Source organism: Dendrobates tinctorius, unplaced genomic scaffold (genome assembly GCF_039654945.1).
Source record: "Dendrobates tinctorius isolate UK_male_01 unplaced genomic scaffold, ASM3965494v1 ptg000060l, whole genome shotgun sequence".
In the NCBI taxonomy this organism is placed as follows: domain Eukaryota; kingdom Metazoa; phylum Chordata; class Amphibia; order Anura; family Dendrobatidae; genus Dendrobates; species Dendrobates tinctorius.
Window position 1 is genome coordinate 10,114,955 of NW_027361728.1, and position 72,089 is coordinate 10,187,043.

The window sequence follows — 72,089 nt, forward strand, 5'->3', positions numbered from 1 at the left end:
ACCAGACATCTCCCCACTTCCAGCAACCTGCCCCGTACCAGACATCTCCCCACTTCCAGCAACCTGCCCCGTACCAAACTCCTTCCCCATACAACTTGCCATCAACATCATCTGCTCCTACAGTCCCTGCCCAACCCTCCACTCCACCACCCACCACCTCTTCTGCTTCCAACATGTCCACCCATTCTGTAGTTTTTTCCACACCTTCACCTCTAACTGTTCCTTCCCCACCACGATCCCAGTCCTCTCTCCACACTCCCAGTGTCGAAGTGTCCCGCAGCCCCTACAGCAGTATTTCCACCACACACTACACAGATTTATAATGTGTGTCTTTAAATAAAAATGACCAGTTTTATGGTTTCAGTTTTATAGTTTCAAAGCTTTATTAAACAAGTTTATTAAAATTTTAAAAAAGTTTACTAAAAAAAACATTTTTCAATAAAAGTTAAATTATTTTACACTGGTTGTCTGTCATTTCTTTCTGCGGTGAAAAAGGTTAAATACAGGGTATTTAAAAGGTGAAATGGTATTCAAAACTAGGTATATAACTGTGGGTAAATTTTAGCTTTTTGCCACAGTTGTGTTCCTGGTTGTGTTTGAAGCAAAGTATTTCACCTAAAAAGTTGTGTTTATTGTTGGTGATTTCCTAACAATGTACACAACTTTTGTTAAAAGGTGAAATACTTTGCATAAAACACAACCAGGTACACACCTGTGGCCTAAAGCTAAAAATAGAGACCATGACAAGATAGCCAACTTTGGTTGGCAAAGGTATATACTGTTGGTACAGAAGGTACACAAGTTTGGTTGGGCACAAATCTTTCACACTCTGTCATCCTGCCAGTGTACTCTGCCTTGAGGTGACATAAAGTATAGTGCAAAATTGTCCCTCATTACTGAAACCGTCACAGAACTTCTAGTGGTAATGTCATGGTAATCTTGCAAGGTGGTTTCTTCAGAGGTGTCCTCAATGGAAATGGGTTCCTTGCAGATAACAAAATTGTGGAGTACCACGCACGCTTTGATCACCTCGTCCACAGTTTCTGTCTTGAGGTTGATCGCAGTCAATAGGACCCGCCATTTGGCTGTCAGAATACCAAAGGTACATTCAACCATTCTTCTTGCTCTTGTGAGGCGGTAATTAAAAATGCGTTTTGGTCTTGTCAATCCTCTGCTAGAGTACGGTTTCAAAAGGTGTTCTGACAGCTGGAAGGCTTCATCCCCTACACAGACAAATGGCATAGGTGGACCAGATGTTTGCGGCAGCGGTCTAGGTGGTGGGAACTGGAAGGTGTTTCCATATAGTTTACGCCCCATGGCAGACAGTTTGAAAACTTGAGAGTCATTGGAGCGGCCATAGGCCCCAATATCAACCGCAATAAATTTGTATTCCGCGTCAGCGATGGCCATGAGGACAATTGAAAAATATTTCTTGTAATTGAAATATTCCGATCCTGATCCAGCTGGCTTTACAATGCGGATATGTTTCCCGTCCACAGCGCCCAAGCAGTTTGGAAACTGACATATCTGTTGAAACTTGTCAGCAATTTCAATCCACCTCTCTGTTGTGGGCTCTGGTAAAAACTCTTCAGCTAAGGAGTCCCACAGTGCACGGCATGTGTACTTCACTATTCCAGATATGGTGGAAATCCCGAGTCTGTACTGGAAATGCAGTGACGAAAGGGATTCTCCAGTTGCAAGAAATCTGTGGGGAATTAAAAAACAATAAGTTAGTTTTAAATCACAGCATTACATACCAAAACTGACCTATAACACTTGGAGATACAAACTACCACCAACAAGATTGCAGTGAAAGTGTGCTCTGATGCGAGCATATCCAATAAATGTGGCTTACCTTAAAGTCACCATCAGACGCTCTGCGGGTGAAACAGAGAAGCGGCAATAGGTGTCCGCTTTTCTTATGAGGTGTGCAATGCGCTCCACCAAGTAATCAAAATTCTCCATTTTCATCCTAACATATCCAAAAAATTTATCCGGGTTTCGTCGAAGGTCCATGCAGAGTGTAGAATAGACCCCACGCGTCATTCTCTTGGCTGTGATGGGGTGGATCCACAAACATCGTCTACGATGCCTGATGCGCTGCTGTCTCGCTCTCTCCTTCTCCAGAACAATCACCCTCAAACGATTTGCCTCCGCTATAAAATCCGCCAAATTCTTCAAAATATTTCCAATGACAACATCCATCTTCGCCAGTAACTTGCTCTTCTCTCCAACCTGCACTTTCTCCTCTACAACCTGTCAAAGAAGGGCTGTAGGAACATGCTATATATAGTTTTCCAGTAGCCAATCCCGTTCGGAAGGCCACAAGGGTCAATTTTAAAAACCGGATCCGGCGTAATCCGTCGAAAAACGGATAGAAAAACGGATGAACCAGATGAGACGGATCCGGTTTTGTCTGTCAAGAAAAAGACGGATCCGGCAGAAAACCGGATCCGTCACATCCGGTTTTACGAAACATTTGCCGGATCCGGCGTTCCGGCACGACGCCGGATCGCGCCTGACGCCGAAAACCTGATGTGTGAAAGTAGCCTAGCGATGTACAAGCGATCCCGACCAGCGATATGACGCGGTCAGGATCGCTGGTACATCGCTAGGTGGTCGCTAGTGAGCTGCCACACAGGCAGATCTCACCAGCGACATCTCTGGGGACGGGGGTCGCTACTTACCTGTCACACCAGGCGATCCTGCGTCCTCCCGCCCGGCTCCACGCGTCGCTCGTCCTCACAGCAGGAAGCGCCGCCGGAAGCTGACGACGAGAAACAGTCCAGGACGTTCTCGTGCGATCAGCGATAACCAGCGGGGGAGCCAGTCGTAGGTAAGTATCAGACACAGAGATATCGCTAGCAACATCGCTATAACGTCACAAGTTATAGCGATATTGCTAGCGATATCTCTTAGTGTGACAGGCCCTTTAGGCCAGGTTATGATAAGCATATGGAAGATTGATTCTTATCTGGAAAAATCAGACGACTGTCATCCATATGTCATCTGTGTGTCATCTGTATTACTGTATTTTACATCTGTGTAACATCCATGTGACATTTCTATTTATGCATTAATAGTTTAAAATATACATGATCATATACAGTTTCTTAGGTTAAAAAGGAACCTGTCATGTCAAAAGACACTATTAACCTGCAGATATGGGGTTTTGTCTGCAGATTAACAGCATTCTGAAGCCGCACTGAGAACCCCGCTGCCAGGAGGAAATTAACTTTATTCCTCCCAGCAGCCTCTGACTTTCAGTCATAGGTGTATGCGGCCGGAGTGGCTTCAGTCACCAATCAGCACATGGTGAACTGTGGATGTAACCACGCCCCAGCACTGACAGCTGGCTCAGCAGTTCATCAGTGTCTTACCAGGCGTGGCTCTGTGACTGAAAGCCGGAGGGTGACTGAAAGCCGGAGGCTGCCTGGAGCGGGGCTCTCAGTGCGGCAGCCGCACGGCTTTAGAACACAATTAACCTGCAGATTTACCCTATTTCTTCAGGTTAATAGCATTATTTGCCATGAGAGATTCACTTTAAGAATTGCAATGTATCTGTAAAAATAAAATGAAACATGAATGAAAAACATAGGACTCGATTTTGTTATATTTTGCGCACTAACAGACTTGAATAACTGAGTCTCAGCTGAAATGGACAAGAGAATAGTGAATGCTGAGATTTTTTCACATCGGTCTGAGCGAAAAATTACTATCTGAACAACCCGTTTGAATGACATCAGTCAGTATGCTGTCTGATTTTAACACAGAGAGTGCGTCCTTATAATTCGCTTGTCTGAACCAGCCCTTATACTTCTGCTTGGTGGGTCCAAAACAGCAGTGGTGCACAGTGTGACAGCTCAAAAATTGGTTCTCACACGTCTGTCATTTATGGTTCGAGTACAGACTGTGATGTTCTGAATCGCTGCGGACCTCCTGACCTGACTCAGCAATTTTAATGGCATACAAGAGGGCACTGACGCGCCCGATGGGCAGTGGGGTACTCGGTACTGGGCACGTTAACTTCAATGGGAGATGTCACAGCGGCGGTGACCCAGTCCGTGGCCCCAGGCGGTCATGTAAAAGGGGTAGAATTGAATGGGGATAAAGTTTATGCAGTGATTCGTGACGCCAGTTGGAGTGTTCGACTGTAGTATAGCCGGCACTGCAGATGATCCCTGGGGGAGTAGATGGTGATGGCAGTGCAGATGTTAAACCCTCTCCAACCAGGGCAGGACCCCCAGAGATTGTGATGCAAGTAGAAGGCACAAAGTAATAAGGCAGGAGACAAGGAAAGTCACTTTATCACTTACTGTAGTTCAGGTGCAGTTCAGAGGAGATATTACAACTCTCACCAGGTTACAGTCTGCTCTGAAGAATGGGAGTTATCTTTCTCTTTGCTGTGGCTCCGTGTAACTTCCTGCTATTCTAATCCCTTCTGGGACCAAGGCTTTCTGGAGTTTAGAACTTCCCAGTATTGCCTTTATTCACTGTGTATTTTGCCTTCAGCAACTTGCAGTTTGAATCTTTTGTGACGCAGCTCAAGTTCCCACTTGCACCATCCTTCACTGATTCCAGGTTATTGCAGTATTTCTGAGGGAAAACACTTTTTTGCTGGTTGTGTAATCCCACGCAGTCTCTCAGCTTACCACCCAGCTCTGAAAGCATGGATGATCTAGTGGCTGGTTCCCTGCTTTTTCGCTCTCACTCCTGGATCAGCCACATGTTATCATGGCGTTCAGGCATACTTCCTCCTTCACACTGAGAACAACAAGTCGGCCCCTCCCCCTCCCAGTTAGGGTATGTCTGCAAAGCTCTCAGCTTCAGACAAATGAGGGAATGAGGCAAATTGTGTGTGTGTCTAGCAGAAAAAGCATAACTCCCATTGCTCACAAAACACAAACAGAAAAGTACATATTTAACCCTTTTGTGGCGATAAAGACGCAGGGTGCCACAGTACCCCTTTTTTAATCAAGAAAAGATGTTGAAAACATGAATCCCCTTCAAAATCCTGTCCATTAGATGATACGCATTTGTCCCAACAGTTTTTCCACTGCTCAAAACATTTTATATATTCTTCTGAAATAAGTGCCTCCAGCTATTTTTTCTGAACCTCTTCTACATCCTGAAAACACTTTCCCTTTAGGCCCACGTTGCAGAAATGCTGCAGAAATGTCCACAGCATTTCCGCAACTCCCTGCCGCGAGTAAAACGCATGCGGAATTCGCATGCGTTTTCCTGCAAAACAAACGTTTTGCAAGCGTTTTTAACTTGCAGAATGCTAGCGCTTTCCAAGCGAATTGAAGCATCACTTGGAAAAGTGATTGACAGGTTGGTCACACTTGTCAAGCATAGGGCTTGACAAGTGTTACCAACTTTTTACTATTGATGCAGCATCATTAGTAAAATATAGAATGTTAAAAATAATTTAAAAAATAATTAAAATAATAATAAAAAAAGTATGGTTATTCTCAGCTTCTGACGGTCCCCGATGTCCTTAGCGGCGCTCCCGGTACGTTCCGTTCCCAGGGATGCTTTGCGCGAGGGACCTTTGTGAGACCGTGACATCATCTCAGGTGATTTACATAATGCATCCCTGGGAACGGAAGATGCAGGCAGCGTGGCTGAGAGGTGGGAGGATTCCGGGGGCCGACAGAGGGTAAGTATGTCACTATTTTTTATTTGAATTCTATTTTTTACAGGAATATGGCACCCAGGGCATGGAGGAGAGTCTGCTCTCCTCCAGACCCTGGGTACCATCTGCACATGAAGCGCTCACTTTACGCATGGTAGGCATAGTCACATGCATAAAGTGAGCGTTTCATTGCAATCCTATGGCGGCGGAATCGCCACGACTCCGCAGAAATAATGGACATGCTGCAGATTTTACCGCTATGCGATTCCGCAGCGGTAAAATCCGCAGCATGGGCACAGCAACCGAGGAATCCCATAGGATTGCATGGGATGCGTTTTTTAAGTGTTTCCGCAGCGGGAAAAATGGCGGAAACACTTAAAAACCGCAACGTGGGCACACAGACTTAGGTTTTTCTTCATTCTTGGGAGTAAGAAGACGTTGTAGGGGGCTTTGTTGGGCGAGTAAGGGGGGGTAAGAAACCGTTGTGATGCTGTTTTTCGCCAAAAATTGATTGATTTTCAATGCTGTGTGAGCAGGTGTGTTGTCGTGATGAAGCAGCCACTCTCCTGATCGCCACAATTCAGGTGGTTTTTTTTCTCACTGTCTAACGCAATCGCTTCGGCACTTGCAGATAGTAAAGATGGTTCATTGTCCTGTCCTGAGGAACAAATTCAACGTCAGTGACTACTTTGATGTTGAAAAAACAAACCATCATGAACTTCAAATTTGATTCACTTGCCATGCTTTTTTTTTGGTCTGGGCGATGAAGGTGTTGTCTTCTACTGACTGGACTGCTGTTTTCTTTCAGGATTCATCCCTTGTAATGACTTTTGAGAAAAAAAATCTGGGTCACCCCCCTCTTACTCACCCAGCCTAGCGCCCTGTACCCTCTTCTTGTTCCCGAGAATGAAGAAAAGCCTAAAGGGAAAGTGTTTTCAGGATGTAAAAGAGCTGGAAACACCGGTGACGGGACAATTGTGTACAAGATAATTGTGTACGGACTATTGTGTACAGACAATTGTGTACAGGCCAATTGTGTACAATGACAATTGTGTACAAGGCAATTGTGTACAAGGCGATTGTGTACAAGGCAATTGTGTACAAGGCAATTGTGTATGGACAATTGTGTACAAGGCAATTGTGTACGGGCAATTGTGTACGGACAATTGTGTACAAGGCAATTGTGTACGGACAATTGTGTACAAGGCAATTGTGTACGGACAATTGTGTACAGGGCAATTGTGTACGGGCAATTGTGTACGGACAATTGTGTACAAGGCAATTGTGTACGGACAATTGTGTACAAGGCAATTGTGTACAAGGCAATTGTGTACGGGCAATTGTGTACAAGGTCATGGAACCGTGTACAAGAGGCAATTGTGTACGGACAATTGTGTACAAGGCAATTATTTGTGTACAGGCCACTTGTACAGGCCACTTTCACACTGACGCTTACTTTCGGTTTCAGTGCTCACCCCTTGCAACTTTCACCATGACTTTTACTTGTTGTGTACAGGCCACTTGTACAGGCCACTTTCACAATGACGCTTACTTTCACTTTCATTACTCACCCCTTGCAACTTTCACCATGACTTTTACTATGAGCAAGTCTGAAAAAGACAAAGATAATTGTACAGGCCACTTTCACACTGACGCTTACTTTCGGTTTCATTACTCACCCCTTGCAACTTTCACCATGACTTTTACTATGAGCAAGTCTGAAAAAGACAAAGATGTCCTTAGGCTTGGGGGACACGAGTATATCCTGCACAGGACACGTGATGACAGTATCAAAGAATGGCGGTGCAGGCAAGTCAACAAATTCAAGTGTCCCGCACGCATGCACACATCTGGAGCCGCGATTGTTAAACAGCCGACTGAGCACAGTCACTCTGCAGATCCAGTTCAAGCTGAAGCCAGAGCTACAATGGCTGCTCTGAGGCAAGAAGCAATCAGCTCTCAAGCATCTACTAGAAGCATTGTTGGACAGGTTCTTCGAGACAGGTCTGATGACGTGTTGTCTCGAATGCCCAAGCGAAGTGACGTTGAGCGAAATACACGTCGGGTCAGGCAGCGAGCAAACACCATGCTGGCTCCTCCTCAAAGCATCAATTTTGCTATCCCCCAGGAATACAGCGACATCATTTTATATGACTCTGCAAGAGATGACCCCCAAAGGATTCTTGTCATTGGTAGCAATGAACTGTTGCCTTATTTCGAAAGAGGAGACACATGGTTTGGCGATGGAACGTTCAAGGTGGTGCCAACCATGTTCTTTCAGCTGTATTCTCTCCATGCAAAAGTCGGCAACTCCTATCCTCCCCTGATCTACTGCCTGCTGCCAAACAAGACTGGTCCAACCTATCGTCGAATGATCACGGCGCTCAAAGGGTTGATGCCAGGTGCAAATCCCCAGAAAATTCTTCTTGACTTTGAGATGGCAGCAATGTCAGCTTTCCAAGATGAGTTTCCAGCTGCAGCGATTTCTGGCTGCTTCTTTCATCTGAGCCAGTCCATTATTCGAAAGGTCAATGAGCTGGGCCTAAAGGCTGAATTTGAGGCTGAGGATGGAGAGTTCAATCTCAAGGTAAAATCTTTGGCCTCCTTGGCGTTTGTCCCACCAGCCGAAGTAAGTGCAAGGTATGACGAACTAGCCCAAATCTTCCCTGATGATGATGCTACCAATCAGCTCCTCTCCTACTTTGAGCATACCTACGTTAGGGGGCCAGGAGTAGATGGACGCTTTCGAAACGCAAGGTTTACTCCAGAGGTCTGGAATCATTATGCTGACGCTTTGGCCTCTGCCCCCAAGACCACGAATTGCTGCGAGGGGTTTCATAACGCCTTACAAGCACTCTTTCTTTGTGCTCATCCTACCGTGTGGAAACTGTTCAACGGACTCATTAGTGACATGGCAATTCATAGACTTACAGCCCAGAATGCTGAGGTACTGAATGTTGAGCATCCACGAAGCAAGTATGTCCAGCTAGCTGAACGACTGCGTGTGAAAGTGGCTGATTATCACAATCAAGGAGACAAGCTGCGGTATCTACGAGCGATCAGCAACATGCAGGCATGATAGACAAGACCAGCAATATTTGTAGAATAAGAATAGAAGAAGCTTTGAAACTGTTATTCAATAAGCAATCTTACGTTAAAATCAATGAGGAATATAGTATTTTCTTTTTTTGGACGTTTAATTTTTTGTTTTCCCTATACTTGTCTGTAAATAATCGTCCGTACACAATTGTCCGTACACAATTGTCCTTGTACACAATTGTCTGTACACAATTGTCCTTGTACACAATTGCCCTGTACACAATTGCCCTGTACACAATTGTCCTTGTACACAATTGCCCTGTACACAATTGTCCGTACACAATTGTCCTTGGACACAATTGCCCTGTACACAATTGTCCGTACACAATTGTCCTTGGACACAATTGCCCTGTACACAATTGTCCGTACACAATTGTCCTTGGACACAATTGCCCTGTACACAATTGTCCTTGTACACAATTGTCCTTGTACACAATTGCCCTGTACACAATTGTCTGTACACAATTGTCCTTGTACACAATTGCCCTGTACACAATTGTCCTTGTACACAATTGTCCTTGGACACAATTGGCCTGTACACAATTTTCTGTACACAATTGTCCGTACACAATTATCTTGTACACAATTGTCATGGAACCGGAAACACCGAACAGAATTAGAACAAAAAATGTTCCGAACAGTGGAAAAACCGTTGGGACAAGTGCAAATCATGTAATGTTTTCAAGACATCTTGAATACAAAAATTTTTTAAATAAGTAATTCTCTTTTTTTTGGGGGGGGTACCCCCACGTACATGAGGCTCTTGAGTCAGGAGACCTGTGGTACTTAAGTACATTGCAGTCTGTACTTGAACCATAAATTTCCATCCTCTGTTCCTGGAGTTGCAGTGTATATGTGGTCACTCTCTATTTAAGTCTATATGGAGAATTCTAAGTCAGCATGCTGCAAGGCAGACAGCACCTGAAATAGGTTGTCTCTTCGCTGTTTTCACATTTTCTGCCCCAGACGAGCACAAACCTCTAGGACGATGCACTGTCGGGCCTTAGAATAATTCCATTGTGGTTTCATCTGCCAGTGTATCACGCCATTAGCACGCTTCTGTCTGACATATGTATCATGATATTCTACCTTTTTCTGGCCTATTTTCTTTTTGCCCCTGTAGACCTCGGGCATGGACACAGCTCATTGTGATGTATATACTCCAGTGAACATCACATTGCTGACACTGAGTCACTTATCACAAGCACTTGTCAGTGATAACACAGCAATCATTCCTAGCACCTACAGTGGTGTGACAATGGCTACTTGCTTATCTGCCCATTATCTTCACTCATCACCTAATCCTCTCTGCTGCCCAGGATCTGTTGTTAGACTATTTCTGGTTTCCATTAAAGTGTTAATGTGAGACCACTCTGCTGAGAAGCGTTTAACAGGCTGTTTTCAGAAAGCACACCCCTGGGTTGTGTTATCAGAAAGTAATACAATCCAATTATGCGGTAGCTTGATGAGATGCGAAGGATTTTAGGGGACATTCATTGCCGTCTGCAATCATTAGCGTGTGGATAATGGTTTGGGACACTTCTTTTTCAAGGTCTATATTTCACCACAGGCATATATATATACTGTATATATATATATATATATATAAGGCCATATATACATCTATCACAGCCCCATAAGAGTATGTACACACAACACCGAGTTTTTCTAGTTGAAGCTGCTCCAGAAAAATGCCAATGGTCTTTTTCATGAAGTAACTTCAGTCTCAGTATTGCCACCAGTTTCGCTGGTTCTTTTCTCTGTACTTTTCATTATAGTGACGAGCGACTTCCCAGCGAAAGCTGCCCCAAGTAAGAACGCGCTGCGCCCCAAGTATGAACTCGCTGCGCCCCAAGTGTGAACGCGCTGCACCCTAAGTGTGAACGTGCTGCGCCCTAAGTATGAATGCGCTGTGTCCTAAATGTGTGAATGCGCTGCGCCCTAAGTATGAACGCGCTGCGCCCTAAGTATCAATCAATCAAATTTATTATCGCCATGTACATATTACATATATACAAGGAATTCTTTGTGGCAAAGAGGCAACATAATATATAACAACAGATACAACAAGTAACATCTAACAAGACAGATACAGTATATAGTCTACACATGACGATTTAATTGTTGAACAGAGAGTGGATAGAAGCTGTTCATATGGTGGTTGGTTCTGCATTTGGGGACTCTGAAGCGATGTCCTGAAGGGAGTAGTTGGAATGAGGAGTGTCCCGGATGAGAGGGATCGGATGAAATTTTCAATGCGTGGGATCGAATACTCTTATCATAAAGATCCTGGATTTTAGGCAGGGGGGAACCTATAATTCTCTCTGCTGTTCTGAAAGTCCTTTGTAAGCGGAGTTTGTCAGGCGCAGTGGCTCCCCCATACCAGACTATCAGAGAGGAACAAATAAAAGATCTGATGACAGCATTAAAGAATAAGATCAGCAGATTCTTAGACAAACCATATCTTTTCAGCTGACTCAGGAAGAACATCCTCTGTTGTGCTTTTCTTATAACAGCATCCACATTTTTCCCCCATTTAAGATCATGAGAGATGATACCACCAAGGAATTTGGTCTCTGTGACCCTAAGAACCACTTCGTCATGGATGTAGATTGGAAGTATCTCATGTTGATCTTTCCTAAAATCCACAACCATCTCAGCAGTTTTTTTAGTGTTGAGTACAAGATTATTGGCTTTACATCAGTCACATATTCTTTTCACCTCACTCCGATACAAGTCTTCAGCATTTCCCCTGATGAGACCAATCAGTGTCATATCATCCGCAAATTTCAAGATTTTTACTGAGTCTGCTGAAGAGATGCAATCATTCGTATAGAGAGAAAACAGTAATGGGGACAAAACACACCCCTGAGGTGCCCCGATGTTTGTGACCAAGGTGTCCGAAGTGAATGGTCCAACTTTTACACTCTGTATCCTGGCTGTCAGGAAGTTATAAATCCACAAGCATAAGTTGAGAGGGACTCCAAGAGCTACCATTTTCTTATGAAGTAAATTCGGATCAATGGTATTGAACGCTGAGCTAAAGTCCATGAAAAGAATCCGGACATATGAGTGCAGTTCATCTGTATGATCCAAAATGTACTTCAGTGCCAGATTGACAGTGTCGTTTGCCGAACGATTCTCCTTATAGGCAAACTAAAGCGGGTCCCATAGCTTCTGCGTGAATTTTATCAGGTGGGACATCATAATTCTTTCGAAGACTTTCATAGCTACAGATGTGAGTGCTACTGGTCTATAGTCGTTCAACTCAGAGGATCCCACTTTCTTGGGGACAGGGATAATTGTGGAACTTTTCCAACACTGAGGTACAACGCACTCTTTCAGTGACACATTGTATATATTTGTCAGTATAGGGGCAAGCTGGGTAGCACATACTTTCAGACACATTGGAGATACACCATCAGGGCCAGGTGCCTTTTTGACCTTAAGTCCCTTCAGGATGAGTATCACCTCTGCCTTGGAGATCACTACTTGGGTGTTGCACAATGAATGATCTTTATATGAACAGACTGAGGAGCTTAGAGATGAATAGCCACTGTGTGTAGAGCTTGCCTCAAATCTGCAGTAGAATTCATTTAACTCTGCTGCCAGACTTCTGCTGGGGTTCACTATAGTGGGGTGGCTTTTATAATTGGTGACCTCTCTTAATCCTCTCCATGCAGATCTAGTATCTTTTGATGAGAACCTTTCCTCCAGAATCTTTGCATACTCGTGTTTGGCTAACTTGATCTCTTTAGATAGCGAGTTCCTAAGTTTCTTGAATTCAGTAATATCGCCTGCTTTATAAGCCTCCTCTTTTCTCTTACGGATCAACCTGACTTTATTTGTAAACCACGGCTTGTTGTTTCCCCGAAAGTGGACAGATTTGGATGGAATAAACGTGTCTTCACAAAAACGGATATATGAGGACACTGCATCAACCCATTCATCCAGACCCGAGCATGTTTCCTGGAATACCTCCCAGTCCGTGCATTCAAAGCATGCTTGTAGTTGCAATTTGAACGCACTGCGTCCTAAAAGTGTGAATGCGCTGCATCCTAAGTATGAACGCGCTGCGCCCTAAGTATGAACGCGCTGCGCCCTAAGTATCAACGCGCTGTGCCCTAAGCGTGAATGCGCTGCATCCTATTTATGAATGCGCTGCGTCCTAAAAGTGTGAACGCGCTGTACCCTAAGTATGAATGCGCTGCGCCGTAAGTATGAACGGGCTGCGCCCTAAGTATGAAGGCGCTGCGACGTAAGTATGAAGGCACTGCAACATAAGTATGAAGGCGCTGCGACGTAAGTATGAAGGCGCTGCGACGTAAGTATGAACGAGCTGTGGCGTAAGTATGAACGCTATGCGCCCAAAGTATGAACGCGCTGCGCTTAGGGAAGAGCGATATTGCCCGATATCGTAACGGAATTCCGATTTCCGATATTGAAAAAATATTGGATATCGGAATTTCCGATTTCCGATATCAATGCAAGTCAATGGGAGAAAAAAATCGGAATTACAAAATGACCACTACAGTGCTAAATAATGGATAAAATGGAGGGGAAACACCTCAGGATAATGGGGAAGGAGTTTGCAGAGGCAGAGGAGCAAAAAAATTGCTAGAAAAATGCACAGAGCGAAAGCTGTAGCAGGAAAACGGGTCGCCATCTCCTTAACAGCGGTGTTTTTTCTTTGAGTTAGGATTAGTTGGGGTAGGGTTAGGGTTTATGGTTAGTAGGGTAAGGGTTAGGATAACGGTTAGGGGTTAGGGATAGTTAGGGTTAGTGATTTTACAATATTAAATTAAAACTGCCGGTGGTGGTGTCAATATGCCCTTTGACTGACATGTGTCCGCGTTCAGCTCACCTTGCTTTGCAGGGAGTTTCCAGGAGCACCACGTGGAGGAACGGATACACTCCCTTTAAACCATGCTTAGTCTTCTTCGGCTGATTATATTACTGTTATTCAGTAATTCTGCATATTGATATTCTGCTTTTGGTTCATGTACATCTGCTCCTACTGCTTCCTAAACCTCTGTCTATGGTTATCCTGCTATTGGCTGGTCGCAGAATGTCCCAAACCCAGAGGAAATACGCAGAAGTAACAGTAGGCACAGGAACTTGAGAGAACCAGCTGGTGAGTCTGGAACTCGTATAGGCAGCAGAAATCAGCATAAGAGCCAATGGAACTAACGGGCACCAGCTGACGTTACCGGAGGCCGATAACAAAGCAGGAGGTTATCTGTGCCAGAATGCACTACCAAGGACCAGCAGACGTTACTGGAACTCGGATACCTCAAAGGAGGGACCTAAGCCATTGACTACTGAGAACCAGCTGACGTTACTGGAACCCAGATAAGCAGCAGAAGGTAAACGTGCCAGTGGCTATACTGGGCAACAGCTGACATTACTGTAGCCCGGATACCACAATGTAGTAGTGACATAAGCCAAAAGCACTGCCGAGAAGCCCAAAAAACCCCCACAAAGACACAAGTTCATGAGCAAAAAGACAGGAGTCCGGGGACATCTCCATCTGTCTTCTTGTCTTGGGTCTTCTGCATCTGTCTTCCTGTCTTGGGTCTTCTGCATCTGTCTTCCTGTCTTGGGTCTTCTGCATCTGTCTTCCTGTCTTGGGTCTTCTACCGGAGTAATGTCTTCTCGGCAGAAGGTGCAAGAGCCACATTTGCCCCCGCAACCCGGACACAGTCTTCTTTACTCCGCAGTCGCAGCAGGGGAGGAGAAAGGCCTACTGGCACTGTCGAGACCAGCCTTGAGCGCCAGGTACCGGAGTCCATGTAGGGGGCTCCTACACTGCCGACACCACGGATAACAGCAAACTGAGCCGGAATGATGTATGGCGGGGGCGTGGAACAGTGCGGCGGATACAACCGTGTAATGGCGAGCGTTGTCGAAACACAGTTTGGAGCAGGAGGTACCCGTGCCCTTGGGCACTCCCGAGAACCAGTTGGCGATGCTGGAACTCGGTTTACCCCTCGGGGGAGGCACCTGTGTCCACACTTCACTGCCAGGAAACAGCCGGCGTGGCTGGATTCCGCCTCTTGTGCTTCTGCCTATAGGTGTTTGGCACCTGTCGTCCTTTTTTTCCACTTTGGTCTAACGAGGTACAGCTGGTGTTACTGTTGCCCAGAAACACAGCATGCTGTAAAAGTGGCAGTCACGGAAATGGGCACTAACTGGCGGTACTAGAGCCCAGAAACACGGCATGCTGTGAAATCAGTAGTCACGGAAATGGGCACTTGCTGGCGCTACTAGAGCCCAGAAATACGGCATGATGTGAAAGTCGCAGTCACAGAAATGGGCACTAGCTGGCGGTACTAGAGCCCAGAAACACGGCATGCTGTGAAATCAGCAGTCACGGAAATGGGCACTAGCTGGCGGTACTAGAGCCCATGGAAAACAGTATGAGGTGAAAGAGTCAGTCACAGAACCAGGTGCTAGATGTTGGTAGTAGAGGCCAGAGCACTGGCATAACAGATGACGCTGTGTGCAACATAGGCACATGACAGCATGCATACTGCTACCAACCATGCATGTAACCTGTCTAGTCTGGCCCAGGGCAGCAAAGTCACCAGAAATCCAGGCCTGGTTCATTTTTAGGAATGTAAGCCGGTCCACATTTGCAGCAGATAGTCTGGTACGTTGGTCTGTTAGTACATTGCCAGCTGCACTAAAGACACGTTCAGAAATCACACTGGCACCAGGACAAGCCAGGACCTCCAAGGCATACTTGCTAAGCTCGGGCCATGTATCCAACTTGGAGACCCAAAACTTGAAGGGGGCAGATCCATCCTGAAGCACACTGACGGGTGGAGAGGTATTGTGCCACCATGTCACGGTAACATTGCCTCTGTGCTGATGGTGCACGAACTGTTTGCGGGTTCAGAAACCGTTGGAACAGGTTGGGTATACTGAACCTGTCAGTAGCAGATGTACTGCTTCTGCTACCGGCTTCTGAACGGATTCCGTTGGGCCCAGGATGCACTGAGGAGGCACGCGCATCACTGCTATGCGGTGGAAAAGAGTACATGAGTGAATTAATCAGTGCATCTTGGTACTCCTGCATTTTACGCGCCCGGTTCAACGGTGTAATTAGGCTTTGAAGGCTGTCCCGGTAACGTGGATCTAAGAGGGTGGCCACCCAGTAGTCATGTGTGTGGAGAATACGAGCCACGCGTGGGTCATTTCTCAGACACTGCAGCATGAAGTCACTCATGTGCTGAAGGCTGCCAACTGGCCATGCATCGCTGTCACCAGCTGGAGGAATGTGCTCTAGCTGCTCTGCATCACCCCATCCACGCTCTAGCTGGTGACTACTAGTAGAGCGCTGTGTACTTTCCTCCTCTGGCTCATCCTCATAGTCCTCCTCATCCTCCTCACTTGCTGTGTCCTGCCTGGACCCTTGTGAGACATCCACAGAGCTTTGTACCAACCGGGCCGATGAAGATTGCCTGGTTGGTGCAAGTGTCTCATCATACTCCTCCTTCTCCAGAGAAACCTCATCCCTTAGTCCTTTAAGTGATGATTCTATAAGGCATATAAGGGGAATAGTCAGGCTGAGTAGGGCAGCATCCGTGCTCACCATCAGAGTGGAGTCCTCGAAGCACTTCAAAACGGTGCATATGTCCTTCATGGATGCCCACTCTGTGGATGTAAAGTGGGAGGGCTGAGATGTGTGTCGCCTACTTTGCGCCTGCTGCAGCTGCAACTCCAACTCCATAATTGCAGGTTGCTGCTCACACAACCTCCGCAGCATATGCAAAGTCGAATTCCACCGGGTGGGGAGGTCAACAATGATGCGGTGCTCGGGCAGGCCCAATCTGCGCTGCATGGCTGAAAGGCGCGATGCAGCCATGCGTAAACGCCGCAAATGAGAGCACTCGTATCTGACTTTGCGCAGCAGCTCCTCAAGGTCAGGATAGTCCCTAAGGAAACTCTGCACCACCAAGTTTAGGACATGGGCAAGGCATGGAATGGAAGTCAGACCACCTAGGCCCAGAGCCGCGACCAGGTTTCGGCCGTTGTCACACACCACACCTGGCTGGAGGTTGAGCGGCGCAAGCCACATGTCGCTCTGCTCCTTGAGCGTGTTCCACAGCTCTGTTGCGGTGTGGCTAACATCACCCAGATAAACCAATTTCAACACGGCCTGTTGATGTTTGGCCGATGCAGTACTGAAATCGGTTGTTGTGGTACGTCTGGGTGCAGGCGAGTCTGACGAGGAGTATGAGGAGGCCTGCAATTCGTGGAGTTGGCAGGACCCGTGCACTTGCACTGTCTACTTCAGTTCCAGGCTCAACTACATTTACATAATGGGCGGTGATGGAAATGTAGCGTCCCTGGCCATGCTGACTGGTCCATGCGTCGGTGGTCAGGTGGACCTTGCTACTAACTGCATTTTGTAGAGCTTGCTTAATTTTACGCTCCACATGCTGTTGCAGGGCGGGGACGGCTTGCCTGCTGAAGTAGAAGCGGCTGGGAACGCTGTATTGTGGGATTGCAAACCCTAACATATCGATAAAGGCTGGCTTGCTCACCAGCCAGAATGGTAGCATTTCCACTGCAAGCAGTTTGGCAATGCAAGAATTCATGCCCTGTGCTCGTGGGTGGTTTGCCGAGTATGGGCGCCTTTTCTCCCACACATGTGTGACAGATGGCTGCACACTGGATTGTGAGTGTGAGGATGCCAGCGATTGGGATGCTGACGAAGTACAGACAGTGTACCGCCGTACAACACTGCCTGCAGATGCACCCTGGCATTCTGGCGAGGAAGCGGGAGCAGCTGTTTGCGAGCTGGAGTAAGAGGTGGCCGCTGTGGCTGAAGAGGTGGAAGGTGGGGAACCAGATGCAGGTGGCGAATCATCTTGGGTGTGATGCTGCCACTCCATAGGGTGCCTCTTCCTGACATGCGTCAACATATTGGTGGTATTAAGGTTGCTGACGTTCTTCCCTCTCCGCAGTTTGTCGACAAAGCTTGCATCTGACTACTGTAACGTCATCTGCAACTTGGTCGAAAAAGGCCCATGCACCACAACTCTTGGGCGCACCCCTTGTGTAAGAGCCCTGCTCCTAACGGGTGCTGAAGTTGAGGGAGCCGACAAACAATTTTTCCCTCTTCCTCTCCCACGTGGAAGGCCACGCTGCGCCACACCTGCAAGCTCTTCCTCTGAGCTATCCCCACTTGCTTGCTGCCCCTCAGCATGCCATGATGGGTCAAGGACCTCATCATCCAATACACTTTCGTCTGACTGGGGTCTGGTCACTGTAGGCACTGGCCCACCCTCTTCTTCCTCAAACGGACACAGTGGTTGCGCATCTGTGCACACTACCTCTTCTTCAGCTGCAGGAATGCTGTCTGGATTGCACACAGATTCCAAGCCAACAGATTCTGAGAAGAGGATTAAGGTTGGCTCCTGGCCCTCTGAATGTCTGGGCAATTTAGTGGGCGGTGAAGAAGCAGATGGGTGCTGCTCTTCAGTGGCCCGACCCGATGTGGTGGAGAGGTCCTGGGAGGATGCTGTGCTCATTGAGGTGGATTCCTCAGCTGCCATCCAACCAACAATGGTTTCTACTTGATCCTCTCTTATCAGCCTATAGCCCTGCACTCCGAACAAGCTGCGCATAAATGACTGCTGCCCGGTGAAAGTAGGTGCTGAGTGACTTGGGCCTACTGCTTGCTCTGGATGTGCACCATGTCTAGCTGCTGATGCACCTCTTCCGCGGCCGCCGCGGGGACGTCCCTTACTCCCTGCCTTCATCTCTATCGATGGATTCAGAACGGTAAGAAAGTAATTAGGGATTAGTGTGCTTATTTCTGTAGGACTACAAACAGGTATAAGAAACACTAATGGCACTGTATGATGATGGTGTGTCTACTACACTTTATTTGAATCTAGTGTGGCCTACACAAAGAGTAACGTGTGTTTGTGGTATTGGTGCACACGTTACGGTCGGATGTCACAGAGCAGTAAATGACACTGCTGTGATACCAAAAAAAAATGGAATCTCAGGGACTAGGCCAGGTGCTGTGTGGCACCAGCCACAGAGGTTGTTTGGGTCCCTCACAGCACAATCCCTATATAGTGTGAACGTGCTGCGCCCTAAGTGTGAATGCGCTGCGCCCTGAGTGTGAACGCACTGCGCCTTAAGTGTGAACGCGCTGCGTCCTGAGTGTCAACGCGCTGCGCCCTAAGTGTGAACGTGCTGCGCCCTGAGTGTGAACGCGCCCTAAGTGTGAACGTGTTGCGTCCTGAGTGTGAACACGCTGCGCCCTAAGTGTGAACGCGCTGTGCCCTGAGTGTGAACACGCTGCGCCCTAAGTGTGAACGCGCTGCGCCCTGAGTGTGAACACGCTGCGCCCTGAGTGTGAACACGCTGCGCCCTGAGTGTGAACGCGCTGCGCCCTAAGTGTGAACGCGCTGCGCCCTAAGTGTGAATATGCTGCGCCCTGAGTGTGAATGCGCTGTGCCCTAAGTGTGAACGCGCTGCGCCCTAAGTATGAACGCGCTGCGCCCTGAGTGTGAACGCGCTGCGCCCTGAGTGTGAACGCGCTGCGCCCTGAGTGTGAACGCGCTGCGCCCTAAGTATGAACGCGCTGCGCCATAAGTGTGAACGCGCTGCGCCCTAAGGCTACTTTCACACATCAGGTTTTCGGCGTCAGGCGCGATCCGGCGTCGTTCCGGAGCGCCGGATCCGGCAAATATTTCGTAAAACCGGATGTGACGGATCCGTTTTTCTGCCGGATCCGTCTTGTTCTTGACAGACAAAACCGGATCCGTCTCATCCGGTTAATCCGGTTTTTGTTCCGTTTTTTGACGGATTACGCCGGATCCGGTTTTTAAAATTGACCCTTGTGGCCTTCCGAACGGGATTGGCTACTGAAAAACTATATATAGCGTGTTCCTACAGTCCTTCTTTGACAGGTTGTAGAGGAGAAAGTGCAGGTTGGAGAGAAGAGCAAGTTACTGGCGAAGATGGATGTTGTGATTGGAAATATTTTGAAGAATTTGGCGGATTTTACAGCGGAGGCGAATCGTTTGAGGGTGATTGTTCTGGAGAAGGAGAGAGCGATACAGCAGCGCATCAGGCATCGTAGACGACGTTTGTGGATCCACCCCATCACAGCCAAGAGAATGACGCGTGGGGTCTATTCTACACTCTGCATGGACCTTAGACGAAACCCGGATAAATTTTTTGGATATGTTCGGATAAAAATGGAGAATTTTGATTACTTGGTGGAGCGCATTGCACACCTCATAAGAAAAGCAGACACCTATTGCCGCTTCTCTGTTTCACCAGCAGAGCATCTGATGGTGACTTTAAGGTAAGCCACATTTATTGGATATGCTCACATCAGAGCACACTTTCACTGCAATCTTGTTGGTGGTAGTTTGTATCTCCAAGTGTTATAGCTGAGTTTTGGTATGTAATGCTGTGATTTTAAACTAATTGATTGTTTTTTAATTCCCCACAGATTTCTTGCAACTGGAGAATCCCTTTCGTCACTGCATTTCCAGTACAGACTCGGGATTTCCACCATATCTGGAATAGTGAAGTACACATGCCGTGCACTGTGGGACTCCTTAGCTGAAGAGTTTTTACCAGAGCCCACAACAGAGAGGTGGATTGAAATTTCAGAAAAGTTTCAACAGATATGTCAGTTTCCGAACTGCTTGGGCGCTGTGGACGGGAAACATATCCGCATTGTAAAGCCAGCCGGATCGGGATCGGAATATTTCAATTACAAGAAATATTTTTCCATTGTCCACATGGCCATCGCTGACGCGGAATACAAATTTATTGCTGTTGATATCGGGGACTATGGCCGCTCCAATGACTCTCAAGTTTTCAAACTGTCTGCCATGGGGCGTAAACTGTATGGAAACACCTTCCAGTTCCCTCCCCCTAGACCGCTGCCGCAAACATCTGGTCCACCTATGCCATTTGTCTATGTAGGGGATGAAGCCTTCCAGCTGTCAGAACACCTTTTGAAACCGTACTCTAGCAGAGGATTGTCAAGAACAAAACGCATTTTTAATTACCGCCTCACAAGAGCTAGAGGAATGGTTGAATATGCCTTTGGTATTCTGACAGCCAAATGGCGGGTCCTATTGACTGCGATCAACCTCAAGACAGAAACTGTGGACGAGGTGATCAAAGCGTGCGTGGTACTCCACAATTTTATCTGCAAGGAACCCATTTCCATTGAGGACACCTCTGAAGAAACCACCTTGCAAGATTACCATGACATTACCACTAGAAGTTCTGTGACGGTTTCAGTAATGAGGGACAATTTTGCACTATACTTTATGTCACCTCAAGGCAGAGTACACTGGCAGGATGACAGAGTGTGAAAGATTTGTGCCCTTAACCAAACTTGTGTACCTTCTGTACCAACAGTATATACCTTTGCCAACCAAAGTTGGCTATCTTGTCATGGTCTTACTATTTTTACCTTTAGGCCACAGGTGTGTACCTGGTTGTGTTTTATGCAAAGTATTTCACCTTGTAACAAAAGTTGTGTACATTGTTAGGAAATCACAAACAATAAACACAACTTTTTAGGTGAAATACTTTGCTTTAAACACAACCAGGAACATAACTGTGGCAAAAAGGTAAAATGTACCCACAGTTATATACCTGGTTTTGAATACCTTTTTACCTTTGAAATACCCTGTATTTAACCTTTTTTTTATTAAACATAGTTCGCCGCAGAAAGAAATGACAGACAACCATTGTGAAACGATAATTTAACTTTTATTTAAAATATTTTTTTTTTGTAAAATGTTTTTAATGTGCAAAAAACTTTTTTAATAAAGGTTTTAAAACCAATAGGCATTTTTATTAAAAAACACATTACAAATCTGTGTAGTGTGGGGTGGAAATACTGCTGGAGGGGCTGCGGGACACTTCGACACTGGGAGTGTGGAGAGAGGACTGGGATCGTGGTGGGGAAGGAACAGTTAGAGGTGATGGTGTGGAAAAAGCTACAGAATGGGTGGACATGTGGGAGGCAGAAGAGGTGGTGGGCGGTGGAGTGGAGGGTTGGGCAGGGACTGTAGGAGCAGATGATGTTGATGGCAAGTTGTATGGGGAAGGAGTTTGGTACGGGGAAGGAGTTTGGTACGGGGCAGGTTGCTGGAAGATGTCTGGTACTGGGGAGGTTGCTGGTACTGGGGAGGTGGCTGGTACTGGGGAGGTGGCTGGTACTGGGGAGGTGGCTGGTACTGGGGACGTGGCTGGTACTGGGGACGTGGCTGGTGCTGGGGAGGTGGCTGGTGCTGGGGAGGTTGCTGGTATGTAATAGGAGGGGGAGGATGGAAAGTGGCTGGAGGGGGTGCAGGTGGAGGAACTACTGTGGTGGGAGGAGGAGGTTGGGAAGTAACCTGCTGTAGAGCACCGTGGCACGAATGCATTACATGCATCTGCTGGGCAGGACAGAGCGTTTCCATGCGCTCCACAACAGACCTGAAAAAGGTGTGGTTTGGCGAAGATCTTGCTTCTGAATGCACGGTTTGCAGAAGTGTCTTCACCTCCAGAATGCTGGAGTTGATCTGCTGAAAGCCTGCGGAGATTTGCTCTGACAAGACTTTTAGACAGTTCTGGAAAGATGCATTCAGATGCAAGAACTCTGGCGCATAAGTCTTTTCCTGACCCCTCTGCCGCTGCCGCCCAGTACCCGCAGGTGTACTAGAGGTGGCAGGGGCAGAAGGGTGGGGTAAAGGGAAAGCGATCTCCTCACCAGCAGCTTCATGTAATGTAGGCGGCCACGATGCTCCTGTGCTGGTGGATGGGACAGATGAGTCGAATGTGTGGGAAGGCTGGGAAGGTGCAGATGTACCGGGGCAGTCGAAGTGTCCCTCGGTGCCGGTCTCCTCAGGGATCGCCTCAGAAGGGTCCAATCGTGCAGGCTCCCGAGTGCTGCGCACCGTGCTGTGGAATAAAGAGAAAAAAAAACAATTAAAATACTGACATGGCATGGCCCTGGCTGAAAAAAAAAGTTACATCTAAACATTTTTTTTCACATGTGCTGTGTAATATTTACCTTCTGGTGACCATTGTTTCCCGGAGGAACGACAGGGCTTGTGCGTACTTGTACTTGCTCCTGCGTCCACCAGATCCACTCGGGGCCCGCATCTCTTTATTGAACTCCTTCTTGAAACGATCCCTCACAGACCGCCACCTCTTCACAATTCTGTTCCCTGAAACGAGAAAGGAGTGGTTAGTATACAACATCAGTGTTTCCCAAACTCCAGTCCTCATGGTCCCCAGGGGTCATGTTTTCAGGATTTCCATAGTAAATGGAAATCCTGAACACATGATCCGTGGGGACCACGAGGACTGGAGTTCGGGAAACACTGGTTTACATCAAGCAACCGGTACTGTATATACTTACGCTCTTTAATCTGGGCCCGAGCATCGAGGTCCTCCCAGCGGCCCACAAGGAGCGAACAGATTTCCTCCCAGAGTCGTCGGGTAACGATCAGGTCAGCATGGCGGCGGTCAGCCATATTCCATAGCAGCTCCCTTTCTCTGACGAGATCGATGAGGTGGTCCACATCAATCCCTCCATCCTCACCGTCAGAGTCGGGAGCACGCTGTGAAGGCTGTTAAAGAAAAAGACAAAAATAACATTAGCCTCCACAAAAGAAATGAAATAAAAAGTGCAAAAAAAAAGCAAAAATATTTATACTTACACGCTGGTGACCGCCGCGTTGCTGTCGCCGACGACCCTGGGAGGCACTGCGAGGACCTCTTGGCCGAGCACCAGATTGGGAAGACTAGAGAAAAAAACAAAAAATGTTATGTGTTTGGATGTAGGCATTTGTTTGCTGTGTGTGGTCTGCAGAACATTGTTTTCTATGTGTTGTGTGTAGTGTGATGTTGTGTTTCTGCGTTTGATGCAAAAAACTTACCAATTGTGAGCCCACTCCAGGTGTCTGTCCACCCCTTCCTTCTTCTTCTGGGAGCTCCTCTTCAGCTTGTGATTCCTGTTTTGAAATAAAAGCCAATGAATAGACATATATTACAGAGATGATGGATTTTGGAAATAAAAACTTACCGTCAAACGCTGACGATGCGAGGGAGGGTTCCCAGAAGAAGAAGTCTTCCTGCTGGCCAGACTCCATGGCTGTGGGTGGTGTTACTGCTGCTGCCATTGCTGCTGCTGCTGCATCTCTTGGGCGGCTGTTGAATAAAGAGAAACAAAGGGCCAATGAATATCTTGATATTCCATGGCCCTAGTTTGGAGGAATGGGGGATTTGGTAATTACCATCTCTCATCTGCTGCTGGACTCCCCTCCTCAGCATGTTCCATTTGCTGCTCCATTTGGGGTGGTGCTGATGGTGCTGCAGTGGTCTCCTGCCTTCTCCTGCGCCTGGTTGCTGTCTTGGGTGGCATGTTGGGTGTGGCTGAGGGTCCCACTGTCTTGCTTTTATATATGTGTCTTGTGGGCAGAGCTACTGAGCATGCTCAGACCAAAAAAAAACGGATCCGACCATCGGATCCGGCGCATTGCGGCGCTCATAGGCTTTCATTGTGTGAAAAAGCCGGACACGCTGGATCCGGCGTGTCCGGCTTTTTCGCCGGAGACAAAAAACGTTACAGTAGCCGTTTTTTCCAGACACCGGATTGCGACACATTGCCGGATCCGGCGAAAATCGGATGAAACGCATGGCCATCCGGCGCGATCCGGCTCTAATGCAAGTCAATGGGGGGGAAACCGGATCCGGCATTGCATTTCGCCGGATCCGGTTTTTGTCAAAAGCGCCGGATCGCGCCTGACGGCGAAAACCTGATGTGTGAAAGAGGCCTAAGTGTGAATATGCTGCGCCCTGAATGTGAACTCGCTGCTGCACCATAAGTATGAATGTGCAGCTTCTAGTAACCGCTTCATGGTTTCCTAACCCCGACGTGGTGAGAAGAGGTAGCAAGAGAAGAACATGTGCACGGTGATATTATTTTTACACCGTTGTGCACTATGTTAGGCCTCTTTCACACTTCCGTTTTTGACCATCAGTCAAAATCCGCCAGTTTTTTAAAAAGAACGGATTCGCCATTTTTTTGGCGGATCTGTTTTTTTCCCCATTGAGTTGCATTACCGGCGGATTGTTTTTTGTTGCTGTAGGATCCGCATTTTACAGTGCGCATGCACGGAGAAAGGAAGTCAGGGGAATTTAACCCTGAAATCCTTTCTGGCGGTGGAAAAATCTCTCTCTCACTGGGGTTCCTTTAAAATTCTGCATTCAACGGTTCCGTCAAAAAAACGGTCCGGTGGCATCCGTTTGCATCAGTTACAAACGGATCTGCTTTCTGCCATTTTGGCGGATTTTAACTGACAAGAAAAAACGGAAGTGTGACCCCGGCCTTAGTCTTGCAGCGATCCTTCAGGCTGCATCTGACGGAATCTGTCTGAAACCGTCGTCGTGCTCACATTTCCTTATGGCAGTGTTCACACTGAGTTTTTCGGAACACACTCTCCAGTTCGCCAATGAAAAACCCATAGTTTGTTTTTTTTTTAACTCCTTCTGGTTTATTGAGCGTTTCTATTCCAGACATTCCGCCAGAAGCTCAGCACGCGATTGTGCGACCATTATGCGGCCTGTGCACATTGCCAGAGAGCGCTCTGCTACCGCTGGTGGGTGAGAAAAAGCTCCTGGGCGCCACCTACCGAGGACCGCAAAGACGAGCTTGTGCTCCTCCAATGAGCCTGATCCATCTCGCGAGGGGAGTGGTTTTCCCAGGCTTCAGGGCAGCAGCTGCTATTTGCCTTCTCCCGGCATAATCTAAACCATGTCCCCCCCTCCTCCTTCCCACACACATCCAGCCGCCCAGCCACAGCGGCAATAAAGCATCCTGGCACGTGCTCCAGCTCCGGCCTGCCCCCTCCCCGGCCCCCTCGTGCCTGCAGCCAGGCTTAAAGTGATACACACCCGTCCTGTGCCGGGAGCTGGAGTGATGCCTGGCGCGGGGAGCGGTGTGCGGCTCTGTCCCCGCGAGCAGCGGCCCAATACTGGGCGCGGTATACACAGGCATGGGGGGCAATCTGCGCAGCGGAGACAGCGGGTGAGAGAGATGATGGAGAATGGAGGGATACAGAGATAACTAATGGATAAATAGAATACCGGCTCTGTGGAGACAATCCCCGCCACAGCAGCAATGGAGTAAGATCACCAGGACGAGGAATTCTGCCAACCAGGCCTTATGGCAGAGAACGGAGACAGAAAAGAGAGAGAGATGGGACAGATCTATAGATAGGAGTCCAAAAGAGTCAGAGGCAGCACACCATTCATGATGGAAAATGGCGCTATTTAATCAGCCCAAAGTGGCCACGTTTCGGTCCTGCACAGGCTGCGGTGTACAGTACCATTATGGGAATCAAAAACCGCAGTGCAGACAGTGCGGAATTTTCCGCGCGGATTATCTGCGGTTTTCGATCCGCAGAAAGAATTGACATGTCAATTCTTTCTGCGGATTCTCCTGCGGTTTGCCATCTGCTCTATTGTAGAGGTGAAAAACCGCAGGGCAATCCGCAGGTCTTTTCACCTGCAGATTTACCTGCGGATTTTACAAAATCCACGCGGATGAATCCGCACCTAATCCGCAGCGTGTGCACACAGCCTAACAATATGGACCTTTCTCAAGACAGACAGACGGATCTATAGATAGATAGAATACATAGATAATAGAGTCACAGAAGTAGACGCAGCCTCCATGTAGCAGGTGTCAGGTCTCTAGTGGCCCATGGGGCGGCGGTGCGGTCCTACATGCAGACACTGGAGAAAGGCCCACACCTGGGACCGCACCGCCGCCCCATGGGCCACTAGAGACCCGACACCTGCTACATGGAGGCTGCGTCTACTTCTGTGACTCTAATTACAAGGTTTGGGACACACCTATGAAAGTTTGCACCGTTTTTTTCCTGGGCTGTGCTAAATCTTTTTTCTAGATAAAGAAGATAGATATGAGATAGAGAGACGGATAGATAGATATGGGATAGATAGATAGATAGATAGATAGATATGGGATAGATAGATAAAGAAGATAGATATGGGATAGATAGATAGATAGATATGGGATAGATAGATAAAGAAGATAGATATGAGATAGAGAGACGGATAGATAGATATGGGATAGATAGATATGGGATAGACAGAGAGAATCTATCGAGCACTTGGCTCCCAGCTTTCTCCCAGGTTAGTGACTGTCGCTGCTGTTTCTCTTGGATCTGTCCTGATGGCTGGCAGCTGCGGCGCTCACACCGATGATACAGGTCCACCATGTGACAGCTCGCCATCTGCAGACACAGCACAGGTGACATTACTATGACGTGTCGTCTGCTCTCTTCGGTCCGTCCGTCCTTCCAGGATTCTCCCACCCCCGTGTTACGCAGGCCGTGTCCTCGGGGCAGACCCCGTGTCGTATCTTTCAAGGGTTAACAGCGGTGCCGCTGATTGACAGGATGCTCCTGTGGCCACGCCTCTTACACGCTCCGTGACTTGTTATTGGTCTCCGGCGGTCACGCCCTGCAGCCAATGGCCTGGTGCAGCCCACGCGTGTGCCCCGCTGCCATTGGTTGAAAGTTACTGTGGGAAAGAAAGTTTGGGAAGTTTCACACGAGCCGTTCGCGTGCAGATAGCGCTATATAAAGAAGGAGCCAAGCGGAGGGCAGTCACAGGCGCGGAGGGCAGCACGCCAGGCGGAGCAGCACCCGGGGGACACGCAGCCCGCACACTGCACGGAGCGCCGGCTCCCACACTGCTCCCGCTGTCAGCGCACTGCTCGGGGCCACAGAGAAGATGCCCGCAGACATGATGGAGAAGAGCTCCTCTTCACCTGTGGCGGCCACCCCGGCCAGCATGAGCAGCACCCCGGATAAGCCCCGGACTGCCTCCGAACACAGGAAGGTACAGGAGCCGAGGCTGTACTGGGGGTCCTGCTGTACTGGGGTGGGGGTCCCGCTGGGGTGGAGGTCCTGCTGTACTTAGGGTGAGAGGGTCCTGCCGTATTGGGGTGGGGGTCCTGCTGTACTGGGGTGGGGGTCCCGCTGAGGTGGAGGTCCTGCTATACTTAGGGTGAGAGGGTCCTGCCGTACTGGGGTGGGGGTCCCGCCGTACTGGGGTGGGGGTCCTGCTGTACTTGGGGGTGAGAGCGTCCTGCCGTACTGGAGTAGGGGTCCCGCCATACTGGGGGTCCTGTACTCAGTCCAGACACTCACAGCTCTCTTCTTTATAGTCATCCAAACCGATCATGGAGAAGAGACGGCGGGCAAGAATAAACGAGAGCCTGAGCCAGCTGAAGACCCTCATCCTGGACGCCCTGAAGAAGGATGTAAGTGTCCTAGTGTGTGATCTGGATAGATGACTGTCAGCCCCTGTATGATGTAGATAGATCTGCGTCCTGCCATTGTGTGAGATGGATAGATACCGGTACATAGCTATGTGTTAGCCCCTGTGTGATGTGCATGTTCTGTGCTGTGCATTAGGGCTAATAATACATGACAGTGTATGTGTCTTAGTCCGGCTGGGGGTTAATGGCCGTGTTGTCCCCGCAGAGCTCCCGGCACTCCAAGCTGGAGAAGGCCGACATCCTGGAGATGACTGTGAAGCACCTCCGGAACCTGCAGAGGGTCCAGATGACGGGTGAGTCCTGACCCTGCCAGACTTCCTCCTGCGGTGTGAATGGCATTCTCTCCATTCTGCTGCGTCTTTCCCACGGTCTGGGCTTATTTATAGCTCCTACGTGAAGCTCATGTTACGGCCTCAGGAGGGGAGGGGGGAGCTGTGCTATTCCCTGTGTGACCTGCACTGGATGCACAGCGTGGTGCCCGGATCTCCCCTACTAACCGTCTCTCCTCTTCTCTCCTGTCTCCCCTAATAACCGGCTCTCTCCTCTCCGGTCTCCCCTACTAACCGTCTCTCCTCTTCTCTCCGGTCTCCCCTAATAACCGGCTCTCTCCTCTCCGGTCTCCCCTACTAACCGTCTCTCCTCTTCTCTCCGGTCTCCCCTAATAACCGGCTCTCTCCTCTCCGGTCTCCCCTACTAACCGTCTCTCCTCTTCTCTCCGGTCTCCCCTAATAACCGGCTCTCTCCTCTCCGGTCTCCCCTAACAACCGGCTCTCTCCTCTTCTCTCCGATCTCCCTTAATAACCGGCTCTCTCCTCTTCTCTCCGATCTCCCTTAATAACCCTCTCTTCTCTTCTCTCTGCAGCTGCTCTCAGCACGGACCCCACAGTCCTGGGGAAATACAGAGCAGGATTTAGCGAGTGCATGAATGAAGTCACCCGATTCTTGTCCACGTGTGAAGGGGTTAACACTGAAGTGCGGACCCGTCTCCTGGGACATCTGGCAAACTGCATGAATCAGATCAATGCCATGAACTATCCAGCGCAGCCCCAGATGCCAACAGCTGCCACCCCACACCCGGCTTTTGGACAACCATTAGTTCAGCTTCCTGCCAGTGCACCACAAGGAAGCCCAGCTCCCATGGGTGGGGTTCCCTGCAAGATGGGTGGCCCACAAGTAGAAGCTGCCAAGGTCTATGGGGGCTTTCAGCTGGTGCCTGCATCAGATGGACAATTTGCCTTCCTGATCACTAACCCAGCCTTCCCACACAACGGATCTGTCATCCCCGTCTACACTAATTCCAGTGTGGCCAATGGACTACCTGCCGCAGTGTCCCCCTCTGTGATGCCACCGGTCACTGCTGACTCTGTATGGAGACCCTGGTGAATGGACTTACAGGCGCTTTCTTTTTAGAAAGATTAGTTCCTACTAGTGAAAACTTTTTGTAGCGAGAATGCACTATGCCTGTACATAGGAAATGTTCATATTGAATGTGCCCTTGTAATATAAGATTGCAATTTATATTTCGTTTCTACACGAAAGTTCCTTTTTTTTCTGAGATGCCAAAGACATTGAATAAGCTCTTAACGGTCTTCCTATTGTGGAAGCATTACATGTCATTAATAAAACCGCACAATTATTATTATTATTATTATTTTGATGATACGAGGCTTCTCCAGTGTTGGCTGCATGTGTTAGGGCTGACATCTTCATATCAGAACCTGCGAGAAATCACATAAGGGACGACTTATAATGTGCACATAGACTGGAAGAATTCGATTATTACGCCGTATATAACATTACAATAATGTCCCTATAGGATTGTGTGTGTATATGTATGTTACAGTCTGACGGTAGGAAATCTGCAGAACTTACATAATGTTGTATCTAATATTGGCTTATTCGACATAACAACAGAAAGGTAGACCTCAAGTTTCCCCCCACAATATAGGGTAAGGCATTGGCACCATGTGAGAGTTCACCTATAGGACCATGTATAATGCACATATATAGAATAATTAGATTATTATATAATAATGCTGATATCTCTTTTGGACTGTCTATATACACTGAAGTCCGGCAATGCGAAATAATTCTGCATCACTTGAAATATATGGCTTTAATATTGGCTTATCCTACACTAGTGTTGCAGACATACAACAGAAAGGTAGACCTATGATAATATTATTTATATAGCGCCAACATATTCCGCTGCACTGTATAGTTAAGCAGGAACATGTACAAACAATAAAGACCTCACAAAGTAACACACAGTTCAACAGTTACAGGAGGAGTGAGGGTCCTGCACACAAGCTTACAATTTATAAGGAACTGGGGGACACAATATGTAGAACATGCTTGTCATGTATGGTCCAGCCATTAATATAATAAATAGGGGTTAATCATAGAATCGTAGAGTTGGAAGGGACCTCCTGGGCCATCTGGTCCAACCCCCTGCTCAAAGCAGGATTCGCTAAATCATCCCAGTCAGATGTCTGTCCAGCCTCTGTTTGAAGACTTCCATTGAAGGAGAACTCACCACTTCTCGTGGCAGCCTGTTCCACTCATTGATCACTCTAACTGTCAAAAAGTTTTTTCTAATATCTAATCTGTGTCTCCTCCCATTCAATTTCATCCCATTGCTTCTAGTCTTTCCTTGTGCAAATGAGAATAAAGATGATCCTTCTACAATGTGACAGCCCTTTAGATATTTGTAGACAGCTATTAAGTCTCCTCTCAGTCTTCTCTTTTGCAAACTAAACATTCCCAAATCCTGCAACCTTTCCTCATAAGACAGGGTTTGCAGACCGGTCACCATTCTGGTCGCTCTCTTCTGAACTTGCTCCAGTTTGTTGATGTCTTTTTTAAAATGTGGTGCCCAAAACTGGACACAATATTCCAGATGAGGTCTGACCAAAGAGGAGTAGAGGGAAATAATGACTTCACGTGATCTAGACTGTATGCTTCTGTTAATACATCCTAGAACTGCATTTGCCTTTATTGCTGCTGCATCACACTGTTGACTCATATTCAGTCGGTGATCTATTAGTATACCCAAGTCTTTTTCACATGTGCTGTTGCTTAGCCTTATTCCTCCCATTCTGTATATGCTTTTTTCATTTTTATTGCCCAGATGTAGTACTTTGCATTTTTCCCTGTTAAAAACCATTCTATTAGTTGCTGCCCACTGCTCCAGTTTATTTATATCTTTTTGAATCCTCTCTCTCTCTCTTCTCTAGTATTAGCTATCCCTCCTAGCTTTGTGTGATATAGCGCTGCAGGATCCGGTCACCAGACCTCCAAAATTACCCCCACAATGTACGATTCCTAGAAAAAAGCCTGAGATAAGGCATTGACGCCATGCGAGAAATCACATAAAGGCCATGAATATTGTGGACACAGAATAATTAGATTATTGTATGACAGTAGGATAATATGATGGAATGTCTAAAAACTAAAGTCTGACCATAGGAAATAATTATGCATCACTTACAATATGTATTTAGTACTGGTTCGTTCTATAAAGTTACAGAAATCAAAGTCACAGACGTTTGCCCCAGATAAGGCATGGGCACCACGTGAGAATATCGGGAAGGTACGGGGTGACTTCATAAGTGACTATTTAAAAATTTGATATCTACAACTTTTTTATTTGTAACTTTTTTTTTTCTTCTGGAAATGTGGTTTCCGGTCCATCCTCATTTTTTATGTGACATCGGTGTGTTTGGCACGTCTGATCCAATGAGTGTCATTTTCGTTTTTGGCCATGAGTGACCAATGTAGCGTCCTGATAACAGTCGCAGCCTTGTTCTGTAGTGTTTGGGAACTTCTAGTGAGGTCCCCGCTATGCAGTTATGAGCCACATCTCCGGTTTCAGCTCCTCTGGAAGTTTGGAACAAGCCCGAACTAAAATGGGACAATTTCAGACAGTCCGGGATCTGCAGGGAATTTTCCTTGTCAAATCCCAGCATCCAGACGTGTTGTGCTCTGTCTGGAGCAGCCAGGTGTCTAACAAATCCAGGTGTTTAGGAAGTAAAAGCCACAATGAAAACCAACGAGACGAGACAGATCTGAGCCGAGACCCAGGCAGCCCCGGGCTGTGCCGTCTATATCCTGTAACACTGACGTCCCGGGAAGTATGCCGCAAACTGCATGTGGCCCACAACTATTCCACATTATTATTCAGAAGCCTATGGCTTCAGTCAAATACTTCTAAACCACAAGTGTGTTACACTAAGGTATTCCAAGAAGTCACTGACTTCAAGGTACAGTTACTTAGATCAGATTTTAACAAGCTGACCCTGCCCCCTACAGGTACACATAGCAAACAGCAAGCACATGAAAGAACTCCCAAAAGTAACTTTCTCCCGAGTTTGTCCCTATGCAAACCCAAGTCTCTGTGCCCTTTCTACCCCTGCTTTTATAATGAACAATAAAAATTGTGCTAAATAAGGTTTTGACCCAATCTATTCCATGCATATACATATGCATAGCTCCCTTGCAGTCACCTATATTTACCTATCAATGTGCATATATAGTGAAAAACGCTGCCTGGATCAAGTAAAGAAAAAAAAAGTGACTGCACTTACCATAGATTTCATCCATATAGATAACTTATATACATAGAAGACAAAAATGTAACAAAGCGATTGGGGATGGATTTTGGCATTCACTACATTCATATAATACATAGAGCAGGATGATTTTTGCTATCTGCATGTCAGATGTCCGCTCTAGGCTGCAACACTCAATTTAAAGGGAATCTGTCACCACATTTTTGGCCTATAAGATGCGGCCACCACCATCAGGGGCTTATCTACAGAATTCTGTAATGCTGTAGATAAGCCCCCGATGTAACCTGAAGGATAAGAAAAACGAGTTAGATTATACTCACCCAGGGGCTGTCCGGGTTCGGTCCGATGGGTGTAGCGGTCCGGTCCAGCGCCTCCCATCTTCTAGAGATGACGTCCTCTTCTTTGCTTCCCGTCGCGGCTCCGGCCCAGGTGCACTGCCTTGTTGAGGGCAGTGCAGAATAACTGCAGTAAGTAGGCGCTGGACCTCTCTGACCTTTCCTAGCACCTGCGCACTGCAGTACTTTACTCTGCCCTCAACAGGGCAGAGCAGTACGCCTGCGCCAGAGCCGAGGGAGAAGGAGGACGTCATCTCTAGAAGATGGGAGGGCCGGACTCCAACACCACCCCGCCCCCCGGTGAGTATAATCTAACTTGTTTTTCTTATCTTTCAGGTTACATCGTGGGGGGGGCTTATCTACAGCATTACAGAATGCTGTAGATAAGCCCTAATGGCGGTGCCGGCAGCTCATAGGCTGAAAGTGGGGTGACAGATTCCCTTTACAGTTTTATATTGTATTCTCATAATAACCGCAGCTAAATTCCGTGGATCCATTCTGCTCTCCAACGTGACGGACCCTGTCAATGATGAACGATCTGTCCTGATCACATAGTAGATTGTGCCTCCCTAACATCGTACACATAGGGGGTCTGTGCATACAACATCTGTTACATCTGTTAAGCCCGTCACGTTGCCCAAGAAGAAGATGCTTCGACACACCAGCTATTTTTTTCCTGAACCATCTTTTAGCTTTCTTTTTGTAACTTTCCGACCGCCTTCTCATTGTTTTTGACCACTGTTAATTTTTTGGAGCTATTTTTCCATCGTTTTTGGATGAACTTTTCTCCTGCCATTTTCCGATGTTTTTATTTTCTTTATTTAACAATGACGAAACCTGTTAGTTTCTGTAGCAAACATTCCGGAAGAGCGCCCAAAAAGACACCTATGGGTCTTCTGGGCAACTTTGGCGCCTTCCCATTGACTTGTATAATAAAGTATGGAGCGTCTTCAGAGCAGAAGATGCCCAAGAAATGGTCACTCACTTCTTTAGTGTCTTTTGAAACCTGGGAAGGTAAAAAGACACTCAAAAGCCTGAACATATGAACAGCAAGTGAGCTTTCCATAGAAACATTCACAATTCACTGTTTTGAGTGTTTTCTCAGCACTTTTTCTGGTGGGTTTCTGGAGTACCCTAATGGGCACGGCCGCTATACCAAGGCTATACATTATAGAATTGTGATGCGATGACAAGCAATTTAGCTGAAAACTAGTGAGTATGAGACCGTTGTCCTTGGTTCTGGTTATATAATGTTGCAGTGAGGTTTTTCTTTTTTTTTGTTTTTTTGCATGCAACTATTTTGAATATTTGTCCCCTTTGTAAAGTTTACACGCCATGTGCAGGAATATCATCAGAGCATCTTCTGCAAACGCTGACTACCAGTTAAAATCTTTAGCAGAAGTTGCAGGTGTTCAGTGTGTTTGACTGTTAGCATGTGTTGAAATGTGTGACTAATAATATAGTCCTTCTCCCTGTGCTTCCTTTTTCACTGTCCCAAGAGATCATCTGTCAGCGCTGTCAGCACACACATCCATCTCCTGTAATAATAAGACAGGCAGGGCACAGAGCAGAGGGTCGGCGGCTGCACTTACTCTTCTGACTCTCCATATATCACAGTGACTTGCAGCTCATTGGTCTGATGTCAGCACTTATATGCTGAGATATTTACTAATAATATTCCCATCATAGAAAAATGAAGACCTCATAATCCCCCAAATAACCAGCCTTTCACAACCCCTTGTACTAGTAATCGCTTGCATTTGATTTGGGAACATTTTTAAGTAGGTCAATTAAAAAGAAGATGTCAGTAGGATCATCAATATGGCCATTCAGATCATAGGAAACTGAGTAAATAATACTTTTATATCTGCGATCCGATGTCTTATTCCTGAAAAATTCATATATTTTAATACGTAAATGAGCTGTTAAGATCTATGGGCCGGACATAGATCTCCCTGAGAATCTGCCTCCAGAGATTATTATAAATGATAGCAGGCATTACCTCTGTGAGACATGTAATGACTGTCAGTCTACTCTCCTCTTCTACATGTCTCACACTTATAACACTCCCTTAGGACAGAGTCAGACGGCCGTATAACTCGTGTGAGAATCGCATCGCACTGCACGGACTGGCCGGCACCTCTCCTGACCTGAGCAAGACAGCGTGATGGATTACTATGCAGCTGTCAAGCTCTGGTCAGGAGAGCCGAAGGCCAGTACGAGGTTTAAGATGCGATTCTCGCACAAGAAATACATCAGTCTGTCTCTGCCCTTACATTTATAATAAGCTCTGCAGGCAGATTCTCTGGGAGATCTATGTCCGGCCCATAGATCTTAACAGCTAATTTACATATTAGTAGAAAAGTGGATTTATCTGGATTAAGACACTGGATCGCAGATATCAATTTTATTCAACTTTCTATGACCTACATGCCCATATAGACAGCTTAGCAGGGATGATCCTACTGACAGATTCCCTTTAACCGCTTAAACTCCGAGCCTGTGTTCACCTTCCTGACCAGGCCAAATTTTAAAATTCTGATCTGTGTCACTTTATGTTGGAATAACTCTAGAACGCTTCAATGTATCCTACTTATTCTGAGAATGTTTTTTCGCGACACATTGTACTTTATGTTAGTGGTTAATTCCCACTAACTGCCGCCGAAGGTTCGGACCGGAGAGTGCGGCTGCATGTATTTTTATGCAGCCACACACTCCAGTCCTGAGTGCCGGGAATTGATGCGAGTTTCTCGCATCACACTTGCAATTGTGACCCCGGCCTTACAGTATGAACCCAGGGAATGGAGATCCAACCCTCAGAAATAATCATTAGTAGAGTTTTTATACTAATCTTCATTGCAGTCTATTCACACTTGTATAATATTGGGCCATGTGGTGCATGTTCCAAAAGTAACAAACTGAATAATTTCTTGTATCAATAATTCACCTCCAGAAATATTGTATAGAATATTATTAGACTTCGGGCTCATGCAGACAAGAGTGTAATCTGACATGTGCTGTCCAATATGTGATTACAAAGCACACTGCTATTCACTAGGGCTGTTTAGATGAATGATTTCTCGGACAGTCTGACTGCCCATGAGAGAAAAATCGCAGCATGTGTAAGGGGTTGTAAAGTCTTCTTAACCCCTTAAGTTACGTCCTGATAGATGTATGTATAAAGGTTGTATATCTGTGTAATATGTATATATATTTATGTGTGTATGTCATTGTACTGGTAGGGTGAGTGTAGTACCCAGGTTTGGTCGGAAAAGTAATGTAAGTAGTTAAGATAGGACGGGCAAGAGGACAAGGTAGTTAGGACTTCCTTATAGAAGTCAGTTGGGGCCAGGACGGCCTTTATCTGCACTTGCTCTTTCTGGCTCCATGGGAGTGATTCAGAAATGTTTCAGGTACAGATTGCATTCAATATGGTCTTGCTTTTAATGCATTTAGGAGGCCGCAATGGCACAGCGAATATAAAAAGCGTAGAGTAGGACTGCCCCACATGAGATTGCCTTGGCGCGGCAGGGTGGCTCAAATGATTGATCAATTTTTTGCCAAATATCTCATTTTGAATACAGCTGGAAATTGATATGTGCATATGCACTTTATGTATTGTGTTCTGACCACAAGCAGCGCTGGCTTCTCTCCTTTTTTTACTAGTTTGTGTATGTGACGGGAGGGCAGGGCGCCCTAACGCAAATGCTGACCGCCATGACTACCGCCCTGTACCTCCCTCATGCATGCATTACTTTCTTCCGCATCAAGTCTATGGGTGCGTAAAAATATAAGAATATCCGTGTGGCATCCAATTTGTATATATACATTCCTATTATTAACTTAGGAACCTATTTGATCATATACAATTTTTAATGTAGATGTATAAAAACGGATCACACCACACATGGACATAACACATATGTCACACGAATGTTAAAAAACAGACACAGGGATGAAAATAAGGCTGAAAATTGCCGTTTCCAGTATGACACTCTGACAATTTTTCATACGCTCGTCTCCAGACAGCCTAAAGGAAACATCTGAGACCCTTCTGAACTCTCTCAACGAATTGGTGATGAAAAAGTCTTATGGCAGAGCTCTATAGTCTAACACTGTAAAGAATCTTCTCGTCTATGTTGGTGTAGAACATTTCCTTGCATTTCCCCCAATTCGGGGTACGATGTGGATGTCTGTGCCAGGGATACAATTACTTACTGTGTAATAATTGTGAAGGCTGCTTATCAGTCATACATTTGCTTGATTTGTTATTGTGGAGCCAGCAGTAGTTTAGGTCACAATTCAGATTGGTAAATGTTGACCTTCTTGGCTGTTAGCTGAATGATAAGACTCAAGATAAGCAGACAGCTTTGGGGAGCAATTATATAACACTTGTACATGACTTGCAACAGATTTTATATTCACTGTGATTGATAGACAGCTATATACTAAAAGTCAGATAAGCATGTCATAACCGAGTGAACATGTTCTCTACAGGTACAGCCCGGGGCAAAATAACAGTAATTTTACAAGGATGTACGTAATAAAAACACAACACCTTAAGGTTACAGCTCACCGCTCCGCTACTATTCGAACCCACATAAGCAGAAACCTGAAGGTGCCCATACAGCTTAGGGCCCTTTCACAATGTGTTCTTCGCCACTTTCAGTGGTCCTGTCAGGGCTTACATCTCCTGCAAGTGGTGGTACAGATATTATGGCATCCGCATCCAGTAGGCGTAAACTGATGCACGAGAGCACACAGGGACTCCATCTGCATCATTATAGTCAATAGTCCCGTCGGTGCATACGCCCAAATCCGTTTTGCATGGGATTTGGACATAAGCCCCAACGGGGCCACTGAACGTGGCGAAGAGCACAGTGTGAATGCACCTGTAGATATCTGTTGGCTGACAGCTATTCCGTCCAACCGTCCATGGTCCATACAAAGGTAAGCTCAATTGATATTGAAGGTAACCTGCTATTATTTTAGCAGCTTATATATAATACTATGGGTACCTCAATAAACTAGACCAACATGACATATAACAGTCAGTCGTTTTGTTATTTATGGGCAAAAGGCAAAATAACTACATTCCATATCAGTGAACAGAGTCTGATTTAACTTTTTTTTTGAGAGGTAAAGAGGATGCCTTTTACAGTGCCACCAAAAGCAATGAGAGTTTAGAAATCTCAAGCACAAAAAAGCTTTTTTTTTATATTTTTCCTGACTGAATTTCAGAACTGCAGCGTTTTTGAAAATCTGCAACATGTCAATTCTTACAGATTTTTTTTTGCCCTTTGGAAAAAAATGAGAAAGTGCTAAAACATTGAAAAAAAATTGTGCAATTTTTGCAGCCGTTTTGGTGAATAAAACTAACTTTATTAAAGTGCGGTAGACAATTCACAAATGTAATCCACCTGAAACATTGAGCAAAATCCCAGCTAATAGTTGTGTTTTATACAGAGCTTTTTACTGGCAAGGGTGAAAGTTTTGGCTGCAGATAAAAACGCTACAAAAAACGCCACATGTGAAGATACTCCAAGTCACAGTGAATTCATAAATGAACATATCATTGGTTTCTATAGGATATGTCCCCAAGGTTATTATGTATAGAATTTCTGATACTATACTGGATTGGAGATTCCTAAGTATTGAAATCTCTAGTGCTGAAGGGCATACAGATGTTTAGATTGTTCCGCTGCCCCTTTATTCTTAGCATTGGTGGAAGATCAGCTCATAGACTCCACACTCTATGACATGTTGAAAGTTGTTTTATGAGGAATAAAGCCAAGAAATCGTGTCTGAGTACCAATGATAGGGAGGAAAGTATAACATAATCCAACAAACGGTTGCACCTTACACTGATCTGTAGCCTAGAGTCTTTAAGATAGAGAATGCATTTTTAGCGTGTTCATATATGTCTAGAAATATGTATTTAAAAGTTCTTTTTTTACCTCTAAAAATAGTAGGGATAGATGAGTGAAAGAAGATGAGATCATTTTAGAGGCTTGAAATGCGCCATATATAAACTATTGATTGGCTGGCTGATATCAGTTATTCCTCAAGTAGCCAGAGAAACATAAAATAACCGATCGTGGAGACAGTTACTGAACACTAAGTGGTAAATGACAGGCATAGGCCAGATTCAGCCGATCATGCAGAAAAGGCAAAAAAGTTTGAGCCAATCACAGACAAAATTTCCAACTTGGCAGATTATATTTTCCGAAGACAAAAGTCTGCATAAAATTTTCAAAAGGTGATCGGTCGAAATTGTCCATTTTGTACAACTTTTATCTCTAGATGGACTGCCTACGAGGGTTGTCCACGTTTATCACGAGAGTCTGCAGTCATTCTATGTGACTGCAGACTTTCGAATCCTCACGTCACGTGCACTGCGCGCTGAAGATTCTCCTATACCGGCAGCAAGAACAGGCATTCATGTGACCGCAAGATTGGAATACTCCGGGACACATTCCGACTAGATGTGCGCGGCCTTGGTCAGTTCACTGGTATTGAGCGAGGCGTTGCACGTCTAGTCAGAATGTGGCTGGGAGTATGCATATTGAATATTTGCAGTCATATAACAGCTTGATCTTGCCGCCGGGACTGGAGAATCTTCACAGCATGTGCTGGGTGCGATGTGAGGATTAAAACGTCTGCAATCACATGAAGTGACTGCAGACTTTCATGAAAAACCTGGACCAACACCGTTAAGAAATTCATTAGGAGACAATTGTAGATAACAGTATCTATGGGGAATAGGGTGAATTCATGAGGGGAGGTGAGTTTTCTAGGGAAAATCCTATGATTGAATCTTTTATGCTCTGTTTACACATACATAGATCCAGTGACACCTCTGTCAGTGATGCACCCAGGACGTCCTGATTTGGTTCGGATTGAATCAATGTTTCCAATGATTAAAGGCTTCAGTTAGAATATAAAATATTTTTTTATTCAGAAGCAAGATGAAAATAAGACAGCACCAAATTACAAGTTTACAAATGACACTATGAGTCCCTGCGTTGTAGAATGCGAGGTGGCACATAAATAACAGACACGGGTAAAGGTCATCATAGTGACATCGCGGTCATGCTGCAGCTCTTAACCACAGCAGCCCTGTGCTACTGCGGTCTTTCCACTGTTTCCTTGCACAATCATTTAATCTTTGGGCAGGTGCAGACAGCTATATTATTGGTCCAAGTGTGATCCAATAAAACATCAGATTGCACTGGGACTAAAGTTATTTTCCAGGGCCATACGCATGTCAATTTTTTTTCCTCGAGCCAAACCAGTCAGTGGAAAAAAAATCACTGCATGCTCGACTTTGATCCGATATTCAGATCACATTCAGCCATGCAAGTCAATGAGTCTGTGCAAACATCAGACTGCACTTGTATGACAACTGAGTGAAGTCCATGGACTGACACAATGGAGAAGATGGAGAAATGTTTTTTCTCCATCTTCTCCTCATACAAGATAATTGGATCACACTCTGCTCACATTCTGCTCAGAGTTATATGCAGAGTCGGACTGGGGTATCTGGGGCCCACAGGAGGATTTGACCCTAAGGGCTTACCCTATATATATATATATAATAATAATAATAATAATAAATTTTATTTTTATAGCGCCGACATATTCCGCAGCACTTTACATTTCAGAGGGGATTTGTACAGACAATAGACATTACAGCATAACAATAATCACATACAGTAGATTATAACAAATACCAAGAGGAATGAGGGCCCTGCTCGCAAGCTTACAGTCTATGAGGAAAGAGGGAGACACGAAAGGTGGGTGGTAACAGTTACCCTGATTGTATGGACCAGTCATAATGTTAAGTGTGTAACAGTACAGACACAGAGGGCTAATGGAGGCATAAAGCATGTGGGAACATGATGCGGGGAACCTGGTTATGGTAAAACTTTTGGCTCTGCCACACAGGGATAGATTAGGTTAATGTGTTGGGGTGGTATATATATATATATATATATATATATATGCAAATACCTGTTAGCTATAATCCCCATTATAGTGGAGCATCACCTGCACATCTACTGTAAGTACACTGTATAACAGGGATGTACAATTACAGTACTTTGCACTGAATGGCTTCTTTGGCTAAAAGCAATTATAATAATGCCACATACAAGAGAGAAATACCGCCACACCATGATTGGACTAGATACTCCACCACATAGTGACCGAATAATACCACATACAGGGACAAATACCGCCAGACCCTGGACAGACCATATATTACCACCACATAGTGACCAAATAATACCACATACAGGGACAAATACTGCCACACTGTGAACAGACCACATGTTACCACCACATAGTGACCAAATAATACCACATACAAGTGAGAAATATCACCACACCATGACTAGACCACATATTGCCACCTCATAGTGACTCAATACTACAATACTGAACATTAGTAAAAACCACAATAGTAACAAAACTGTTATTACCACCAGTGACATTAGTCACAGGAGCGCTGTATATTGTGTATAGTGTACAGGTAATACAGTGATCACCGGTGACATGATACACAGGAGCTCTGCATATAGTCCCCGTGTACAGGTAATACATGGATTACCAGTGACATTATACACAGGAGCTCTGTATATCGTGTCAGTGTCCAGTTAAAGCAGTGATCTCCAGTGACATTATACATGAGAGCTCCATACATAGATAGTATATAGTGTCAGTGTAGAGGTAATACAGTGATCACCAGTGACATTATACACAGGAACTCTGTATATAGTGTAAAGTGTGTGTGTACATGTGATGCTCTGACTCACCAGTGACTCTAGATGAAGTCCTTCATTTTCACTTTTCTTCTTCATCTGGCACAGACTACCATCACTTCTTTCTGCAGAAAATAACACATTATCTGTAGCTGGTCACTTCTAGAGCACATAACCCACTACACCAGATGATGAAAAAAAACTATATACTGTGCTGGGCACCACAAACAGGACCCCCCTTTTTTTCCCCTCCCTCCATGGAAAACAGTCTTCTAAAAAGTAAATTATATTACAGCAGCAATAATGTCCCCCAATTGCCACAATAAACTAATAATATATGCTCACAATGCCCTCCAAACCAGTGGCATTCACTTATTTATGAGTAAAATTTCTGCCAAACTGTCCCTGTATAATCTTTGTCTGTAAAAGTGAGGTTTAAAAAAACATTTATATTGTCCCAGTTTCTTTTACTAATGAGAGCTTTGACTAGTTGATGGGGCGTTAGTTACCCCCATCAGGTCATCAAAAGACTGCTGTTTGCAGCTGATTGCTGAATGTTTAAAGGGAACCTGTCACCTCATTTTGCCACTATAAGATGCGGCCACTGCCATTCAGGGCTTACCTACAGCATTCTATAATGCTGTAGATAAGCCCCCGGTCTGACCTGCAAGATAAGAAAAACAAGTTTTATTATACTCACCCAGGGGGCGGTCCGGTTCGATGGGTGTTGCAGGTCCGGGTCGGCGCCTTCCATCTTCTTTCAACGCCACCCTCCTGCTTGCATTGTTGCTTCCGGGCCATCACGCTCCTGCGTAGGTGTACTGCTCTGCCCTGTTGAGGGCAGAGCAAAGCACTGCAGTGTACAGGCGCCGGACCTCTCTGACCTTTCCTGGCGCCTGCGCACTGCAGTACTTTGCTCTGCCCTCAACTTGGCGGATCAGTACACCTTGTGCAGGAGCACGACACGAAGCAAGCCGGAAGACGACATCACATGAAGATGGGAGGCGCCAGACCCGGACCTGCGACTCCCATCGGACCGGACTGCACAGGACCGCCCCCTGGGTGAGTATGATAAAACTTATTTTTCTTATCTATCAGGTTAGATCAGGGGCTTATCTACAGCATACAGAATGTAACGAGGTGACAGGTGCACTTTAATGGCTGCGGTCAGTGTAAATGCCCAATTAAACTTATAACGAACAAAGCCTTTTGCTGGGTTTTGCAGCATATTTTTAAAAAGTTGCAATTGAAGAACATTTGGAATTGCTAAACTCTGCCAGCAAAGTGCGGAGTGGGGGGGGGGGGGGGAGCAGACAAGCACATATAAAATTGGCTTCAAAAAAGGCGTAAATAAAATAATGAATATGGTGCAAGCAAAAAACGGCACAAAAATAGACAAAAAGCAAGGCAATAATAAATCAGGGCCTATATAATATATCGTATTACTATTTGGTGGTAAACCTTGGCCAAAATTGAGCTTCTGAACTACCACTCTCTACAGTGCGTTATGTTCTTGCTTTATATATTGTATAATATATATATTTTTGGCTTCCAAGTATAAATGACTTACTGAACCTGAAAAGACTAAATAATTCCCCCCTCTCTCCCCAGTCTTTAACCAGCCACCTTGGCAACTGAAATCCCACAACTGCCTGATACCACAGAACAAGCAGGTGTGTGCATTTGTTTATATAGGAGAATTGATGCATTGAGCACTTCAAAGAGCACAAGATACTTTATTTTTTTACTTTAACTTTCTGGAGTAGTTGGCTTTTACTTCAGGTCATTTAATCCCCCTCATCTCTGTGTCACCGTGATATCCTCCTCAAGCTTCTGAAGGTGTGAATTCAATATACGGTATTCAAAGTGACCTTCCTACTGCTACAGTCTTCTCCTACCCGTCATGGTTCTGATTGTTGGTAATGTGGAATAATGGGTAGATTCACCTAAAAATAATACCTCCATTATAAGTTGCCTTGATATTGCAAATTATTAGATTCTCCACTCCAAGCTAGAAAAACTAGGTACTTTTCATGTGTTACAATATCAATATCATTTGTGAACATTGCAGAGCATTGCTTGCTTGTTGCACTTGTACCCTTCAGTCTGTAGGCCATGGCCGGTGTCTTTCTCTATTTTTGGTGTGCAGCCACATATACATTTTGGAGAAGTAGTTAGGAGCCCGGCATAAAAGAATACATCACACAAGGGCTACAATTAGCAATATTAGGCTGGTTTCACACTTGCGTTTTTTTGCGCTGTATTTTAGCGCTAAAAAACGCATGTGCTTTTTTCCCCTATATTTTGCATGGGATGCGCTTATGTGCGCATACACATGCAATTGTATGCGTTTTTACGCGCATGCATTTTTTTGTGGTGTGCGCTCGGGCGCACAAAATGCATCCTGTTGCATTTTTTGGGCGTCCGACTTGCCTCAAAAAAACGCATGCGCGCGCAATGCGTTTTTTTTACAGCCAGACACCCATTGTAAGTCTATGGGTGTGCATACGTGCGCATTGGCCTGCTCATGTATGCTTTTTTTTTTGCGCATGCGTTTTTTTGTTGACCATTGGTTAGACAATGGAAATTAGGGGTTTGGGTTAGAGTTAGGGTTAGTTAAGGGGGTTTAGGGTTAGGGTTAGGGCTTTGGTTAGGGTTATTATGGTTTGGTTAAGGGTTAGGGTTTAGGGTTAGGCCGGTTTCACATTTGCGCTTTTTAAGCGCACGCACGGCCGGGGGTAGCTCCGCCCCCGAACCGGCTCTCTGCCCGGCGTGCCCGCCCCTTGCTTGTAGCGCCGCCTCCTAGCGGACAGCGGCGCCTGCGATCGGCGCACCCTATCTTTAGCATAGGGTGCGCAGATCGTGCGCAGGCCGTGCGCTAGTTGCGCTTTGACCTGCGCTGCGCACTTTTGACGGTGCGCCGTGCGCGCCAAAATCCGAAAAGTTCGATTTTGGCGCGCACGGCGCACCGTCAAAAGTGCGCAGCGCAGGTCAAAGCGCAACTAGCGCACGGCCTGCGCACGATCTGCGCACCCTATGCTAAAGCTAGGGTGCGCCGATCGCAGGCGCCGCTGTCCGCTAGGAGGCGGCGCTACAAGCAAGGGGCGGGCACGCCGGGCAGAGAGCCGGCTCGGGGCGGAGCTACCCCCGGCCGTGCGTGCGCTTAAAAAGCGCAAATGTGAAACCGGCCTTAGTTAGGGTTTAGGGTTAGGGTTAGAGTTAGTATGGTTTGGTTAAGGGTTAGGGTTAGTATGGTTTGGTTAAGGCTTAGGGTTAGGGTTAGTATGGTTTGGTTAAGGGTTAGGGTTAGGGTTAGTATGGTTTGGTTAAGGGTTAGGGTTAGTATGGTTTGGTTAAGGGTTAGGGTTAGTATGGTTTGGTTAAGGGTTAGGGTTAGTAAAGTCATGGTTTGGGTTAGTGTTAATCCTAACCCTATCTTGATTTTTTTGGTGAGGCCAACTAATGTTGGAAAAAATACAAACGCGGTAAAAACGCACTAAAAATGCATACAAACGCATAAAAACGCTGCGTTTCTTTCATGCATGCGCATAAAAATGCTTGAAAAAAACGCAGCATTTGTATGCGTTTTTTCCATGCGTTTTTTTGTTGGAAAAACGCGCTGCAAAAAAAAAGCAAGTGTGAAAGTAGCCTTACTAGTGTAGCAGTCTATTATGGCTTGTAAGTCAGTTTGGGTAATGTAAGACCACATCTGATACACAATTAGACCATACTTTACAATGTATTGTAACATACCATGACCGTAAAGAACTGATCATTACAGCAACGTAATTATTGCAATAATAAGTATCAATGACATTTCCAGTGTATCATTACCAATTATCATTGTGTATATAGGCACCTAAGACTATGTATTATCTAGGAAATTGAGAGAACTTTTTTCATGACAATTTGCCCTAGGCATAAAGGGGGGAGGAACAGTCATTACAGCAGGGATCAGACTGAAAAGAAAACAATGGAGAGGAGGGAAACACAGGAAACTGAAGAAAAGAAAGTAACTGTCAAACTCTTGATTATATATTATCAATGCCCAACACCCACAGCCAAACCTCATCTGACCAAATACCTCAGGCCTGGACATTATAATGTCAGTTACAAGTTACACTTCAAAGCTCCCAGCAAATAACTGAGTGGACATGCTCCCAATTACATAAAAATACTGTGAACTGTATTTATGGTGATGCGCATATTTTCCTATATACAGTCAAAGCCAAAGTGTTGGCACCACTCTTGAAATTGTTTCAGAAAATGAAGTATTTCCCCAGAAAACGTATTGAAATGACATCTGTTTATGTCCTACATGTGTATTTCAATAACACAAAAAAACACAGAGAAGAAAAAAGCAAATTGGACATAATTTCACACCAGGCCCCAAAAAAGGCCCAGACAAAATTGTTGGCACCTTTCCAAAAATGTGAGTAAACAACTTTGTTTCAGGCATGTGATGCTCATTGAAAATCACCTGTGCAAGTAACAGGTGTGGGCAATATGAAAATCAGACCTAAACACAGATAAAAAAAGAGGAGAAATTGACTAAATCTTTGCATAGTGTGTTTGTGTGTGCCACACTAAGCATGGAGAAAAGAAAAAGGAGAAGAGAACTGTCTGAGGACTTGAGAACCAAAATTGTTGAAAAATATCAATCTCAAGGTTACAAGTCCATCTCATCTTGATATTCCTTCGTATATAATGCACAACTTAATCGAGAAGTTTACAACGCATGACACTGTAGCTAATCTCCCTGAACTTAGACGTCAGTGAAAAATTAATGAAAGGTTGCAACGCAGGATAGTCCAGATGGTGGATAAGCAGCGCCAATCAAGTTCTAAAGAAATTCAAGCTGTCCTACGGGCTCAGGGTGGATCACTGTCAGCGTGAACTATCTATCGACGTGAATGAAAAGAATCGCTATGGCAGGAGACTCAGGAGGACCCCACTGCTGACACAGACACTAAAAACTTAGACTACAGTTTGCAAAAATGTTCATGAGTAAGCCAAAATTCTTCTGTGGAAGTGTTTTGTGGACAGAACAGACCAAGATAGAGCCTTTTGGTAAAGCACATCATTGTACTGTTTACCGAAAATGGAGACTTAATAGCTGTCTACAAATATCTGAAGGGCTGTCACAGTGTAGAGGGATCCTCCTTATTCTCATTTGCACATGGAAACACGAGAAGCAATGGAATGAAACTGAAAAGGAGAAGATACAGATTAGATCTTATAAAAAACTTTTTGACAGTTAGGTGATCAATAAGGGGAACAGGCTGCCACGAGAGGTGGTGAGTTCTCCTTCAATGGAAGTCTTCAAACAGAGGCTGGACAGACATCTGCCTGAGATGGTTTAGTGAATCTTGCATTAAGCAGGGGGGTGGACACGATGACCTTTGAGGTCCCGTTCAATGGTAACATTCTATGATTCTATGAAAGAGATCTCATTTTTGAAAGTTGTCAGTCAGGAGAAGGGTGCAACATTTTTTTCTAGGCATTTGATATATCATGGAATACTGTGAAGACAGTTATCAAGAAGTGGTTTTAATGTGGCACAACATTACTTACAAATGAACGTCCCTCAAAAAATGATGAAAAGACAAAAAGAAAATTGGCTGAGTAGGCAGCTAAGAGGCTTACACCAACATTAAAGGAGCTGCAGGCATTTCTGGCAAGCACTGGTTGTATACTGCATGTGATAAAAATCTCTCTTATTTTTCATATGTCTAGCCTGTTGGATGACAAGACAGAAGCATATTATTTTAAAGAAAAACTTTCAGGCCTTGCTATGTTTTGCCAAAAGTAATATCAAGTCTGCCAAAAGTATACAGAGAATGTGTTATGGTTTGATGAACCAAAGTTGAGCTTTTTGGCCATAATTCCGAAAGGTATGTTTGGTGAAAACACTGCTCATCATCAGAAGAACACTATACTCATATTGAAGCTTGGTGGAGGCAGCATTTTGTTTGGTGCCTGTTTTTCGGCAGCTAGAACTTTGGATTTAGTCAAGGTTGTTGGTTTTATAGAAAATTCCAAATATCAGTTAATTTTGCATCAAAAGCTTCAGGCCTCTGTTAAAAAGCTGAGGATACAGACAAATTTGACCTTTCAATTGACGACATTGACCGTAGACATACATCCAAATCAACAAAAGAATGGCTTTGCAAGAAGAAGATCAAAGATTTGTAAAGTCCCAATCAGAGTTATAACCTGAATCAAAATGAAAATCTGTGAACTGACCCAAAGAGAGCTGTACACAGGAGATGCCCACACAATCTGACAAATTTGGAGCTCTACTGCAAGGAAGAGTGAGCAAAAGTTGCTAATTCTACTGTAAGGTAGCGCTTATTATTCTTGTTGGGGACACACACTTGGCAGCAGATTAACAAGGGTCCGGCACAGGGTTTTCCACATAAAACGTCTATACGGTTTATTGTAAGACGGCATAAACCATGGAAGCATGAAGAAAAAAGTAACAGTCTTATATCAAACAGAAGAATGTTCATGACAGAGCTCTGCTCTGTTAGACCTGTGGTCACACAGGCTGTGCCATGTCCAGCACGCAGGCTCTCTCCTAAACGCAGTAAATTCACCCTGTCTGGGGTTACCTCTTAGTTACTCCTCATTCAGGACGTCCGTTCCCTCCTGTGGACTGTCCAACACACACAGGCCAATATACACAGCCCTCACCGGGTCAGCGGCCTCAGCATGTGCGCTTCAGGAAGGCAGCACACCTTCCAGCACCTAGGCCTTCCGGCACCTTCCACATGGCCCAATCATATCCATGCAGTCTCTCTCTTGTGATCCACCCTGCTCACCTTATATGGTCCGTAGCCACACCCACAGGTGAGGTATGGATCACATGGCTATGACCTCATTGCAGGTCCTTCAGATTCACAACCACACACATATCTTCAGACAAAACAGGGTACAGTGAGCCCCCTCACCACAGTGTGTGGCACATGGGTAGTCAGACCCTCCCAACTCTCACAGCTACCCATAGCCTGGACTCAAATGTGAACAGCAGCTACTTAAAAATCTACGTTCACTTAAGAAAAACACTCCGGGCTACATCACAGGGAGCTACCATCGCTGTGACACATACCTTCCATTAACCACTTGACCACCAGTCACACCACATAACCCCCCTCTGTTCAAACTTGTGGGGTTGAACACCTGTCACATACCCGGTACCTCGAAACAGGTCACGCACGTTACCTAGCCCCATCCGTCAAGAGAACTGTCTCAGTCGGTTTTGGGCGTCATTCACCATCACCCCTTTGTCAGGCCTCCCCTGCCCCCAGCGGTCAGTATGTAGGCCTTGGACATCAGCACTTGAGTCACTTTCTGTCTGTGTCACCAGACCCTTTTTAGTCACCACACTTCCCAAAAGTGTCCCTTCACGTGACCTTTCTCTCCATGGCCGCCCCCTCGGTTGCGGTCATGAGCCCCACGTCCAGTTGGTCCTACTGGTTGATGTGAGACTGATCCTCTGTTACCACATCCTCTACCGTGTCTCTTGTCTTTGCTACTCAACTCTGAGTTAACAGTGGAGTCACTATCTCTACCCTGCTTTGCTTCAGACAGCGTACTGCCAGTCTCTATAGAAGACTCTCGTTTCTCAATATCTCGGGCTGGAAACGGTCGCCATCTTCTTTCACAGATTTGGGCTAGCAGTCTCGTAAGGCATCGTCTTTCCAGCCTTAACTGTTCCACCTCCCTTAGATACGTCATACGATACTCCAGCAGAGTCCGTACATGTCCAAGACTCTTCACCGTACCTAAAGCGAAGAATGGTACCATACCCTTTTCCCTGGGTATCTGATCCTCATGGTCACCTGGAATCCTTAGCTTCACCACTCCAGACTTATTCACCATCTCTTGCATGGCTCGACCATTTCTTCCAATGACTTTCCTCACCATAGGAATAGGTACGTCTATTACATCTTCTAGAAGCCTCCGAGCTTTCCTCACATGCTCTGACCACTTAGCAGCCTCTTCATTCTCCAACTGGATCAACCACTTCGTCTGCACACATCTCCAGTGTTGATCACTCAGGACAGCTACTCTTTTTGCTGTGACACTAGATGTGGACAGTACCACTAACTGTTTATCTTCCGGGGTCCAATACACCTTATACGCCCCCACAGCCTTCTTGAAATCTTCATGCATAGACTCCCTGGCACATGCTTCTCTCAGGTCTTCACGTACCTCTATCATGCACTTGAAGAGCGAGGTCTCATTCTTTTCATGAACAGAAGGCTCCCGATTTGCCATGGATCTTTTCATCAAGACATCTGCCACGACTGGTTGATTGTCTTGTTCCGCCTCATTATCACTCTGTCACTGCCGCTGTAATTCTGCAACCTTCAACTTCTTCTTTTGCATTAGACCTCCTAATGCTTCTTTGAGCACTTCCACATCTTCTCTGAGGGTATCATACTTTGCCACGTTGACAGGTGACCTCTGAGCTGAGAGACTTCCTTCTCCAGCTCATCCACTCTGTGCTCAGCTTTTTGTCTCAGGGCCTTGACTGCTAAGAATTTGGACTCCTTCAACCTTTCTTGAGGCTCGACCCTGTCACCCTCAGGTACCTCTCGACTCTTTGTACCTTCCTTACTGTACTCCCTTTCTATCTTAGAGCCACAGTCACCCCCGGAGTCTGAGTCACCCCTATCAGCAAAGTGAACCTTCCAGTTACCCTCTAACTGTGTGTCTGCTCCAGTCGTCTTATTTACCAGCTCACCATCAGTCATTCTGTGGTACATGTCACGAGACATCAGGTCCATAAGTTGGGCAGATGCACCCTTTCCTCCGGTCACTCCTACATCTGACCTGTCCACTTTAGGAGGCATAACCGTTTCAATGTCTGCCAGCCCAACAGTAAAGAGGCCTCCATCCTCCTGCTGTAGAGGAACTCCCCTCTCCCACAAGCCGGAGCACATTTTAGAGTCTCGGCCTATAACCACTGGACAGGACAAATTCTGGACTATCGCGACATGCTGTCCCGCAGTGTCCCAGCCTGTCTCAAAGACTACCCTGGCCACTGGACAATCCTTAGTAGCCCCGTGGTTGCAAGTGACCCCAACCTTTCTACCGGGTATCTCAGGAGCAACCCTCACTAGAGTCAATGGGCTTCCAGGGTCGACCAGATCAACCACATCTTCGCTATTTATCTGTAGGGCACATCCCAGTAGCATCGTGCCGGGTGGGCAGTTCACAAGGCAGACTGGACACATATTGTACATTTGCCCCTGGTAACAGTTCGTCTGCACTACCCCTTTTATGTCGGAATGCTCCTCCCCCTTTTGGGCCACTATCCCCTTTTTGGACTCAGCCTCCCCCTGGGACTCCACCCCTTTTTGGGTTACCACCCCGATTTGGGTCATCGCCCTCTTTGGGGATTTCCCCATGTCCCCTCTACAGGCCTTCTTAGCCCAGAGTTCACACAATACAGTTTAGGTCTTTCGGGCTTGTAGTGGCCCTTTATGCAGACGAATGCTCTGATGTCCTCTTACGACACCACACCAGCTCCTGCTGGCACTGCCACAGCTCTTGCTGTAGCCACAAATCTCCGGCACCTCCGGCTGCCTCTCACAAGCAGTTGCTGGTGTCACTGCAGCTCCTGCTGCACTGTCTTCGTGGACCAGCCGATCCACAGCAACCTTCGTAACCCCGCCGAGTTACAACTAGACGCTTGTCACCTTCGTGACCTCACTGAGCCACCACAAGCTGCCTTGAGAAAAAACTTTTTGCCCCCTCCGAGTCACAGCCACACCTTCAGGTTTATAGGAAAGAGAAAAAAAAGCACACATACACAGTCTCTCACTGACTCCGGTCAGTACAACGCGGACTCCTGTCCGTTACCTGCTGGTGTCGGCCACACAGGTTCCCGGGTACCTCTTATCCACAGAGGCACCCTATAGCCACTTCTCATACAGTCTTTCCCTGACCCCGGTCAGCATACCACAGACTCCTATCTGTTATCTGTTGGTGATGGCCACACAGGTTCCCGGATGCCTCTTCTCCACAAAGGTATCCTATAAATCTCTCTCACTGACCCCGGTCAACATACCTCATGGTTTTCAAGACCGTCTGCTCTCCTGGCTCAGGGTCATCAGTAGAGTTGAGCGACTTTTGTTTTTTTATGGTCGAGTTTCGTTTCGTGAAACCCGACTTTTCCAAAAGTCGGGTCGAGCAAGATCGGCCAATTATAGGGAAAAGTCGGGGTCGTCCCGAAACACGAAACCCAATGTAAGTCAATGGGGAATAAAAGTCGGCAGTGAGAGGAGGACAGGAAACACACCTACAGTGCTCATTTGAATGCCAAAAGCATCAATTCTTCTTACTTAAGCTGGTCAACCTTAATTAACTTCATAATACAAGTTACGCACTGAAAAATGGGGGTTATTTGGCTAAAGTTGTGGGGGGGGTAGGGCTTGCTCCAGGTTTTCATGTGCCCTGGGCGAAAGAGCGCCCCTTTAACACATAATACCACAACTCATCATGCTCCGATACGGCAGAGAAATAGCGGTATAGTACAATGAAAAATACTTCACTTTTTACATCTCATGACGAGGCCCATCTATTTCTCCATACAGAATCATTGGTCCCATATAATGTTTGAAACAGTATATGATGAGCTCCACATAATGCTACAGTATATGTTGGTCCCCATGGATGAAGCTCCACTGTCTTATGGGCCCAAATAATGCTCCAAACATAATGGGCCCCATTTCTAATGCTCTAGTGTATAATGGGCCCTGTAAATGCTGCTCCAGTGTTTGATGTCCACCTTTGAAATGTTCCAGTGTATGGTGGGCCCCATCTATCATTCTCCAGAGTATAGTGCTCCCCAAAAATTGCTGTCCCAACATTGAAAACAATCAAATAAGTCTCCTCGCTAGGGAATCCCTGTACTAGTCTGGACTCCTCGTCGTCCCCATCTTCCATCTCACTGCACAGTATTTCAACCTTGCAAGTGCTGTGATCCTGAGCAAGCAGGGGGGGCCCACTCGTTGGCGACGGCACTGGCACAGGGCCCCTGATAGTACGGTGGTGTGTCTGATGGCGGGTGGGCCGAACCTGCACTTTCATCTGCAGCTTCCTCTTTGTCACCGTGTAAGATGGAACTGTATATGGGAAGGGTAACCTGAGTTTCATCAGGGTCAGATTCAGGCCGGGTAGCGTGCGAGGGGAATGTAGTGGTCTGGGTCAATGTACCAGCAGATTCATCGAGCAGTGACTGGGCATCAGTGCACTTGTGTCGCCCCCAGGAGTACGGTCACCACAGTGGCATTACCTTCCTCCTAGGGAGTGTGATGTCATGCTTGGGAGCAACGAAGGATCTCTCTAGCAGGTTAACTGATTGGGCGGCGTTATTCCCACGAGTCATGACCCTCCAAACAGCGTTCATGAAGGCAAAGTGTTTGTTTTACGTGGGCAGTATGGTTGCAAAGCTGAACCTTAAAGGAATGTCCAGAAGGGCACCACCAGGAGTGGAGCCTGCGGCGTAATTTGACTCAACACGGGCAACCTCAACCATGCCAGCTACAGAACAGATGCACACATTGCAAGTTTAATTCCGTTAACGAACGAGACTCCGTCATGCCCCGCGGTCCGAGTCTGGCTTACTAGAGGGACACGTGAGGCTCTGGCACATGAGATTGGCCAATAACTGGTGTGTCATGCTCTTACATGTCCGTGGCTGCATGTGCGCTACACTGAAAAGGCCAGCGTTTGTCGCTTACAGGTGCAGATAACCCGCTGAACAACGTTAGTGATGGGGATCACTGATTACAATTATTACTCGCGAACGATGATTTCCCAGTAAGTGCAGGTCAACCGCAGTTCCGGAATTAGGCCTAACCGTCATTCCTGAAAAAAATGAAAAACTTACGTGTGCAAACCACAGGTGCTGTAGCTTGCTTAACAGCTCGCCAGCCGTTCTCAGGCCCAGTATGGATTACACGTGATTGCACAAAGGTGAGAAAGGGTACCGTATCCCCGGATAACATGTATGGATAGCGTACACATTCAAAATATATGTCTATACATCAGGAGGCAGGCTCAGACGGTGTTAGGCCCAGTATGGCTTGCACGTGATTGCACAAAGGTGAGAAAGGGTACCGTATCCCCGGATATCATGTATGGATAGCGTACACATTCAAAATATATGTCTATACATCAGGAGGCAGGCTCAGACGGTGTTAGGCCCAGTATGGCTTGCACGTGATTGCACAAAGGTGAGAAAGGGTACCGTATCCCCGGATAACATGTATGGATAGCGTACACATTCAAAATATATGTCTATACATCAGGAGGCAGGCTCAGACGGTGTTAGGCCCAGTATGGCTTGCAAGTGATTGCACAAAGGTGAGAAAGGGTACTGTATCCCCGGATAACATGTATGGATAGCGTACACATTCAAAAGATATGTCTATACATCAGGAGGCAGGCTCAGACGGTGTCAGGCACAGTATGGCTTGCAAGTGATTGCACAAAGGTGAGAAAGGGTACCGTATCCCCGGATAACATGTATGGATAGCGTACACATTCAAAAGATATGTCTATACATCAGGAGGCAGGCTCAGACGGTGTTAGGCCCAGTATGGTTTGCACGTGATTGCACAAAGGTGAGAAAGGGTACCGTATCCCCGGATAACATGTATGGATAGCGTACACATACAAAATATATGTCTATACATTAGGAGGCAGGCTCAGACGGTGTTAGGCCCAGTATGGATTGCACGTGATTGCACAAAGGTGAGAAAGGGTACCGTATCCCCGGATATCATGTATGGATAGCGTACACATTCAAAATATATGTCTATACATCAGGAGGCAGGCTCAGACGGTGTTAGGCCCAGTATGGCTTGCACGTGATTGCACAAAGGTGAGAGAGGGTACCGTATCCCCGGATATCATGTATGGATAGCGTACACATTCAAAATATATGTCTATACATCAGGAGGCAGGCTCAGACGGTGTTAGGCCCAGTATGGCTTGCACGTGATTGCACAAAGGTGAGAAAGGGTACCGTATCCCCGGATAACATGTATGGATAGCGTACACATTCAAAATATATGTCTATACATCAGGAGGCAGGCTCAGACGGTGTTAGGCCCAGTATGGCTTGCAAGTGATTGCACAAAGGTGAGAAAGGGTACCGTATCCCCGGATAACATGTATGGATAGCGTACACATTCAAAAGATATGTCTATACATCAGGAGGCAGGCTCAGACGGTGTCAGGCACAGTATGGCTTGCAAGTGATTGCACAAAGGTGAGAAAGGGTACCGTATCCCCGGATAACATGTATGGATAGCGTACACATTCAAAAGATATGTCTATACATCAGGAGGCAGGCTCAGACGGTGTTAGGCCCAGTATGGCTTGCACGTGATTGCACAAAGGTGAGAAAGGGTACCGTATCCCCGGACAACATGTATGGATAGGGTACACATTCAAAATATATGTCTATACATCAGGAGGCAGGCTCAGACGGTGTTAGGCCCAGTATGGTTTGCACGTGATTGCACAAAGGTGAGAAAGGGTACCGTATCCCCGGATAACATGTATGGATAGCGTACACATTCAAAATATATGTCTATACATTAGGAGGCAGGCTCAGACGGTGTTAGGCCCAGTATGGATTGCACGTGATTGCACAAAGGTGAGAAAGGGTACCGTATCCCCGGATAACATGTATGGATAGCGTACACATTCAAAATATATGTCAATACACCAGGAGGCAGGCTCAGACGGTGTCAGGCACAGTATGGATTTGACAGCCCAGACTACACAGCGGAGGAGCAGGGAGAGGTAAAGATTGCAAATGCTGGGGCCCTGCCCAAGCAAGGGGGGCCCACTCGTGGGCGTCGGTACTGGCACTGGGCCCCTCATAGTACGGCGGTGTGTCTGACGGCGGGTGTGCACCACCACTGTCAGAGACACTTGATTGCTCTATGAGGGACCCTGTGCCAGTGCCCGCGCCCAAGAGTCGGCCTACCCACCTGTCCAGGGCAACGGCACTCGCACGGTGTCGTGCGCTAGGTGGTGACCCCGGCCATGGGGGGGGGAGGCAGCACAGTTAGGGAGTTTTAGAAAGTGGCATATGCTGATGTTGGACATTCAGCTGATGAAAAAGGCGAAATAGGTCAAGTCCCAGGAAGAGGTGGACCAAAGCAAGCCATTTTTCTGTCACCCTATGTGTCATCAGGGGAAGGTGGGACAAAATCCTTGGAAACCCATGCATGGTTCATTTTAATGAAGGTTAGATCATCCACATTTTGGGTTGACAGACGGGTCCTTTTTTCTGTCAGGATTGATCCAGCTGCACTGAAGACTCTTTCCGATAGCACACTTGCAGCTGGGCAAGCGAGCTCCTGTAAGGCATATTGTGCCAATTCAGGCCAGGTGTCCAGTTTAGCAGCCCAATAGTCAAAGGGGAATGACCTGTGTGGGAGAACATCGATATGGGAGGAAAAGTAGTTTGTAACCATAGTTGACAACTGCTGTCTCCTGTCACTTTCCATCGATGCTGTATTACCAGTTGTGTGAGCGGTACTTGAAAAATCAGTCCACAACATTGTCATGAAACCCCTGTCTCCAACGCCACTTCTGCTGTGTGCACCATGAACACCTCTGCCAAGCTGCCCCTGGCCCGTACGGCTCGTGTGAGAACCATCACCGTTGCTGTGTGCTGGGAATGCCTCAAGCAACCGATTTACCAGAGTTGCTTGTTTATTAGCCAATATTAGGTCAAGGTTCTCCTGTGGCATGATGTTTTGTAATTTGCCTTTATAGCGTGGATCCAGGATGCTGGCCAACCAGTAGTCGTCATCGTTCATCATTTTGGCAATGCGGGGGTCCCTTTTTAGGATCCACAAGGCATAATCTGACATGTGGGCCAATGTTCCCGGTGTCAATGATGCACTGCGAGTGCTGGTTGGAGGAGCACTTTCTGGCAAATCCACATCCCTCCAGTCACGCACAAACCCTGTACCAGACCTTGCCACGCCAACATTTTCACTTGCCCCACGAGATGCATCCTCCTCCCCTAAGTAATCATCCCCATCATCATCCTCCTCCTCCTCTTCTTCCTCCAACTCGTCCAGGAGAGGTCCCTGAGCAGACAATGGCTGAATGTCATCAAGGATTCCCTCCACCTCTTCCTCCTCGTCAACATTGGCTGCAGATGCCTGCTCCTTAAGGTGCGTCAAAGTTTGCATGAGCAGACGCATAAGTGGGATGCTCATGCTTAGGATGGCGTCGTCTGCGCTTACCAGCCGTGTGCATTCCTCATAACACTGAAGGACTTTACAGAGGTCTTTCAGCTTCGACCACTGCACACCTGTCAACTCCATGTCTGCTCTCAAAGTGCCTGGCCGTGTATCCTCCCACAAATGCATTATGGCCTGCCTCTGCTCGCACAGCCGCTCCACCATGTGCAGGGTGGAGTTCCACCTTGTTGCAATGTCGATAATGAGGCGGTGGTTGGGAAGGTGGAGCAATCGCTGCAGCTTCTGCATACGAACGGAGTGTACAGGCGACCGGCGGATGTGCGCGCACAGTCTTCGCACCTTATGGAGCAGGGCTGTTAACTCCGGATAATTTTTGAGGAAGCACTGCACCACCAGGTTCAAGGTGTGAGCCAAGCAAGGTATGTGGCTGAGTTTTGAAAGGGCTATGGCTGCCACAAAATTACGGCCGTTATCACTAACTACCTTGCCTGCCTCAAGATGTACACTGCCCAGCCATGACTCAGTTTGTCGCTTCAAGTACTCGGCCAGCACCTCGGCGGTGTGTCTGTCGCCCAAACACATCATCTGCAACACAGCCTGCTGACGCTTTCCACTAGCTGCTCGATAGGGGGACACCTCGTGTGCAACAGTGGCAGCTGCAGATGGAGTGCTCGTACGACTGCGCTCTGTGGACGAGCTTTCGCTTCTGGAGGAGGAGGAGGGTGGAACGCCTACAGCCAACTGTTTCCTATACCGTGGGCTAGGCAGCACTGTCCCACCACCGCTGTCCCCTGTGGACCCTGCATCCACCACATTAACCCAGTGCGCAGTGATGGACACGTAACGGCCCTGGCCATGCCGACTGGACCATGCATCAGTTGTGAGGTGCACCTTTCCACTCACTGACTGCTTGAGTGCATGGACAATGCGGTCTTTCACATGATGGTGGAGGTCTGGGATGGCTTTGCGAGAGAAGAAGTGGCGACTGGGTAGGTCATAGCGTGGTACTGCATAGGCCATGAGTTCGCGGAAAGCTGCGCTTTCCACCAACCAATAGGGCATCATCTCAAACGAGATTAGTTTGGCAATGTGGGCGTTCAAACCCAGTGTACGCGGATGAGAGACTGAGTACTTTCTTGACCTACTCATAGTGTCTGGGAGGGTGAGCTGGACTTGAGAGCTGCATATGGTAGAAGTAGCGGTGGACAGGGCGGACTGAGAGAGGGTTGATGATGGTGATGGAGTTGGTGTTCTTTCTGATGGCCTAGATTCAGTATTTTGTTGATTTAACAGTGGGATTCCCTTACTGCTGTGGCCTTGCAACGACACCTCAACATTTGCTGCTGTGCTAACCAGTGGGCTTACAGTGGGGGAAACAATGTAGCATTGCTGACTACCTTCGTTGTGATCAGTTGCACATGTGGCACTTGAGGTTTGGTGTTGTGTCCACGCTTGCAAGTGCATGCTGGTTAAATGTCTAAGCATGCAACTGGTATTCAAATTTTTCAGATTTTTCCCTCGGCTAAAGGTCTTTGCGCACTTCTTACAGATAACCTTGGCCTGATCATGAGGATTTTGTTCAAAAAAGTGCCACACTGCACTCTTCCTACTTTGGCAGACATTTTGCGGCCTAGCACGCTGTGATGTTTTGACCCTCTGGACAAGCTGTCCAGCAACTCTTTTGATTTTTGGAACCTGTCTTTGGAGTGCTCCGGGCCTGCCAGATAACAGCTGTTGCGATGTTGATGTCTGCTGTGGATGCTCCTCATCTGAGCTATTGGAAGCAGCACCCTCTTCCCCCAATGGATGCCAATCTGGGTCAACAACTGGGTCATCCATCACCTCCTCTTCAAGGTGATGTGCACCTTCCTCTGTGTCACCGTGTATGGTGGTATAGTGTGCGGGAAGGGGCACCTGAGTCTCATCAGGGTCAGAATCTGTCTCTGTACACTGCGAGGACAATGTAGTGCTCTGAGTGAATGTACCAGCAGGATCATCTATCAGCGGCTGTGCATCAGTGCACTCCATGTCATATTCATCTTGGCCTGGGTAATTCACCATTTCACTTGATAATCCAGGCATGGTATGTGAAAACAGCTCCATGGAGTAATCAGTAGTATGGCCTGCGTCATCCTTCAATCTTGGTTGGGGTGAAGGACACAAGGAAAGGTGTGGTTCATGAACATGAGCCTCCAATGACGACTCAGTGCTTTTACTTTTTACAACTTCAGAAGAGGAGGCGATAGAGCTGGAGGCTGAGTCAGCAATGTAAGACAAAGCTTTTTCCTGATGCTCTGGCGTTAAAAGCGGTTTGCCAACTCCTAGAAAACTAAGCCTTCGAAGCCTTATGGAGCCAGACGATGACGCAGGCTCAACACCTCCTGCATTCGGTCCTATTTTGCTTTTGCCACTACCATCAGATCCACCACCAACACCATCATTACCAGCTGCCAACCCCCGCCCAATTCCACGGCCTCTTCCACCAGCCTTCCTCATTTTTGGTAGAAATGTAGACAAAATCCAACAAACTATATAGTAATGTAAAACAAGGTACAAGGTGTCTATAGGACAGGGGAGATTTAGATTTTCTGCACACACTAGTGAACACTGGACACTTTTGGATTGTGTGAGGCCCACTGAATATCAGAGCGCTATGTCACAGGCTCGATGGCACAGGTGTGAAAAAAGTGACTACAGGATAAGGGAGATTTTGAATTTCAGTGAGATTTTGAATTTCTGCAGACACTTGTGGACACTGGACACTTGGATTGTGTGAGACCCACTGAATATCACAGCGCTATGTCACAGGCTCGATGGCACAGGTGTGAAAAAAGTGACTACAGGATAAGGGAGATTTTGAATTTCTGGGAGATTTTGAATTTCTGCAGACACTTGTGGACACTGGACATTTGGATTGTGTGAGGCCCACTGAATATCACAGCGCTATGTCACAGGCTCGATGGCACAGGTGTGAAAAAAGTGACTACAGGATAAGGGAGATTTAGATTTTCTGCAGACACTTGTGGACACTGGACACTTGGATTGTGTGAGGCCCTCTGAATATCACAGCGCTATGTCACAGGCTCGATGGCACAGGTGTGAAAAAAGTGACTACAGTATAAGGGAGATTTAGATTCACAGGCTCGATGGCACAGGTGTGAAAAAAGTGACTACAGTATAAGGGAGATTTAGATTTTCTGCAGACACTTGTGGACACTGGACACTTGGATTGTGTGAGGCCCACTGAATATCACAGCGCTATGTCACAGGCTCGATGGCACAGGTGTGAAAAAAGTGACTACAGGATAAGGGAGATTTTGAATTTCTGCAGACACTTGTGGACACTGGACACTTGGATTGTGTGAAGCCCACTGAATATCACAGTGCTATGTCACAGGCTCGATGGCACAGGTGTGAAAAAAGTGACTACAGGATAAGGGAGATTTTGAATTTCTGCAGACACTTGTGGACACTGGACACTTGGATTGTGTGAGGCCCACTGAATATCACAGCGCGATGGCACAGGCTCGATGGCACAGGTGTGAAAAAAGAGACTACAGGATAAGGGAGATTTTGAATTTCTGTGAGATTTTGAATTTCTGCAGACACTTGTGGACACTGGACATTTGGATTGTGTGAGGCCCACTGAATATCACAGTGCTATGTCACAGGCTCGATGGCACAGGTGTGAAAAAAGTGACTACAGGATAAGGGAGATTTTGAATTTCTGCAGACACTTGTGGACACTGGACACTTGGATTGTGTGAGGCCCACTGAATATCACAGCGCTATGTCACAGGCTCGATGGCACAGGTGTGAAAAAAGTGACTACAGGATAAGGGAGATTTTGAATTTCTGCAGACACTTGTGGACACTGGACACTTGGATTGTGTGAGGCCCACTGAATATCAGAGCGCTATGTCACAGGCTCGATGGCACAGGTGTGAAAAAAGTGAATTGTAGAATTGGGCAGAATAGGAATCTCCCTAGAGTGTAGGTCTGTAAGAACGGAACAAGTCCTCCACAATGACACACAGATAGCTTCACTGTGGCTGTGATAACAGCCGTTACACGGTACTGTGTGAGGAGCGTACACCGCTGTATGGTGTGAATAAATGCACGCTCAGTACCTTAGCAGGACAAAAAAAAAATTGGGATTGCTTTTAAAAAAGCAGTTTGCAGAGCAGTGGGGAAACAGCAATGCAGCTGTCAGGAAGCCTTAGAAGGCAGCCTAACAACCTAACACCTAACACCTAACACCTAACACCGCTGATCCACCACAATATAGCCTCCCCTTGCACTGCACACACAGTGACTGGTGTGTTGCACAGGCAAAATCGCTAGCAGCAGAAGCAGTTTTTTTTTCTTCTTCCCTGCCTAACGCTCTCCCTACAGAATCAGCAACCTCTCCCTATGCTAAGATCGGCAGAAGTAAGATGGCGGTCGGCGTGCACGCCCTTTTATAACCCCTGTGACGCCCACCAAAGCAAGCCAATCACTTGCATGTCCTTCTGAAAGATGGTGGCGACCCCTGCCTATGTCATCACGTTGCCCACAGTGTCCGTGGATCCTGATTGGCTGAAAAAGAGCGCTAAACAAACTTTTGAAACGCGACTTTGGCGCGTAAGTCGCCGACCTCGTGGCCGACCTCATCCTAGGGTCCGGTTTCGTTTCATGAAACCCGACTTTGCCAAAAGTCGGCGACTTTTGAAATTGTTCAACCCATTTCGCTCAACTCTAGTCATCAGCACTGCAGCATGTGCTTCTTGGAACCATTGCCCCTAGCAACCGAATTTGTAGACCTCGTCCGTTGCCCCTAGCAACAAGGCTACAACAGTGCCCTTAGCATTCTCCACCAATTGTAAGGTAGCGCTTATTATTCATGTTGGGGACACTCACTTGGCAGCACATTAACAAGGGTCTGGCACAGGGTTTTCCACCTAAAACGTCCATATGGTTTATTGTTAGACGGCATAAACCATGGAAGCATGAAGAAAAAAGTAACAGTCTTATATCAAACAGAAGAATGTTCATGACAGAGCTCCACTCTGTTAGATCTGTGATCACACAGGCTGTGCCATGTCCAGCACGCAGGCTCTTGCCTAAACACAGTTAGTTCACCCTGTCTGAGGTTACCTCTTAGGCTAGTTTCACACTAGCGTTTTGGAGTGCAGCGACGGCCTGCGCACGGCCGCCGCTAAGCCCCGCCCCCTGCCGCGCCCCGCCGGTAGCTCCGCCCACCGGCGCATGACGCTGCATGCGCCCTGCGTCCCCTATCTTTATCACAGGGGGCGCAGGCCGTGCGCAGTATGCGTTTGGCGGCGCATGCGTCCTTTTGACGGTGCGCCGACCTGCTGCATTTTGGTTGCGTCGGCGCACCGTCAAAAAGGCGCATGCGCCGCCAAACGCATGGCGGCGGCCGTGCGCAGGCCGTCGCTGCGCTCCAAAACGCTTGTGTGAAACTAGCCTTAGTTACTCCTCATTCAGGACGTCCGTTCCCTCCTGGGGACTGTCCAACACACACAGGCCAGTAAACAAAGGCCTCACCGGGTCAGCAGCCTCAGCATGTGCTCTTCAGGAACGCAGCACACCTTCCAGCACCTAGGCCTTCTGGGACCTTCCACATGGCCTAATCAGATCCACGCAGTCTCTCTCTTGTGACCCACCCTGCTCACCTTATATGGTGCATAGCCACACCCACAGGTGAGGTATGGATCACATGGCTATGACCTCATTGCAGGTCCTTCAGATTCACAACCACACACATATCTTCAGACAAAACAGGGTACAGTGAGCCCCCTCACCACAGTGTGTGGCACATGGGTAGCCAGACCCTCCCTACTCTCATAGCTACCCGTAGCCCGGACCCAAATGTGAACAGCAACTACTTAAAAATTTACGTTCACTTAAGAAAAACACTCCGGGCTACATCACAGGGAGCTACCATCCCTGTGACACATACCTTCCATTAACCACTTGACCACTAGTCACACCACACTACATGTACAATACTGGTAGACTCCTACCCAAAAGACTGAATGTTGTCATTCAAAAGATAATTCAATAAAGTATTAGTTTAACGCTGTGCATATTCATGCAACCACATTATTTTAATGTTACATAAAGAAACCTCACTGGGGAAGATGAATCCCTTAACCCCAAGGTCCAGGTGGACACATGGGCCACAGCTAGTTGGAGCATACGGAACATGGACAGCTGAGGGACTAGAATTGGCAGGTAGACAGATGGAATGCTGGTTGCACAGGCAAATGGGAGACATCCAGGAGACCACAAGCAAAGCAGGTGGGATGTTGGAAACCGCAGGCAAGCAGGACACATCCTGGTGACCACAGGCAAACAGGTGGGATGCTGGAATCTGCTGTCTGGCTGGAGACATCCAGTAGATCACAGGCAGATTGCAAAGTTACTGAAGACTTTAGAGAGATTGCAGTGTTACTGAAGAACATAGGTGGTGTCATGGTTCCACCCCTCAGTGTGTTTGGTATGCAGTTATTGGCAGCTCAGCCATTCAATCTGGTATAAGGGTGTGCTGAAGCTGTCAGTACTTTGATTGCCAGCTTGGTCATCCAATCTGGTACAGGTGCGTGCTGAGCTGTCAGTGTGTTGATTGATAGCTTGACTATCCAATCTGAGACTGTGAGGCGTCAGCTGTCTCATGTATTTATTATTCCAGTTAAAGAGAATCTGTCACCTATTTTTTTCAACTATAGGATGCGGCCACCGCCACCAGGGGCTTTTCTACAGCATTGTGTAATGCTGTAGATAAGCCCCCAATGTAACCTGAAAGATAAGAAAAAACTGTTATATTATTCTCACCGAGGGGTGGTTCGTGTCCTGTTTTGGTCCGATGGGTGTCGCAGTCCAGTCCGGCGCCTCCCATCTTGTAGCGATGACGTCCTCTTCCTTGCTTCCCGCCGCGGCTCCGGTGCAGGCGCACTGTTCTGCCCTGTTGAGGGCAGAGCAAAGTCCTTCAGTGCGCAGGCGCCGGGAAAGCTCAGAGAGGTCAGGCGCCTGCGCACTGCAGGACTCTGCTCTGCCCTCAACAGGGCAGAGCAGTGCGCCTGCACCGCAACAGGAAGCAAAGAAAATTACATCATCGCTAGAAGATAGGAGGCGCCGGACCAGAGCGCGACACCCATCGGACCAAAACCGGACCGCCCCTGGGTGAGTATAATATAATTTGTTTTTCTTCTCTTTCAGGTTACATCAGGGGCTTATCTACAGCATTACAGAATGCTCTAGATAAGCCCCTGATGGCGGTGGCCACAGCTTATAGCCGAAAAAATAGGTGACAGATTCTCTCTAATGGCCATGCTTCTTAACTGAGTTGTTTCCCAGAACACTGCCATTCGTACATTCATCTTTTGAGGTTTGTGCCATGAGAAGTGACTAGCATCAAAGGTGGACTGGAGACTCAAGGACTGGAAGCCGCAGGCAGACAGGAGGTATGATGGAGAGGCAGAAAGGTAGCAGACATAACTCTGGAGTAACAATAAAGTCCAAATACCATTCAAGCCGCAGGCGGCTAGGAGACGTCTTGGAAACCAACAGAAATGCAGGAGAGGTCCTAGAAGACTGGGAACAGGTAGTAGACAAAACTCTGGAGTAACAAAGTCTGAAAAACATGAAAGCGGCAGACAGATAGGAGAAGTCCTCCACTGAGAGGTAGCAAGATTACTGAAAACCGCAGACAAGCAGGTGATGTCTTGAAGACCACTTATAGGTAGCAAGGTTACTGGAAAGTGCAGACAAGTAACCCATGGACAGAAAATGACCGAAAACCAGGAGACGTCCTAATAACCATGGACTGAAACTGTGCACAAAGTAAAAAAGTTACTAGAATGTCTTAATGCAACACCAAAGCCCAGGTGTGTGTATTTGGAGGCCTTATATAGGCCCAAGAAATACAACACGTGGAAGCACGCCGAGCTACTTGCAAATCCCAATGTGGAGCACAAGAAAATCTAACAGACCGTGCGTAACATTTAGTTCTTTATCTTTCTTTTTCCACCTGAAAAGATTTTAGTTTGTTTCTCAATGGATTTGTACAGATTATAGGTGAAACTTAGGCTTCATTCCTATGACTAGTAAGTTTTTGGTGTTGCAGATTTTCTGCACCATTTCTTCACCTATTAAAGTACGGTAAGTTTTTCATTGCACTTTTTAATGCATTTTTTTACATGCATTTTCATCATGTTTCTGACGCTGCGTTTTTTGTCTCCTGTTGGCATGTCATGTTTTGACTAAAGAAGCTCTGATTTTGATACTTCCTGGCATTTGGCTTTGACAAAACTGTATTGACACAGTCATGTGTGGATTACATTATAGGTGAGACTGTTCCTTTATACCTCATTATTTATTGTGAAAATGATGTATGAGAATACCTTCTTTTCTCTCTTCTTTTTGACAATTTAGGATGTACAAATTATATTTAACTTATACTGTATGGTTCATGCCACTGTTTTGTATTCCAGAAACTGTGGAACATAGCAGGGGTCAGAAGTATATATTTTAAATTAGATTTATACCTCTGTATTGTACTCACTAATTCATAATTAATTAATTTTTAATGATGTTAATAAAAGTTAATTTTTATCTCCCCACATGTTTGCTATACAGTGGGTATGGAAAGTATTCAGACCCCTTTACATTTTTCACTCTTTGTTTCATTGTAGCCATTTGGTAAATTCAAAAAAGTTGATTTTTTTTCTCATTAATGTACACTCTGCACCCCATCTTGACTGAGAAAAAAACAGAAATGTAGACATTTTTGCAAATTAAATAAAAATGAAAAACTGAAATATCACATGGTCATAAGTATTCAGACACTTTGCGCAGTATTGAGTAGAAGCACCCTTTTGAGCTAGTACAGCCATGAGTTTTCTTGGGAATGATGCAACAAGTTTTTCACACCTGGATTTGGGTATCCTCTGCCATTCTTCCTTCCTCTCCAGTTCTGTCAGGTTGGATGGTGAACGTTGGTGGACAGTCATTTTCAGGTCTTTCCAGAGATGCTCAATTTGGTTTAGGTCAGAGCTCTGGCTGGGCCAGACAAGAATGATCAGAGTTATTCTGAAGCCACTCCTTTGTTATTTTAGTTGTGTGCTTAGGGTCATTGTCTTGTTGGAAGGTTAACCTTCGGCCAAGTCTGAGGTTCAGAGCACTCTGGAAGAGGTTTTCATCCAGGATATCTCTGTACTTGGCCGCATTCATGTTCCCTTCAATTGCAACCAGTTGTCCTGTCTTTGCAGGTGAAAAACAGCCCCATAGCATGATGCTGCCACCACCATGTTTCATTGTTGGGATTGTATTGGGCAGGTGATGAACAGCATAAAAAACAAATAAAAAACAAAAAAAATTAAAAAAATTAAAAAAACAAACAAATCTGAACTGAGAAAGTAAGTTAATGTGTATGCACAATGTAAGTGCATATTAACACATGACCATTAACCAGAGAAAACAAAAAACAAAAAACACAAATATCCTGAACTAAAAAGAAAAAATATACTGCAAATAATGCATAAAGTAGTAATAATAATAAGGGTATTTAGTAAACATAATTTTGATCAAAATAATGCACAATCCATCCCGCCACGTCACGGCAACCCTTGTGGGACAGTCCCTACTCTAGTATTTAAAACCTTTTCACTTGCCAAGTGACGTGAATGTGAACAAGGATCGAGCGGCTGAACCACTAGTAACAGCTTAGGCCAGACTGGATGGCTTTCCCAGCTCAGAAAAAGGACGGTCACACCCATATGTGCACTGAATGCACAATGAAATGAATAAAAAACAAATCTGAACTGAGAAAGAAAGTTAATGTGTATGCACAATGTAAGTGCATATTAACACATGACCATTAACCAGAGAAAACAAAAAACAAAAAACACAAATATCCTGAACTAAAAAGTAAAAAATATACTGCAAATAATACATAAAGGTAGTAATAATAATAAGGGTATTTAGTAAACATAATTTTGATCAAAATAATGCACAAGCCATCCCGCCACGTCACGGCAACCCTTGTGGGACAGTCCCTACTCTAGTATTTAAAACCTTTTCACTTGCCAAGTGACGTGAATGTGAACAAGGATCGAGCGGCTGAACCACTAGTAACAGCTTAGGCCAGACTGGATGGCTTTCCCAGCTCAGAAAAAGGGCGGTCACACCCATATATGCACTGAATGCACAATGAAATGAATAAAAAACAAATCTGAACTGAGAAAGTAAGTTAATGTGTATGCACAATGTAAGTGCATATTAACACATGACCATTAACCAGAGAAAACAAAAAACAAAAAACAAATATCCTGAACTAAAAAGAAAAAATATACTTCAAATAATGCATAAAGTAGTAATAATAATAAGGGTATTTAGTAAACATAATTTTGCTCAAAATAATGCACAAGCCATCCCGCCACATCACGGCAACCCTTGTGGGACAGTCCCTACTCTAGTATTTAAAACCTTTTCACTTGCCAAGTGACGTGAATGTGAACAAGGATCGAGCGGCTGAACCACTAGTAACAGCTTAGGCCAGACTGGATGGCTTTCCCAGCTCAGAAAAAGGGCGGTCACACCCATATGTGCACTGAATGCACAATGAAATGAATAAAAAACAAATCTGAACTGAGAAAGTAAGTTAATGTGTATGCACAATGTAAGTGCATATTAACACATGACCATTAACCAGAGTAAGCAAAAAACACAAATATCCTGAACTAAAAAGTAAAAAATATACTGCAAATAATGCATAAATATACCCTTATTATTATTACTACCTTTATGCATTATTTGCAGTATATTTTTTACTTTTTAGTTCAGGATATTTGTGTTTTTTGTTTTTTGTTTTCTCTGGTTAATGGTCATGTGTTAATATGTACTTACATTGTGCATACACATTAACTTACTTTCTCAGATCAGATTTGTTTTTTATTCATTTCATTGTGCATTCAGTGCACATATGGGTGTGACCGCCCTTTTTCTGAGCTGGGAAAGCCATCCAGTCTGGCCTAAGCTGTTACTAGTGGTTCAGCCGCTCGATCCTTGTTCACATTCACGTCACTTGGCAAGTGAAAAGGTTTTAAATACTAGAGTAGGGACTGTCCCACAAGGGTTGCCGTGACATGGCGGGATGGATTGTGCATTATTTTGATCAAAATTATGTTTACTAAATACCCTTATTATTATTACTACCTTTATGCATTATTTGCAGTATATTTTTCACTTTTTAGTTCAGGATATTTGTGTTTTTTGTTTTCTCTGGTTAATGGTCATGTGATAATATGCACTTACATTGTGCATACACATTAACTTACTTTCTCAGTTCAGATTTGTTTTTTATTCATTTCATTGTGCATTCAGTGCACATATGGGTGTGACCACCCTTTTTCTGAGCTGGGAAAGCCATCCAGTCTGGCCTAAGCTGTTACTAGTGGTTCAGCCGCTCGATCCTTGTTCACATTCACGTCACTTGGCAAGTGAAAAGGTTTTAAATACTAGAGTAGGGACTGTCCCACAAGGGTTGCCGTGATGTGGCGGGATGGCTTGTGCATTATTTTGATCAAAATTATGTTTACTAAATACCCTTATTATTACTACCTTTATGCATTATTTGCAGTATATTTTTTACTTTTTAGTTCAGGATATTTGTGTTTTTTGTTTTTTGTTTTCTCAGGTGATGAAGAGCGTCTGGTTTTCTCCACACATATCGCTTAGAATTATCACTAGAGTTGAGCGATACCGTCCGATACTTCAAAGTATCGGATCGGAATGGATCGGCCGATCTTAAAAAAAAGTATCGGTATCGCCGATTCCGATACCGGAAGTCCCATTCAAGTCTATGGGACTTCCAGTATCGGAATAAGAAAAACCCTGTTTTTGCCTTGTACAGCCTCTCTGGGGTCTGTACGGGCCTTTCGGGGGGCTGTGCCGGCCTGCCAGGGGGTCTGTGTAGGCTCCGGTGGTCTGTGCCGGCCTGCCGGGGGGCTGTGCCGGCCTGCCGGTGGTCTGTGCAGGCTCCGGTGGGCTGTGCCAGCCTGCCGGGGGGCTGTGCCGGCCTGCCGGGGCGCTGTGCAGGCTCCGGGGGGCTGTGCCGGCCTGCCGGTGGTCTGTGCAGGCTCCGGGGGGCTGTGCCGGCCTGCCGGTGGTCTGTGCAGGCTTCGGGGGTCTGTGCAGGCATCGTCCGATGGGACTACAAGTCCCATCGGGCGATGCCTGCTACCATGACAGTGATTGACACATTAGCCAATGATGGGACAGTAGTAGTCCCATCATCCGGCTAATGTGTTGAATGTAAAAAAAAAAAAAAATTACATGCTACATACATACAACATGCATACTACATGTAACATACATACTACATATATACTACATGCAACATGCATACTACATACATGCTACATTCATACTACATACTACATACATGCTACATTCATACTACATATATACTACATGCAACATACATACTACATATATACTACATGCATGCAACATGCATACTACATATATACTACATGCTACATACATACTACATATATACTACATGCATGCTACATACATACTACATATATACTACATGCATGCTACATACATACTGCATGCTACATACATACCACATATATACTACATACATACTACATGCATGCTACATACTACATACATACTACATACATACTACATGCATGCTACATGCATGCTACATGCTACATACATAACACATATATACTACATGCATGCTACATACATACTACATGCTACATACATACTACATACATACTACATGCATGCTACATACATACCACATACATACTACATACATACTACATACATACTACATGCATGCTACATACATACTACAAGTATACTACATACATACTACATACATACTACATGCATGCTACATGCATGCTACATGCTACATGCTACATACATAACACATATATACTACATGCATGCTACATACATACTACATGCTACATACATACTACATACATACTACATGCATGCTACATACTACATGCTACATACATACCACATACATACTACATACATACTACATACATACTACATGCATGCTACATACATACTACATGCTACATACATACTACATATATACTACATGCATGCTACATACATACTGCATGCTACATGCATGCTACATACATACTACATACATACTACATGCTACATACATACCACATATATACTACATACATACTACATACATGCTACATACAATACATTCATACAATACATACATAGACATACAGTACATATAACATAGAGTAACATACTTACCAATACTTGTCACATTGTTCCCCGAAGCCATTGTCTTTTACGGAATAAATATTAACATAACAAACCACAAAAATACTCACCCACGATCCGAAGCAGTCCACGAGTGTGTCCCACGACGATCTTGGGTAGAGAACGGCAGCATCAGCTGATGCTGCCGTTCTCTACGGGCTGCAGGAATCCAATGACGGAAGGTAGGTATCCTTCCGCACTGTATTCCTCCGCCACTTAAAAAAAAAAAAGTCCCTAGTCTCACTTTATGCCATTGCTGTGTGGGAATTTCCCGCGCAGCAATGGCATAAAGTGAGACTAGGGACTTTTTTTTTTTAAGTGGCGGAGGAATACAGTGCGGAAGGATACCTACCTTCCGTCATTGGATTTCTGCAGCCCGTAGAGAATGGCAGCATCAGCTGATGCTGCAGTTCTCTACCCAAGATCGTCGTGGGACACACTCGTGGACTGCTTCGGATCGTGGGTGAGTATTTTTGTGGTTTGTTATGTTAATATTTATTCCGTAAAAGACAATGGCTTCGGGGAACAATGTGACAAGTATTGGTAAGTATGTTACTCTATGTTATATGTACTGTATGTCTATGTATGTATTGTATGTAGCATGCATGTAGTATGTATGTAGTATATATGTGGTATGTATGTAGCATGTAGTATGTATGTAGCATGCATGTAGTATGTATGTAGTATATATGTGGTATGTATGTAGCAAGTAGTATGTATGTAGTATGTATGTAGCATGCATGCAGTATGTATGTAGTATGTATGTAGTATGTATGTAGCATGCAGTATGTATGTAGCATGCATGTAGTATATATGTAGTATGTATGTAGCATGTAGTATGTATGTAGCATGCATGTAGTATGTATGTAGTATATATGTGGTATGTATGTAGCATGTAGTATGTATGTAGCATGCAGTATGTATGTAGCATGCATGTAGTATATATGTAGTATGTATGTAGCATGTAGTATGTATGTAGCATGCATGTAGTATATATGTAGTATGTATGTAGCATGTAGCATGCATGTAGTATATATGTGGTATGTATGTAGCATGTAGTATGTATGTAGCATGCATGTAGTATGTATGTAGTATGTATGTAGTATTTTTTTTTTTTTTTTTTTACATTTAACACATTAGCCGGATGATGGGACTACTACTGTCCCATCATTGGCTAATGTGTCAATCACTGTCATGGTAGCAGGCATCGCCAGATGGGACTTGTAGTCCCATCGGACGATGCTTGCACAGACCCCCGGACATCAGCACAGCCCCCCGGCAGGCCGGCACAGCCCCCCGGCAGGCCGGTACAGACCCCCACAGGGTGCACAGACCACCGGCAGGCCGGCACAGCCCCCTGCAGGCCGGTACAGACCCCGGGCAGTCCACACAGCCCCCCGGCAGGCCGGCACAGCCCCCCGGCAGGCCGGCAGAGACCCCCGGAAGGCCCGAAATGACGGCGCATCATGATGCGCACACACCGCGCATCATGATGACGTCATTTCGGCTGTCAATCAACTTTGAACTTCCGATTCCGATGCCGACTTCCGATATTGAAAAAATATCGGAAGTCGGTATCGGAATTCCGATACAGCAAGTATCGGCCGATACCCGATACTTGCGGTATCGGAATGCTCAACACTAATTATCACCAAAAAGTTCTATCTTCGTCTCAGCAGAACAGAGAATCTTATTCCTCATACTCTGGGAGTCCTACATGTGTTTTTTTTTAGCAAACTCT

At 46.0% G+C, this 72,089-nt stretch overlaps 2 protein-coding genes across 2 annotated transcripts; one reads left to right on the plus strand and one right to left on the minus strand.

Moving 5' to 3' along the window:
- Positions 1-21,507: 21,507 nt before the first annotated feature.
- Positions 21,508-25,616, minus strand: LOC141092492 (uncharacterized). Its single transcript, XM_073578677.1, has 2 exons — positions 22,797-25,616; positions 21,508-22,684 (listed from the first exon to the last, which is right to left on the minus strand). Exons 1-2 carry the CDS (start codon positions 23,012-23,014, stop codon positions 21,739-21,741), a joined length of 1,164 nt encoding a protein of 387 aa, XP_073434778.1. The 5' UTR covers positions 23,015-25,616; the 3' UTR covers positions 21,508-21,738.
- A 1,681-nt stretch (positions 25,617-27,297) lies between these two features.
- HES1 (hes family bHLH transcription factor 1) lies at positions 27,298-29,748 on the plus strand. Its single transcript, XM_073578678.1, has 4 exons — positions 27,298-27,658; positions 27,987-28,082; positions 28,306-28,393; positions 28,963-29,748. Exons 1-4 carry the CDS (start codon positions 27,551-27,553, stop codon positions 29,481-29,483), a joined length of 813 nt encoding a protein of 270 aa, XP_073434779.1. The 5' UTR covers positions 27,298-27,550; the 3' UTR covers positions 29,484-29,748.
- Positions 29,749-72,089: the final 42,341 nt, after the last annotated feature.

Coding starts and splice junctions, on each gene's coding strand:
- LOC141092492 (XM_073578677.1), bottom strand. CDS start 23,014: ATGAGGACTGGAGTTTGGGAAACACTGATGTTGTATACTAACCACTCC. Junction 22,685..22,796: donor GAAACAATGGTCACCAGAAG/GTAAATATTACA, acceptor TTTATTCCACAG/CACGGTGCGCAGCACTCGGG.
- HES1 (XM_073578678.1), top strand. CDS start 27,551: ATGCCCGCAGACATGATGGAGAAGAGCTCCTCTTCACCTGTGGCGGCC. Junction 27,659..27,986: donor CTGCCTCCGAACACAGGAAG/GTACAGGAGCCG, acceptor TCTTCTTTATAG/TCATCCAAACCGATCATGGA. Junction 28,083..28,305: donor TGGACGCCCTGAAGAAGGAT/GTAAGTGTCCTA, acceptor TTGTCCCCGCAG/AGCTCCCGGCACTCCAAGCT.